The 61,321-nt window shown below is 43.0% G+C and overlaps 1 protein-coding gene and 1 long non-coding RNA gene across 2 annotated transcripts in view; both read right to left on the bottom strand.

The window, feature by feature from the left end:
- Nucleotides 1–19,211: 19,211 nt before the first annotated feature.
- Nucleotides 19,212–52,521, bottom strand: gch2 (GTP cyclohydrolase 2). Its single transcript, XM_080200628.1, has 6 exons — nt 52,203–52,521; nt 40,626–40,735; nt 39,091–39,146; nt 29,864–29,895; nt 24,421–24,505; nt 19,212–20,660 (listed from the first exon to the last, which is right to left on the bottom strand). Exons 1-6 carry the CDS (start codon nt 52,495–52,497, stop codon nt 20,534–20,536), a joined length of 705 nt encoding a protein of 234 aa, XP_080056754.1. The 5' UTR covers nt 52,498–52,521; the 3' UTR covers nt 19,212–20,533.
- A 3,689-nt stretch (nt 52,522–56,210) lies between these two features.
- The window catches only part of LOC145350613 (uncharacterized), a 24,450-nt gene continuing 19,339 nt past the window's right edge, over nt 56,211–61,321 (bottom strand). Inside the window, exon 3 of the long non-coding RNA XR_013888234.1 lies at nt 56,211–56,314. This is a non-coding gene — a long non-coding RNA (uncharacterized LOC145350613). The remainder of the gene's footprint in view (nt 56,315–61,321) is intronic.

Here is a 61,321-nt window from a genome sequence, read left to right as displayed (position 1 = left end):
ACATTGTAAAACCTTTGTCAATAGTGTCTTGAACTATCCACTTCTAAATAAGTTGCTACCATATGGCTTCTGACCAGGTTATGCTCACTACTATCTTTTCCCACCCCACATCCCCCATTCCTTTATCTTGCCTCATTCTATTAACTCTTTGTTTTTGTTTACCTGGTGATTTCCCTGATTTCTGTCTTGCCTCTGTTAATACACTGCCTTATTCATTTTCAAGCCTACGCAGCTCTGTTCTGGCAACTGCTCAGAAATCACCATTTTCTTTCAGATTGTCCTCATGCTGACAGCGTTAAGACCTCATGGATCTCCTCTTTCATGTCTCTGGAGGAGGAGGTGGGGCAGAGTAAGATGCTGTTTCAGAGAAACTTTGCAAACTCAATGGGCCGAATGGCTTCCTTCTTCAGTGTAGGATTCTCTGGTTCTGTGGGATTCTATGATGGGATGAGCAACATGAGGCCTGGGTTTGGGTAACATTTTTTGGTGGTATGCATATGTGAGACAGCTGTCTTCCAGGAATTTGTTGGGGGAGCAATTACTGTGGCATCTTCACTCAGACCTGTCATCTGCTTCTACAGTTATGATCCAGTTTTTCTTTGTGTTGCTGAAAACAACTGCTCTGTTAACCAGCTCCAACTGGCAGTTTTAAATGGCTTTTTTGTGACAAGTAACTTTGCATGCCAATCAAGGAAGCTTTATCCTCACTGCAAGCAGCAACCCCTCAAAAGCATATTCCGAAGTATGGCCATGTGTTTTTAGGAATCCAGTTGTTGCATTGGATAATCTTTATTTTAATTCACTCGTTCCTAGTACCTTCCATGTGAAGCTTCTTATTGATAGTCCAGTGGTTAGCACTGCTGCCTCACAGTGCCAGGGACCTGGGTTCATTCCCGCCTTGGGTCACTGTGTGGAGTTTGCACATTCTCCCTGTGCCTGCATGGGTTTCCTCCAGGGTGCTCCAGTTTCCTGCCACGTTCTGAAAGATGTGCTGGTTAGGTGCATTGACCCGGACAGGCGCCAGACTAGGGGAATTTCACAGTAACTTCATTACAGTGCTAATGTAAGCCTTACTTGTGACGAATAAATAAGCTTGTACTTTAACTCATTGTCCTTCTTGAGCTTATTTCAAGCTCTTTTAAAACCTAAACTTGGTTATCATTTAATTATTACATCATGACAGATTACATTTTCTCTTTGTAACTTTGGTGCTACCTTAGTGTTGCCATTCATCTTTATTTCTCATATTGAAGATAAGAGTAATGCAAATATTGAATGTTACGTGGGCACTGTTAATCATTAGGTCGATAATTACAGTAGTATTTCATCAGAAATTGTTGCAATTTTAGCAGGCGAGATGGAGAAACTTTGCATGAAATCCCTATGTTGATCATCTAATGAATCGTGCATTTATGTTTTGTGGTTGTCTGGCTAAGTAGCAAAACAGAAATATTTGCTGGTGTGTTATTTCAATTTCAATATTATGCAATTAATATTTAATACAATGTGTCTGTTCAGGGATTTATTTCTTTGTTCATTGCAGTTTGCTGTTAGGTAGCATTAAAAATCCATTTCTGCTCCCTCCTAAAATCACAGATGTGTTACAATAGGACAGTTTTTTATTCATTTGTGGGTGTCCCTGGCTGGCCAGCATTTATTGCCCATCCCTAATTGCCCAAGCCAGTTAAGAGTCAACCCACGTTGCTGTGGTTCTGGAGTCACATGTAGGCCAGACCAGGTAAGGACAGCAGATTTCCATCCCTGAAGAGCATTAGTGAACCAGATGGGTTTTTCTCACATCAACAATGGTTTCATGGTTATCAGTAGATTCTTAATTCCAGATATATATTTTTTAAAATTCAAATTCTACCAGCTATCGTGGTGGGATTCGAACCCGGGTCTCACGAACATTAGCTAAGTTTCTGGATTAATAGTCTAGTGCCAATGCCAGTAAGCCATTACCTCCCTTGTAGTACCATATCCAATTGTTAACTGTTAATGAGTGAAGCCTATACTGAGTGTTGTCGGGTAATGTGCCTGTGAAGTGCATCATAGCCCAGCTGGATCATGTCCAATACCTGCAAATCTGCTCTTCACTACAGGAAATAGCTGGATAGTGTTTGTTGGATACACCTTTCTTCCTTTCTTATATAGGATATGAGTCCATTGTTTAGATACTCTGGAGTATATGCTAACAGAGTTGGGTCCAGGTAGGCCTGTTATAATGAAAAAGAGACACAAGTTCAAAACCTACCATGACAGATGAGAATTTAAATCCAGTTAGTTAAATAAATAGTCCTGCAATTTAAAAATAGTTGCATTTGTAATGGGGACCATAAACTTGAAAACCTACGATAAAGCAATTAATTGACTCTTAACTGTCTTCAAAATTGCCTGGCAAAGTGCTCAGTTGTTAGGGGCAGTAAATGCTGATCAGTAAATGACGACCTTGCAAATTATTCTGTGAATGAATTAAAAAAAAACTTCCACCACTGGTCTAGGTGAGATCACCTTATGCCACTAACTGGGCAACGTAAAAACTCCGTACCATTTTTTGTCCTCTCGGAGCTTCCCAAAATTATTGCAGAAAATAAATGTTCAAAACTGCCACAAGATGGCAATCTATCCATTTGCTGCCTCATTCATCTGTATTCATTGAAGCACACAGTTCATGCTACAACCAGTTTGTGCTTTATTCATTCACATCTGCTCTACCTGAGGGCAGATCCTTGGCTCGCTGTCTGCTGATGCTTCATGCTGAGCCATTTTTGCTTGGCAGTTTGTCAGCATTGGTTTGCCACAGCCCAGTATTCTCCAGGACAGGGCAAGGTGATAGATCCTAAATCTACTTGGTCAGAATGGGAAATGAACCCTTGTGTTGTAGGCAATACTCCAAGCCACGCACGAGCTATTTGGCCAATGGAGCTAAGCAGCTCCCTTACGCTTTGTGACATTGTAGAATCTGTTATAGCAGGAAGGTCAGTTAGACCTCAGCAGAACTGAGGAAATTTCTTCAGAATAGTGAGACTTCTGTCCATCACATAAGCATTCTTTGATCTTCCTAAGGATGCTTGGCTGGGTGGAAACTGTGGGAGACCTAGGAGGATTGTGGTAATATCACTTCTTCAGCAGCCTCAGCGGTGCTGGAAATTCCAAACCTTTTTCTGGGGAGTTTGACTATAAGCCCATACAATCAATTGCCCAACATAGAGCCCGTTGCAATTAAACTGCCAGGGACCAAAAAGTATTCCATGTGTCCAAAATTACTATAATAAACATAACCCAATCTACATCAGATGATCTGTTTCTGTTATTTGGATCTAATTTCCACATATATGAGTTGATGGAATGAAAGTTGATAGCAGGAATTTTGATGGATGTAACCTGGGGCAGAGTCATTGTGGGGCTACAGCACAGTTGACCCTCAAATTAAAGATCTCTTCGCTGACGGCCGGAGGCCGATTGGGAGATCTGTGTAGTCATGCAGTGGTCTGACTTAGTCGCATTTATCAACTAACGCCCACAGACCTCAGTTACTAACCCTTGACTTTTCTACACTTATAGAGCAGGCAAAGTTTGAGCACAGCGTAACTGGGAGATTCATGTCCATGTAGCTGTAATAACAAGGCAGAGGGATGTGTAATGGATAAAATGTCTCTCCACCAACTATTACCCCCAGATCAGGAGGGAGATGGAATATTTACCACTTGTCTAGAGGGTGTACTCATTTAGGTCAGAACAGTTCATTTGTTTGACATACCTGCTATCAGGATCTATATTTACCCCCATCATCACTGCAGTAATTACAATGTACAGTATGCATTGTAACAATTCACCATAGTTGTTCTGACAGCACCTCCTTTCACTGGAAGCTTTCTGACTAGGAAGGCCAAGAGGAGCTAATTTGCAGAAATACTGCCACCTCTAAGTTGCCCTCTAGTTCACTTTTGCTTGGACATGTATCGCTCTTCTCGTTACCATTGACGGGTCAAATTCTGGAATTCTTTACCTAATACCATTGTGAGAGCACCATCATCACTAGCTCAAGTAGAAGCACTGCCATCTCTCCATGGTAACAGGAGATGGACAATAAATATAGCTTGGCCAACATCACCCACTTTCTGAAAACAAATTCATGTTACTTTCAAACTGATGATCCAGAAATGAAACAATCATACAAAATAGGTTCAAAGTCATTGGAACAGATTATTCACTGTTAAGCTAGTGCTAAATCTTGTCCTGTGTCACAAATTAAAAGACCTTGTTCCAAGTAAATAGATGTTCGTCTGACATCACATTTTCCACTATTGGTTACATTGGTAATGCTCTGTGAGATAACAGTTCATTGATACTGGATTTGTAATATTGGGTTTCATATGTACTTGTGCTATTTTAAAAGAAAACATTTAATTAAGGATTACATTTCAACTTTTCCTTTGTCCTGCAACCAAAAGATGTTCCAGTTTTCCAGATTATGTGGTTTGGGTGGCACAGTGGTTAGCACTGCTGCCTCACAGCAGCATGGACCCAGGTTTGATGCCTGCCTTGGGTGACTGTGTGCAGTTTGCACTTTCTCCCCGCCACGTGGGTTTTCTCTGGGTGCTCTGGTTTCTTCCCATAGTCCAGAAACATTCAGGTTGGGTGGATTGGCCATGCTAAATTGCCCCTGGGGTCCAGGGATATGTAGGTTAGGTGGATTAGTTCATGGTAAACGGGTGGTGTTATGGGAATAGGGTGAGCGGGGGGGGTGGTGGTGGTCTTGGGGAAGATGCTCTTTTGGAGAGTCAGTGCAGAGTTAATGTAGCGAATGACTTCCTTCTGCACTGTAGCGATTTGATGGAATTCTATGGGCGGGATTTCCGAGCTGTGCTCACCCCAAAACTGAAAAATCCAGCCCAAGGTCAACAAATCTTTGTATGGTTCGCCCATTCCTCCCCCACATCGTCCCACCTACCTGCCTGCTACGATTCCCGTGGCGAGCAGGATGGGAAAACTCCCCCCGTGGATGGGTCTCTTCCTCTTCACCTGCTCAATGAGAAGAAGCAGTTTAGACCAGCACTCTTATTTCCCAATTTTAACTGGTGTTCTGTTTTAAGGTATACAAGACCAGTTTGGACCAGCATTCTTGACTGCAATTCTCCAGTCCCCACCCGTAAATTTTCTGGCAGGTTAGGTTGGGGGATGCACATCACCGGCCTTGTTCTGGGATTCCGAGAGCGCATGCCTATCTCCCAGAACCAGGGAAAAGTAGGAGTCCAGACCACACCGGCAGAAAGGCAAGTAAGTCATTTGAATCTGTTTTTAATATGTTTTAAGTATCTTTTACATTTCATTATCGGGAATTTACCGGTCCTGATTGAATCTCCCACCCCGCCAGGAGTACATCTTTCTGGAGGAGTTTAGAGTAGCTCCCCATGTTCAGGAAACTAGCAGGAGACCCCGCTGGAATGAAGAGGGGCAATCGGGGGCCCCCCAGGAGGGTTAGGTGACAGGAGTGTGGTGCCCCCTGGGCATGGGCACCCCGGCAGTGCCCATAGGATGAAGTGTCCATGCCCAGGGGAGACCTTGGCACTGCCCAATGGGCATTGGGCAGGGCCAAAGGGGTGGGGCTTAGGGACCTACAGGTAATCGGTGGGGATCCTGCTGCCACTCTGCATGGCGTTTGGTCTGACATGGAGGGAGGGCAGCGACTGGGGAGGGCCTGGGGGTGTCTGACCCCGGCGAGGTCTGATCCAGTGGGGGGGATGAGGTTATCGGGAGGGGGGAGTCATCGTTGGTGGGGAGTGGGGCCTGGGCATCAGGGAGCTCCTGAGCAGAGAGGTGTCAGGGCTGGCCTGGGATTTGTTGTGGAGGCTGCGATTGGGCCATGGGGGGTGGGGGGCTGGAGGGGCAGCACTGTGGGTGTCCCGGGCTGGTCAGCAATTGAGCAGGCCAGCAAGCGGGGAGACTGACAGATCGGAGCCACTGTGCATGTGCAGAGTTCCAGAACTGTCAAACTCCAATGCAAATAGGCCCTGCCTATTTTTTAATGAGATTCACGGTTGTGACCCCTGCAGTGCAGAGAGTGCAGAGATTCGGGTGAGAAGCTGAACTGACAAAACAGTCGGGATCTAGAACAATTTTCCCATCAATTCAGCACTTTTGGGAGAAAAGCCTTAAGGGCTTTTGGCCCTTATTTACTATTCTCTCATCAGAGTGATACTTTCTCGTGCCTTCTTTGTGAATTCCCATAGCTTGAACAATGATTCATGGTGGGCAGATATAGTGCAGACACTCTTCAGAAATGTCACGGCTTACAAATAAAAGCGCCTTCTGTCGTGACGTGAAGACATTTATTTTCTGTGGGACGACAGGTTGATCCAGCTGTTGTTAATTGTATTACTGATGGGAGAATTACATATTGTCACGGAGGATAGTAATTGTCAACTTCTGTTTGAAATGCAATAATCTGCCATCAGTATTTCTTCATTGCTAAATGAACTCACTGGATTGAATTAGCAAGCATCGTTCATCTCATCATAAATGCATAGCAATAACTCAAAACACGGTGAGCCACTCTGCTGTTAAATTACACAGTTCAGAAGGATTTCAACTTCAGACAGTGAAAGAGGATGGATGTGACCATTAAGTAATACTTTTAAGCCAAAGTTGTCAAGAAGAAACACTTACGGCTGTCCATGCTGATGGGATTTTTCTGTGCTGCTGCAGTGAACAGACATCAGGCTGGATGCCAAATACGCTGACCTCACTACAGCGGGACCTTGGCATGATCAGCTGGTAAGATTGCATCCTGAGACAATACACGGCCCTGCAGTTCTTAAGTTTAAGTTTATTTATTAGTGCCACAAATGGGCCTACGTTAACACTGCAACTCAATTATTGTGAAAATCCCCTAGTCGCCGCACTCTGGCGCCTATTTGGTTTACACTGAGGGAGAATTTAGCAAGGTGAATGCACCTACCCTGCACGTCTTTGGGAAGAAACCGGAGCAGCCGGATGAAACCTACACAGACACAGGGGGAATGTGCAGACTCTGCACAGACAGTGACCCAAGCTGGGATTCGAACCTGGGTCCCTGGCGCTGTGAGACAGCAGTGCTAACCACTGTGCCACCGTGTCACTGAAGCTCAATAAATGCAATGAAACAACAGGTTGAAGATAATCCCGTGAAACATTAGGCTCAGAAGTTATTCACTTTTGCTGGATTTTTTGGGGAAACTCAGTGAAGTGGTGAATATTTTGAGCGGGACCGATTTCCATCATGTGTGTGTACTTTAATAGCAGTGATCCAAGCAGGGATTTTCTGCTCCTGATGGCTACAGACAAGTTCATGCTGAGATCAGAGAATCTCACTGTTTAAAAATAAGGGGTCGCCCATTTAAAATGGAGCTGAGGCAAAACATTTTCCCTGATCGGGTCACGAGTCTCATCCTGAAAAGGCAGTAGAAGCAGAGCTTTTGAATAATTTTAAGACAGCAGAGGGTAGATTCTTGGTAAGCAAGGGGCTGGTAGATTATCGAGAGTGGGTGGGAAGCAAATTTAAAGTTACTATCAGATCAACCATGACATTAAATAAAAATTGAGGGGCTGAATGGCCTATTCCTGCTCCCTTGTTTGCGTGTTCATTATCCTCACTAAACCAAAACTCCTCTGCACTGGCACTGTCACTTAACTTGTATTAAATCTACTCGAAAGCATCCAGAGAGGCACTCACTAGAATAGATCTCAAATCAGAGGTCCCAGAAATCGGCAACTTCTGATATTGAGCGGGGAAAGTAGTACTTGACCTGCTGATGGCAATGGCAGCTTTTTCCATTGTATCATGTGGCAATTTATTGAAAAAATGCAGAGGCAGGAGTTTCCCATTGAATTGCTGGTGGGCAGCTTCTGATTTGCCCACCTGGTGACCAAAGGCTTTCAGTAATCCCGACGCCATATTTAAAAGTCACCCCTGCACGGAGCTCGCCCTCTCTCAGGAATCAGAAGGTGCTGGAAAGTCATGGCTTCCAAAGGGAAGAAACATGCTGCCTCTAAATTCAGTGATGCCTCTCTCTCGAGCACCAGCTGGACGTAGTGGATGCCCACCACAAAGTCCTCTAACCCCACTCAAGGTGTAGAGCCTCATGCAAGGTGGTCAATCCAGCATGAGAAGTAGGGGCGGCGGTGGTGAGCCCTACAAAAGAGGGCAGCCACCCGGTGCAGGAGGAGGATGCAGAATCTCCTCATTCCGCCAGGGAAAGTCACTCTTCTCACCACTCTCAACTCATAAACTCGCAAATCCATTGCATATCCACAGGGATCTCACTCACTGCCAGGTCAAAGGACAGCACCACTCATTCTGCTTCCTGCCTACCTCCGATAACCTTGGGGCAGCATGTTGGCGGCGCAGTGGTTAGCACTGCTGCCTCACAGCGCCAAGGACCTGGGCTCAATTCCTGGCTTGGGTCACTGTCTGTGTAGAGTTTGCACATTCTCTCTGTAGCTGCGTAGGTTTCCTCTGGGTGCTCCGGTTTCCTCACACACTCCAAGTATGTGCGGGTTAGGTGGATTGGCCATGCTAAATTGCCCATAGCGTCAGGGAGGCTGGCAGAGTAAACATGTAGTGCTACAGAGATAGGGCCCGGATGGGACTGTGGTTGGTGCAGACTTGATGGGCCAAACAGCCTCCTTCTGCACTGTAGGGATTCTATCACCTAATGCCAATGGAGATATTAGCTCTCAAACTGACTTTGAAATGAAATGGAGTGAACTTTGTCCTCCAGAGCACATCACGTCACCCCAGTCGCAGTCTGTGGCCTCATTTCATCCTCAGTGTTGGCTTAATTATTCACTACAGAGCACTGTGGTTCGTATACCAGCAAATGTACCAGAAATTCCACTCCACATTGTTGTTCTCTTTGTCTGTGGAAAGAACTTGTCTGATATCAATCCTAAATTTGTTTCTTGACATTGGAGACTATAGATTTGAAACAGGATGAAATTCTCCCATCTCAACCCTTCCCACCAACCCCCACCCCCAGCCCTCCCCACCATTCCCCAGCCCTTCCAGTTCAATTACTGGGTGGGAAGGGGGTAAAATTTGGTGGGAAATCCAAAAAAATCTGTTTCACGCTGACGTGAATTTCCCTGAGACCTTTCACTGCTGCCTGCCTATTACGGAGAATCAGGAAACCCATTGGAGGACAAGGAATACGGCATAACTCCCATGGATGCCTAATTAATTATGTTGTGGTCTGAAGATATGGCCTGTTTACCCGCTAGTCTTTGCAGTGGAAAGCATTCCGCATTCCCATCTCCAGCCCTTGGGACGTAGTCCAAGATGGGAGAATTCCATTAGTCGTGTTCTAAATATAATAATTTTTTTGTGCCATTTAACATGTTACATGAGTGGGATTTTATGGCCTCACCTGGGTGAGATTGGAAGTTCTCTCTGGAGGTCATCGGAAATTTCTCGGCCATGCAGATTCCGTTGCTGGCAAGATGGTAAAGTTCCAACCCTTATCTCTGTGGCTTTTAATGCTGTGTGGCATGGTGGCAAAGTGGTTTGCACTGCTACCTCACAGCTCCAGGGACCTGTGTTCAGTTCCAGAATCAGATGTCTGTATGGAGTTGCACGTTGTCTGCGTGGGTTACTTCCGGGTGCTCTGGTTTGCTCCCATAGTCCAAAGTTGTGCAGGTTGGGTGGATTGACCATGCTAAATTCCTCATTAGTGTCCCAAAATCTGTAAGTTAGATGAGTTAGCTATGGTAAATGTGAGGGATTGGAGGGGTAGCAGGCCTGGGAAAGATACTCTGTCAGGGAGTTGGTGCAGACTTGATGGGCTGAATGGCCTCTTCTGTACTGTAGGGATTCAAAATTCGCAACTGAAAATTTCTAACTTTTCTTCAGACATCAAACCTCTGACAAACTGTGGCCACACAGAAACAATGTACTTTGGTATTAGCTTGATGAAAGCATGAAATATGGGCATGTGTTTTTTTTAAATTGGAGGAGTAGAGAAACTGAAACATTTGAAAAGGCAACCTGGTGAGGTTTACAGTTACTATAATGTAAAGAGGACAGTTTGATGAAAGATATTAAAACATTGTTTTTCAGCTCATTGCAAAAATTAGTTGATGCATTCTACTTGTGAACACAGTGGAGGTTTTTAAGCTTGTACCTCATAACTTCAGCTGAAGAGCTCCAGAAAAGAGACCACAGGAAAATGATGTGAACATAGTTTATCAGAGGTTTCTACGACTCCTTCATTGAATGGGACTAACTGGTAATCTCTGAGGAAATTTACCATTCTGTAAATCTTTAACAAAATTGTTTGCTCCCTTTCAAAATTCAGGCCTTTTGCAAAGTCAAACTGGCATGTTCCAGTAGTTATAAAATGCTTTGACGACAATGGAATGTAAAGACATATTTGTGAAAAATTCAGAATATAGGTGAAGTTCAGGTTGAACAAAGAACAAAAGAACAAAGAACAACCCAGCACGGGAAACAGGCCCTTCGGCCCAACGAGCCCGCGCCGCCGCATCAGTTGCTGCATCAGTTTCATTTGGATCGATCATGTTACATAATTCCTTCTGGACTTTACTATTCCAACAGCACAAAAGATGAGACTAAACAAACTCCAATCAGGATGTGGAAATTGACATTTTGTTCGTATTACTCTCTCAAATATTTCACTCCACTTATACATTCTATTGCTGAGGATGGCATGGTAACTGAGAATTTTGCACTGTATTGTGCACGGTTCAAGGTTTTGGACCTTCAGTTTCATGCCCTCTGTCCCCTGATCTTACAGGAAAAGCATGTCCCTGCTGGATGGAAGAACCAAATCTCTAAATGAGTCATTCCAAGTTTCTTCCTAATGCCTCCCAGTTAGATAGCATCACTGGATGAAACTGGCAGCTTTAGCCTACTCATGTTTAAAGTATGAAATAAGAGTGGCATTTAACATCATTGGTTCGCAAACTTCTAGAAATAACGATTCGGCATAGAAAAATGTGGGTTGATTAAGAAGAGCCAGCATGGACTTCTTAAAAGGGAAATCAACTTGCCTTAACTGATTTGCTGAAGGTTTATGAGAAAGTAACAGAATGGTTCGTTGAGGATAATGCTGTAAATGGACTTTCACAACAGACTTGTGAGAAAATATATAGCTCATGTAATAAAAGGGATACAAAATTCTCTGAATAATATTAAGCAGAAAGTGATGGTTAATGGATATTTTTCAGGTTGGACAAAGGTTTGTTGTGGTGTTCCCCAGAGGTCAGTATTGGGACCCTTGCTTTTCCTGATACATATTAATGATCTGGGTCTTGGTGTGCAGGGACAATTTCAGTGTTTGTGGATGACACAAACATTGGAAGTATTGTAAACTGTGAAGAGGACAGTGTATAATGTCAAAAGGACACCAACAAGTTGGTGGACTGAGCAGATAGATACGCAATGGATGAAGTTGCAGAGGAAGGACATGGAGAGACAATGTAAAATAAGGGATGTAATTCTTAAAGGGGTGCAGGAGCAAAGGGATCTGGGTGTAAATGGACATAGATCATTGAAGGTGGCAGGACAGGTGGAGAGAGCAGTTAATAAAGCATAAAGTATCCTGGGCTTTATTAACTGGGGCATAGGGTAAAAGAGTATGAAGATTATGCTGAACTTATACAAGAACATTAATTAGACGTCAGTTGGAATGTTGTGTACAGTTCTGGGCACAACACTTTTAGAAGAGTGTGAATGCATTGGAGAGGGTTAAGAAAAGGTTTACAAGATGATAAACTTCAGTTATGAGGATAGATTGGAGAGGTTGGCACTGTTCTCTTTGGAGAGAAGAAGGCAAAGCAGAGATTTGATTGAGATGTTCAAAATAATGAGACGACTGGACAGAGTAGACAGGTATTAACTGTTGTCATTTGTAAAGGGATCAAGAACGAGAGGGCACAGATTTAGTGATTTACAAAAGAAGCAAATACAATGTGAGAAAAATGTTTTTCACACAAGTGGTTTGGGTCTGGAATGAACTGTCAGGAACTGTGGTCGAGGCAGGCTCAATTGAGACAGTCAAAGGCATTAGTTGATTACTTGAATAGAAACAATAGGCAGGATTTTGGGGAAAGAGAAGGGAATTGGACTAAGTCAGAATACTCATTTGGAGAGCTGGTGCAGTCATAATGGACCAAATGTTTAAAATGTATTTATTAGTGTCACAAGTAGGCTCACATTAACACTGCAATGAAGTTACTGTGAAAATCCCCTAATCTCCACACTCCAGCGCCTGTTCAGGTACACTGAGGGAGAATTCAACATGGCCAATGCACCTAATCAGCATGCCTTTCGGAGTGTGGGAAGAAACTGGAGCGCCCGAGGGAAACCTCTGCAGACATAGGGAGAACATGCAGACTCTGCACAGACAGTGACCCAGCTGGAAATTGAACCCAGGTTCCTGGCGCTGTGAGGCAGCAGTGTTAACCACTGTGCCACTGAAGCTCAATAAGCAGGTTGAAGATAATCCTGTGAAATATTAAGATCAGAAATTATTCACTTTTGCTGGTGTTTTTGGGGAAACTCTGTAAAGTGTTTTGAGTGGGACCGATTTCCACCACGTGTGTGCGTACTTTAATAGCAGTGATCCAAGCAGGGATTTTCTGCTCCTGATGGCTACAGGCAAGTTCATGCTGAGATCGGAGAATCTCACTGTTTAAAAACAAGGGCTCGCCCATTTAAAATGGAGCTGAGGCAAAACATTTTCCCTGATCGGGTCATGAGTCTCTCCCTGAAAAGGTGGTAGAAGCAGAGCCTTTGAATAGTTTTAAGATAGCAGTGGATAGGTTCTTGGTAAGCAAGGGAGTGGTGGATCATCGAGAGTAGGTGAGAAACAAATTTAAGGTTACTATCAGATCAATCATGATCTTACTAATGGCAGAGTAGGCTTGAGGGGCTGAATGGCCTACTCCTGCTCCCTTGTTTGCGTGTTCATCTATCAGTCAGGACTTTGAGTCCAGGCATTGCACTCCTGATCTGGGACCTCTTCCTCTAGTTATGAGCTGCATGGCAACAATAGTGAGAATGTAAGCAGGATGCCTGCCAAGGCAATGAGAAGGAAGCCTGGTATGTATGGGTTGTGATTGGTGGTATTAGCATCGAAATGCGGACATGGCTGACAGAGGAGATGAAGGTACATGTGAGAGAATGAGTGGTGATGTCCTTCTTCCTGGCAGTGAGTGAGATCCCTGGGGATCTGTAATGGGTTTGTGAGCATGAGTTGAGAGTGATGAGAACAGTGACTTACCCTGGTGGAAAGAGGAGATCATTTATCCTCTCCCTGCACTGAGTGGCTGCCCTCTCTTGGAGGGCTCACCACTGCTGCCACTACCTCACATGCTGGATTGGTCGCCTTGGATGAAGCTCTTCAGCTAGAGTGGGCGTTCACTATGTCCAGCAGGTTCTCGAGTGAGGGAGGTAGGACTGAATTTAGGGGCAGCATGTTTCCTCTCTTTGGAAGCCATGGCTTTTGGGTCACAGACAGTGACCCAAGCCAGGAATTGAACCCAGGTCGCTGGCGCTGTGAGGCAGCAGTGCTAACCACTGTGCCACCAAGCCGCCTTCTGCGCTGTAACAATTCTGTGATTTTTAAAACTCGATAGCGGACAGAACAGTAATGTGAGCGAGACTCGATTACCCAGCTCCATCTCACCATTACCTCTCTCAGCCCAACTGTCAGCTTTGATTTTTCACCTTGCTTGCCTTACATCTGGGACTGCATACACTTGGGATACCTTTGCTCACCTTTTCCACCTCTTCCCTCCTTTAAGCTGTTCCTTTATTTCTCTGACCTTTTGTGGCTTGATGTCAAATTTTGTATGATGTTCCAGTGAAGCACTTGGAATACTCTATTATGATTAAGGCATTATATAAATGTAAACTGTTCTTATGTAGTTTGCTTGTCAAAAACATTCTTTGAAAACCTTAATAGCAAAGAGCCTACCTGATGAGACCTAACAGTAGGTGGAAAATAGACGTGCCGTCTTAAAAAGGTATTTTGTGCCTGATTTATATATTTTTAAAAATTCCAAGAACATGTTCAAAAATTAGATCATCTGTGGCCCATGCTTAGACCGGTAGTAACCTCCACATGAACTGGTAGTTTGCACAGAGAGATGTGAAAGGTAGGACTTGTATCAATTAAGTTAGGAGGAATTTGACAAAATACAAAAATAACCCACCATTAATAGAAAAATAATATAATTTGGATAAGTGAATTTTGCAAATGCTTTAATTTACACAATAATATTCTCAAGACAAATGTTTGATTTTAAGTGCTGTGGTAGTTGCACAATGTATTGGCAAAGAAGAATTTTCATTGCTGGTTTTCTCTCTTATTCGGCACTCCTCATGATTTTTCCTATTCAGTTGTTTCTCTGGCACATTCCTCAGTTAATTATTCTTCATGTTTGAGCCTGGACAAAGTTCTCCCCACTATCCACACTGAACAGGAGGTAATCAGAAGTTGGAACCCCCACTAATAATTTCCTCCCCACAGCTAGAAGACAATAGCCCTGAAATCCTTGATAGTGTAACTGCAGAACAATGGACCCCTGCCTTAAGCTGATGACTGTGTTCAAAATTCTGAGGAGAGGGTTATTTACATGGCTGGGGAGCATATATTGCACCTAAAAAGGGACTTGGATGTGGCCATCCTGATATGTTCACTGGAATGAGGAACAACCCATAGCTCTCTTTCTGAAGACCTATCTGAACCAATAAAAAACATGGCCAAAGTTTCTCTGGTCCCAGCACAGCCTTTGCCTTGCAGACAAAGATTATTGATTCCCTCTAGACTGCCCAAATTTCCACTGGAATTTGAAAGGACAGAATAAACATAGTGGAATGCTGATATGGACAGATTCTGTCCTAAATTCCTCCTGGCTGGAAGTCTTACTTTTCGCTTTCTCTGAAGTATCAGTAATTCCAATTGCACTTGCTCCCCTTGGCACACTGACCGAGTCAACATGAAGAATTATTCAGAGTCTAATGAGCATATAGATTATGTTGCAGGAATTTTGTGGCTTCAATCTCAGTTGAAGATTACACAGCACTGGAAAATATGTGGTGCAAGATTATTGTGGGCTACATGGTGGCACAGTGGGAAGCACTGCTGCCTCACAGTACCAGGGACCTGGGTTTGATTCCCAGCTTGGGTCACTGTGTGGAGTTTGCACATTCTCCCCGTGTCTGTGTGGGTTTGCTCCAAGTGCGCCAGTTTCCTCCCACAGTCCAAAAGACATGCTGGGTACGTGCATTGGCCATGCTAAATTCTCCCTCTGTGTACGCGAGCAGGCGTCGGAGTGTGGCGACTAGGGGATTTTCACGGTCAATTCATTGCAGTGTTAATGTGAGCCTACCTGTGACACTAATAACTAAACACTTTTGCCTGGAAGCAATAATCTTGCATCACATATTTAATATGTGGTGCATATGTGGAGGCAATAATGTTGCAGCACATATTTAATATATTAATATTAATATATTTGTAAGAAATTCCTTGGCTCACTTTTTCAAAGTTGTTTGAATGAATTAATGCTTCTCTCAAATTAGAAAAGGAACTTGATCAAACATGCTCAGTATCCCTAAGTTTTATGGTAAAATTTCAGGGCTTCACCCATTATGAAATTAAGAAGTACAATTTATAAGTGTGTTCTAATGACCCATATAAGTGAGGAGGACATAAATAATGCTATCCTAATTGTATTAATTATGAAAAAAAACATGTTAATTGAAGCAACATATATTTTGGCACATTTTTACAATTGGCACACATACTTTCACAAACTTAAACAGCAAGTAAAAAAATGAACAGTTCTGTGTTCAGTATTTTCACTGACGTTCATTCATCACAACATCCCCAATATCTAAATCTTTTATATTGCACAAAGGCTTAGCACATTTCCTGAAATATACACATAAGGTGTGTTTTTAAATAACTAAGCTTTTTTTCATTTTACAGTAAGGGGACTAAATATCCAATGTGGTACAGCAACGTATACTGACATGTAGAATCAAATAGCTGCAGCAGAAAGACTGCAGATCCTTTAAAAAATAGTTCAACAGTAGAAAATGTTAATCACTTAACACAACAAACAAGTTAATGATAAGAAATACAGAACATTTATCTCATAGTACCTGACAGAACACTGAAATGTGTATTTTTAATTTCAAAAGACATTTTACACAATATTAGTGGTTAAGGCCGTATAGTAGAATGTTATTCTGAAATGTGAACTCTTGAAAAGCACCAGTTGGCAATATATTTTACAAATGTTTCATTTTTACAGAAGATGTGTTCGTTCAGTGGTGGCACTCTTGCCTGGTCCACATCCTACTCCAGAGACTTAAGCACATATTCTAGGCTGATACTGGGGAAGTGCTGTCCTGTCAGAAGTGCTCGCTGGAACTCTACCACCCCACCTGCCATAGAATCGGAGCGGGTGAGGGGCGGACAATGGAAATGTCTGCTGACCTCGGACTTGAATTTCCGGTCTCACTCGAGCAAGGCGGTAAAATTCCACCCTGTTGGCTTTTGAATCCCTCCTCGGTGTGTGTAAAATAATCTTTTTACGCTGGCCAATATTTATCCCTCAACCAATGTCTAAAACGGATGATCTGATCATATATTCCACTGCCATTTGTGGGAGTTTATGAGTACAAATTGCCACTGTATTTCCTACATTACAACGGTGCCTTCTTTTCAAACATACTTCATTTGTCTCAAAGTGCTTTGTATCATCCTGAGGTCATGAAAGGTGCTATTATGATAGCAAGCTCTTGCTTTGCAAGCAACCTTGACCATAGCTCGCAGGACTCAGAGTGGGTTATGTTAATAATGGCATTCCTATTTACTCATAAGGGCATGGATTACATCATAATCTGCTAAAAATGGATATAAGAATTTTTAAACTGAACAGATGATTTATACAATAAAATAAAACTTTTTTTTGATTTTCTATTTAGTATTATAATATATAACACTGGACAAAGCGATCCATGAACAGGTATTCAGCATGCTTATAGCAGGACAATTTATCTGCTTCTTTTGTTGGAAGCAATTACCTATTTTAAATAAAAACATTAACACCTTCATTAACATCTGGAATAGAAGAATTGATAAAAACACGTTCAGGGTAAAATTCATCTTGGACAGTGAGAAACAACAGGTGATAACACAAAATAGATGATAGCACCCAACAGATGAAAAACATATCTGTCCATTTCACATTCCATAAGATCAATGAAATAACAGAATTGGGCAATGAGTGTATGTGTGGGTGATAAAATAGGCTGTTGATTTGTTAGCATCTATTTTGCACCATCACTCAAAGCAAATTTCTGCCCGGTTTGTATGGAAACATCACCTGTCAGGTGTATCCGTATCTTACGGATACTTTAAAATATATTCCGTTGTAAATTACAAAGTTGGATGTACAATTACATATATCCTATAGATGTATATATATATATATATATATATATATATAAATAATATGAGCACAAGAAACAAGAGAATTTCTAGTTCCAATGTTATCTCTTTTCCTCTCCTGAAGGCACCGATTCTTACCTAAGCTACGTTCCCCAAGCAATAGCTATGCTCCAAGATTTCACTGTTCTTGGTGAAGTAATCTAGACTGAGTGTGTTGGTGGACTATTCAACTGTGGAAGGCTAGTTTTGCCCTTACTGTCCTCAGCTGGGATCAATGATAGTGACCACTTAGTCTTTCCCTTCACTTGCTCAGGATTATGGAGGACAATGTAGTGTTCCAATTCAACTGTTTCATTAATGACCTTACCTTCACCATAAGGTCTGATGTAGGGATGTTTGTTAATGATTACTCAATCTTCAGCAGCATTTGCAACTCCTCAGATACTAAAGCAGTCCATGCGTGCATGCAACAAGACATAGACAACATTCAAGGTTGGTCTGATAAGTGACAAGTAGCATTCGTGTTGCACAAGTGCCAGGCCATGACCATCTCCAACAAGAAAGGATCTAGCCATCTCCCATTAATGCATTCCTCGCTATTAACATAGACTGTGCTTTCAGGAGCTGGTCAAAGGCTGGGAATTCTGCACTGGATAATTCACCTGCAGACTCCCCAGATCCTCAAGTCCACTATCTACAAGGCACAAAAAGGGAATGTGACTCTTCACTTGTCTGGATGAGTGCAGCTCAAGCAACATTCTTGGCTTAACGCCATCCAGTAAAAAGCAGCCCAGTTGATTGGCATCCCACCCACCACGTTATACATTCAGTCCCTCCACACTGTGGCCGCAGGATGCATCATTTACAAGATACACTGCAGCGACTCACAATGGCTCCACCAGTAGCACCTTCCAGACCTGCAACCAAGCAGAACAAGGGCAACAGGTGCATGGGAACACCGCCAATTGCAAGTTCCCCTCCAAGTTGTACACTATCCTGACTTGGAACTAAACTGCCATTCCTCCACTGCTGGAGAGTCAAAATTCTGGAATTCCCACCCCAGCAGCACTGAGGATGTAACTACACCACATGGACTGTGCTTAGGGAGCTCACTACCATCTTCGCAATGGCAATTAGGGATGGGCAACAGACGTTGGCCCAGCCAGCGACACCCACATCCCAGGAACAAATAAAAATGGTTACACCCTTACGGATCTCAGCTATCTCAGCACAGTCCAGATATCAAACCTAGACCATGAGATACAATAGCTTTGTAACCCATCACACATTGATATACCGGCTAAGCAATAAATTTATTATTTTGCAAAAGCAATTTACAACTGCAAAATGGAGCAGAAAAAGGAGAACCAATGAACATGTTCAAATATAATTTAAAAAAAATCAAAGTAAAAGAACCATATCGTAGTTTTTGTTTTTTTAAAAAAAAGAAAGTTTGACCATTTTTATGTTCGTTCTAGTTGAGGGTTGTTAATGGGGTTTGGAAAACCTTCCATTAGATGTTCCCAGAGTTAGTTCTTCTGAGTCTGCAGTTACACAACTGAATGCAAAGTGAAGCTGCCTCTATCTGGTTGCAACAATGGCTAAAACGTAAGCACACTTTGCAACAACTATTTCTCAATTTACCACATCAATTATCTTGTGGCTAGAGATTATCTTGTGCCAGCACTGCAAAATTAAGGATCCAGCTCATGTTGGGAGCCTTGAAGGCAACAGACAAGTGAGAGAGAGAGAGAGAGGAGACGCTCAATTTATCAATCTGGGCTGACTGGTACCCAGGTTCCAGATGAGGCTATTGCGTAACCTCAGTGCAGAAGAGGCCCTTTGGCCCATCAAGTCTGCACCGATGCATCTAATTCCATTTGCCAACACTTAGCCCATAGCCTTGAATGTTATGACGTGCCAAGTACTCATCCAGCTACTTTTTAAAAGATGTGAGGCTTCCCACTTCCCTCACCCTGCCCAGGCAGTGCTTTCCACATCGGCACCACCCTCTAAGTAAAAAGGTTTTTTGTCAAATCTCCCTAAATCTCCCAGCCCTCACTTTTAATTTGTGTCCCCATGTAAGTGACTCTTCAACTAAGGGGAACAACTATTCCCTATCCACCTTGTCCTTGCCCCTCATAATCTTGAACACCTCAAATCAGGTCACCCCTTCCTTAGTCTTCTCTGCTCCAAATGAAAATAACCCAAGCCCATCCAACCTCTCTTCATAACCTAAATGTTCCATCCCAAGCAACATCCTGCTGAATCTCCTCTGCACCCCCTCCAGTGTGTTCACGTCCTTCCTATAATGTGGCGACCAGAACTGCACACGGTACTCCAGCTGTGGCCTCACCAAAGTTCTAAACAACTCCATCATGACCCCTCTGCTTTTGTAATCTATACCCCGATTGATAAAGGCAAGTGTGCCAAATGCCTTTTTCACCATCCTATTTATCGGCCTTTCCGCCTTCAGAGATCTATGGACAAACACACCAAGACCCCTTCGTTCTTCAGAACTTCCCAGTGTCAGACCTTTCATAGTATACCTCGTTTTGAACTTTAACAAAAATCATTAGATTGTTGCATTGAGAACTATTGAGTTGGTTGAATATTTCCTATTTTACCATTGCCCAAACTTACTATCTGATTGGCTTCCCTACCTGAGAAATTAAATAAATCAGCTGCCAGTATAGAACTGCCACTATTAGTTTAAGCATTTTGTATTATTAAGCATTAGCCTCCATGAGACCAGAAATCTTTCCAGATTGTAATAGTAAAATGAAACAATAAAATTAGATACCAAATACGTAGGTAATAAAATAAATGCATTTATCCTACTAAAATAGAGCATAATAACATCAAAACATTGCTTCCCATATTATCCTGTTAAGATCTTAGTTCCCCAGCTTGAACTAAACATGTTGCTTGGAATGTTCAGCATTGTTCTTTTTAAACCTCCAGGCAAACAGAAGTTATTGCTTCAGTGTCATCCAGTTCTCAATGCAGGTCAGCAGGTTTCTTTAAAGTTGCAGCAAGAGAAAGAATGGGAATGAATGATTCCTCTAATGATTTGTCAGTGTGAGGAATTCTTCCCGCGTCTTTTGGTCTTCACGAAAAACTCCGAGCATTGTGCTAGTCAGCGTCTTGCTATTAATTTTCTGCACACCACGCATCACCATGCACATGTGCCTGTGAACAAGATTTTAAATTAGCCACTAATCAATCTTAAATGTACATTAAAGCTACAGTTATCGCTTCATGTTAGCACGAGAAAGATTGTGGGGCCATTGCCCCTTGCTCTTACCTTGCCACTAATAATCTTGTTCACATGAGGCCTTCTGCCTTTATTACAAAATGTTTTTATAGTTCATCTCGAGATTAAGGCCACATTACATTATAATCTAATTAAGAGTATGAACTCTACAATCAGACTGATTAACTATTATTCACATCATTTCTGCCATTTGAAGAGGTTTTCCTGCTTCAATTTTCACTTGTATCATGGCTTTTTCCATATGTATACCGTAATTGCTTAGCTGTTAAGCCATCAGACGCCAATGTCCCAGAAGTGTTTGCTATTCTGTGCTTTCTTATCTGATTTTGTTGTGATTCAACACTTGTCGCAGTAATTGTAAACTAGAGAAGGGAGAGGTCAGCTAAGTTTTCTGCACCTGTTGATCCCAGTGGAAAGTCAGTGGGGACAGAATTGAAATTGGTTGCGATGACTTCCATAGTCAAGCAGCTTACTATTCGCAGCCCAGATTGACAGATGAATTACAATATAGCTGCAATATTAGAAAATACTTCTTAGGCATGAAGGGGTGGCACAGTGGTAGCACTGCTGCCACACAGTGCTAGGGACCCGGGTTCAATTCCAGCCTCAGGTGACTGTCTCTGTGGGGTTTGTTCATTCCCCTGTGTCTGCACGGGTTTCCTCTGGGTGCTCAAGTTTCCTCACACACCATAGATGTGCAAGTTAGATTGATTGACCATGCTAAACTGCCCCTTAGTGACCCAAGATGCGCAGAGGATTGGTAGGGTAAATATGTGGGGTGACAGGGATAAGCTGTGGGTGGGATTGGTGGTTGGTGCAGGCTCAATGGGCTGAATGCCCTCCTTCTGCACTGTCCCCTCATTCTATGAAGCAATAAATATCGTTGAGTTAAATCCTGGAATTTTACTGTCCCTCCTGCCGCGGGAATCGGAGTGGGCAAAGGATCTTGCCCACTGGCTGGAGAACTGGGGGGAAACTCACATCACTTCTCTCCATGAGCTTGATGCAGTTACCAGGCAGTCAGACAATTAACCTGGACACAATCAGGCCTCCCTTCACAATAAGATCAGCAATGATCTTATTGAATGGCGGAACAGCCTCGAGGGACAGATGGCCTACACCTGCTCCTAGTTCTTATGACTATGGAAAGGTCCGTTGACCTCGGGTGGGATTTTACAGTTTTGGGACAAGTGAGGCTGTAAAATCCCATAGAAAATTTCAGGATATAAAATGTATGCATAAAAACGAAATGATACTTTGTATCAAAGTGTCCATTCCACTTTTCTCTATGTTTTTGGTGCTCTTGGTGGCACCTCATAATCCTGCAAAATCCACCATTCATAAATATAAAGGGCAACAGGTACATACAAACATCGTTGCCACTAAGATCATTTCCAAGTCATGTACCATCCTAAATTGGAAATATATTATTGTTCTTGATCGTCACTTGATCAAAATCCTACAAGTCCATTTAGGGTGTACCCTTATCATACAGATTGCAGGAGCTCAAAAAGGCCCCACTACCTCTCTCAAGGGCAACTAGCGATGGGAAATAAATGCCTGCCTTGCCAGTGACATTACCTTTTACCCGGGGTGGCATGGTGGCACAGTGGTTAGCACTGCTGCCTCAAAGTGCAAGGATCCAGGGTTCGATTCCTGGCTTGGGGCACTGTCTGTACGGGGAAAATCTGCACATTGTCCCTGTGTCTGCGTGGGTGTCCTCCGGGTGCTCCGGTTTCCTCCTCTGAAAGATGTGCTGGTTAGGTGCATAGGTCATGCTAAATTCTCTCTGTGCACCCAAAGAGGCACCGGAGTGTGACGACATGGGGATTTTCACAGTAACTTCATTGCAGTGTTAATGTAAGCCTACTTGTGACACTAATAAATAATAAATAAACTTTGAAGCTTTAGAAAGTAAGTACAAAAAGCGATGAAGAATTGTAAATGTAATGCTTTATAACTCATTCACTCATTGTCAGATCAACAGATCCCTAGTTAAGGATAGTACACTTGACTACATGCCTCCCAACTTCATAACAATGCCTTCAAATGTGGCAAAAGCAAAAAATTGCAGATGCTGAAAAACTGAAATGTAAAAAAAAAGACGGAAATGTCCAAAAGGGCCGGCAGAATCTGTGGACGGAGAGTAGGATTTAATGAGATCTTGCCCACTGGCTGAAGAACCAGTGGGAAACTCACAAAACTTCTCTCCAGGAGGCTTGATGCAGTTACCAGGCAGTCAGACACTTAGCTGGACACAATCAATCCTCCCATTTTCTTAAATAAAGGCAAAATATTGTGCGGATGCCGGAATCTGAAACAAAAGCAGAAAGTGCTGGAAAAACTCAGCAGGTCTGGCAGTATCTGTGGAGAGAGGATAGGGCCAACCTTTTCAGTCAGAATCCTGCTGAGTTTTCCCCAGCATTATCTGGTTTTGCTCCTGTTCTCTTAACTCTGTTTCTTTCTCCACACATGCTGTGTTGTTTTCCCCGCATTTTGCTTTCACCCAATATTATCCACCTTTCCCATCTCAGGCTGTTTACTGAGAAAGTGTGGTTCAGCACAGGGTGTGTTTTGATGCAATTAGTGCATGGCCATCAATACCATGGTGACCAATGCTAAGCATGGTAGCCCTCATTATATGGAGGCAGTTGTTGTGTGCCTGCATCTACTCAGTGGTTTTCCCAGTCTTGACTCTCCAAGAGTGGGATTTTCTGGTCCTATTGAAGTTGACCCCCACCACAGGTTCTCCAACAGTGGGGCAGGCGAGCAATGAAAATTTTCATTGACTTTGGTGGGACAGCAAGATCTCACTGGCAAGATATTGGCGAGCCACCTGTGTCATGGTGGGGTGGCAGGGCTTTCTCCACGAGAGAGAGGTGGGAAAGATGAGAGTTCAATATTTTACATGTCAGATGAGTGCAGTTTTGGACTGTGAACTGTGATTAAATCTACATTGCATTCAAGTGGATAAACAAATTTGTGATAAAGAGGGTCATGAACAATGGGAAGTTACTGGATATAATCATTCTGTGAAATGAAATTCTCTTTATGATAGTTAAGGACATGCAGGCATTATTCGTCTGGCCTATTCTTAAATATATCCATGTAAAAAATTATTTGAGTTAATTTTTTTTATACTTTGTCTTGATTGTCCAAGAGTGGGATTTTCTGATCCCATTGATGTTGACCTCCACCACAGGTTCTCCAGCAGTGAGGCGGGTGAACAATGCAAATTTTCATTGACCTTTCAAGATCCCACTGGCAAGACATTGGTGAGTCACTTGTGCCACAGTTGGGTGGCTTTCTCCATGGCAGAGGCGTGGGAAAGATGAGATTCCAACATTTTACATTTCAGATGAGTGCAGTTTTGGACTGTGGACCATGATTAAATCTACAACTGCATTCAAGCGGGTAAACAAATTTGTGATAGGGTCGTGAACAAAGGAAAGTGACTGAATATAATCATTTTGTGAAATGTAATTCTCTTTATGATGGTTAAGGACATGCAGGCATTATTCATCTGGCCTATTCTTAAATATACCCATGTAAAAAATTATTTGGGTTAATTTTTTTTATATTGTGTAAAACCAAAGTTACTCCCCATTCCATTAAATAACACGATAGCCAGTACATAACAAAAAGAAGTGTAGGCTTAAATAAGAGAATGCTTACGTTGCTTCTATGACAACTGCTACTCCAGCTGGTTTCAGAGCCTCTGTAATTGCCACAGCAATTTGCTTGGTCATTCGTTCTTGGACTATAGTGGGCAAACAAGAGAGAGATTTTCAGTGTCATAGAACATAGAACAGTACAGGCTCTTTGGCCCTCAATGTTGTGCCGAGCTATGTCCAAACCCAAGATCAAGCTATCCCCTCCATGTGCCTATCCAATAACCACTTGAAATTTCCTAAAGTGTCTGACTCCACTATCACAGCAGGCGGTCTATTTCACACCCCAACCACTGTCTGAGTAAAGAATCTACCCCGAACATTATTCCTATATTTCCCACCATGAACCTTATAGTTATGCCCCCCAGTAACAGCTACATCCACCTGAGGAAATAATCTCTGCATGTCCACTCTATCAATCCTTCTCATCATCTTGTAAACCTCTATTAAGTCGCCTCTCATCCTCCTCCATTCCAAAGAGAAAAGCCCCAGCCTTTCCACATAATACCTACCCTCTAAACCAGGCAGCATCCTGGTAAATCTCCTCTGCACTTTCTCCAATGCTTCCACATCCTTCTTATGATGAGGTGACCAGAACTGAAGACAATATTCCAAATGTGGTCTCACTAACATCCGGTATAGTTGCAGCATAACCCCACGGCTCTTATACTCAAACCCCCTGTCAATAAACACTAACACACTATAAGCCTTCTTTACGGCTCTATCCACCTGAGTGGCAACCTTCAGAGATCTGTGGATATGAACCCCAAGATCTCTCTGCTCCTCCACATTCCTTAGAACCCTGCCGTTGACCCTGTAATCTGCATTCAAGTTTGTCCTACCAAAATGAATCACCTCGCACTTATCAGGGTTAAGCCCCACCTGCCACTTTTCTGCCCAGTTCTGCATCCTATCAATGTCTCTTTGCAGCCTGCAAGAGCCCTCCACCTCATCCACGACTCCACCAATCTTGGTGTCGTCAGCAAATTTACTAACTCACCCTTCAGCCTCTTCTTCCAAGTCATTGATAAAAATCACAAAAAACAGAGGACCCAGCACTGACCCTTGTGGTACACTGCTGATAACTGGCCTCCAGTCTGAAAATCCAGTCCACCTCCAACAAATATCTACAGCACTGATGAAAGATCATCAACTGAAATGTTAACTGTGGGGGCGATTGTGTCAGAATTTGGCAATTCTGCATCAACATGACCTCTTAACATGATGCACTCTTGCATGGCCCCCCTCTTATAGCCCACTTCATCATAGCCTCCACTTAGGCCCCACCCCTTGACGCTGCTCCCGGCACATTGCTGGGGCATCCAACAGGCACTATCAAGATGTCCGGTGGGCATTAACAGGTGGACACTGCCCGGCCATGCCCCCAACCACTCAGGAGCTTCAATGGCCTCTGAGCCCCCGGCATAACTATTGCGCCAGATCTCTGCTAGTGAAGACCAATAGTGATTCTTTCTGTTATCGTGCAGAGCCTGAAGGCTGGTGAACTCCCTGCACTGTGATTTTAATGTGCTATGCATATTTAAATACTCCTTTAAGTATGTTAATCGGCCTTGCACCATTTCTGGGCACAATCCGGTTCATGCCGTTGGAAAGGCCCCAGGAAATTTGCAAACTGTTTGTTGCCAGGTGCGAAATGGATGTTTAGCTCGCTGCTATTCTCGAGGATTGATGCAATCTACACCAGGCACGGCGAGGTCAGAAAATCATTCTCCAGATGAGTGATATAAATTAAAAGAAGTGTGTGAATAAAAGGAGGCATTCAGGTTAAACATAAAAGACAGCTTAGAGGGCCAAATTCTCCCATTATCAGGCTAAGTGCCCATGCCTGTGGGAAAACAGGAATCTTTCCTGCTGTTGCTGGCAGAGTCTGTCAGAGGGATTCACCCATTGGAAAGATGCTAATGAGCTCATCCGGGGAGTCTCCAGCCAGACTTGGTGTTCAGAGTTGGGAACGTCCTTTTTAAAGAATATCTTGATCTCTGTAACCAAAAGAGAAAATGCTGGAAAATTTCAGTAGCTCTAGTAGCATCTGTAAGGAGAGAAAAGAGCTGACGTTTCGATTAAGATCTCGATCTCTGTGCTTGGAGACAGGCACCCCTCCCCCCAAAAAATGAAAGGACGAGATCCCCTGACATCTCAGTGGTAAGGGGTGACATTTACTTTTTTTCTGATTGGGGTTTAAAAACGATATCCTGACCTCAGTGGAGTCAGGTTTGCTGGCTCTATGAAGTCCTACCTCGCCAAAGTAATGGTATAAACTGTGTCCAGACATTTTTTTGATTAAGAGGCTCAAATTCTGGAGCGAAAACTAGTCTATGGAGCTGAAAAGCTTCATGCCGGCTTTCTGTCTGAGCCTGACATTAGAGAAATTTTGGTGAGATTCCTCCCCATAATGGGAGGTACTCATGTTACAGTGTTGCTGGTTTTACCTCATTCTATGTAAAATGTAAATTCTCCTTGCAAATGAGGTGTGTAAGGATAATACTGTCAAACATTATTGAAGAGTTCTTGAACAAGGAAAATTTTAAAAAGAAGCAATGTTAGCCATTCAGTAGGTATGGAATTGGAAACTGCTTTTTACAAGAAGTTTGGGCATGGCTTCACAAATATCCATTGTGTGGCTTTAGAGTTTATCGAACTTTGTATTGAACGAAGTAAAGCTTCAATGGTATAATATGAATTTACAAAAATACATAATTAAGACCATAACTATTCTTTAAAAAAATTCCAACTCTTCTGAAATTAAGATCTTCTAAGAAATGAACTAGGAAGTTCTCTATGATCCCATTGCTAAGGTAAGGTAAATAATTACCATTGCTTCCAAGTGGACAAACACCTAGCTTAGTTTATGCCCATGTACATTTATTCCAGGTCGTTCAGAGCTCGTGGAATCTCAGTAGAGAATGCTTCCATTTGTAAAAGAAACTATAAACGTAAGTAACATTGGAATGTTCCCATTTCAGATCTTTTGTTGTCTTGACAATGGGGTTGCCATACATATGATCCTTCTATCCCATGCTACACAGACTTGTTTAAGGAGATGTTTCATTTGTTTCAAAAAAGGAGATGCAAGTTGAAGTAGATCACCTATAAAAAAGGACTAAATAGCTTACAGGCAGAAAATAGAATAAATACATCTATGAAAGCATGTTGTTGGTTGGGTTGATATTTTGTTTATTCATTTTCATGGTATGAGTGTTGCTGACAAGGCCAGTAATTATTGGCCTTCCCTAACTACCCTTGAAAAGGTGATAGTGAACTGCTGGTGTTACTGAAATGCTGTGGTCTGTGTGGGGTAAGCACATCCATAGAGCAGTTTGAGAGGGAAGTCCAAGATTTTTACTCAGCAACAGTATCATAATTCCAAGCTAACACGATGTGTGACTTGGAAGGGGACTTGCACATGGTAATACTTTTATGCACCTGCTAGCCTTGTCCTTCTAGATGGTAGAAGTTACGTGTCGTTGAAAAAGCCTTTGTGAATTGCTGCAGTGCATCTTGTTAATGATGCACACACTTAGCATCTGGAGGGTTTTTGTTTAAATAATAATGGGGAAGACATGTCCAGTGCTGCATAAGAAACTGGAGTAAGTGGGAGCACCTTTAGCTCAGTCAGAATGAAAACTTGATTTACTAAATCTTTTTGTCAAATGTGTGAGAATTAGCCACTGTTGAAGTCCTATCAACTGCACAGACATGCCCAGGACATTGATGGCGATCTAATCAATTGACATTCTTGTTCAGCTGATGCTACCATACCACTTTAAGTAAGATAATATCAATTCCTGCTAACTAGTCTGCCTTCAGCTAAATCAAGTGAGACTCTTCTGTTTACTGTTTCGTGTTACAGAAACCAAGACAGCCACAAACTGCTATTAGGAGATGAACATTAGTATTGAAATTGCGAGAAGATGTTCTCAAGTAAGGACAAGATTTGATTATGAAATGCAGGATATACCTCTCCAATGTATGTAGGAGAGACGATCCGCAAAAATATACAGGAATTAAAATTCACCAGATGCAAAATGTAGGGTTGGATTCTCCAACCTCGCCTGCAGCTGGGATTCTCCGTTCCTGCTGCTGTGAATGGAAATTTGGCTGAGTGGCCAATTCTCATTGGCACCAGTAGCGGGGCTTGTGAAACTGGAGAATTCAGGTCATAATAAATCAAACCTAAATTCAAATCTAAGCACAATGCATGTGATGATAGTGCTGGAATGTGCCTGTTCGGACCTCAGCTTTTAAACCTATCAGGAAAGTATCATGAAATTATCAGTGAAATCCAAGAAACTGAACATTTTTTCTGCTGGTAATGTTCTAGCTATGTATTTTAATCTGTGGCAATATGTAAGCTAAGTAAGGCCAGGGGCAAAGTGACTTAATGTAATTAGTGTGTTTGATATATTGATGAGCTTAACTACACTGTAAACAGATGTTTATCTAAGGCAAGTTGGTAACAATGGGGAGGGTGGTCAGAACATGAATGACTTGAATAAGTTATTAAAGGTTTAAAAGAAGGTGTGAAGGAGAGATGTCAAGGAAATGTTCATAACATGCGTTTACTTTGCTTTTAAACTCTAAAAGCTAAGATCAAGAGATGAAGGTAATTAAGTCCAGGAGAGTGCAATTCTCGAGAAGTTAGATTAGAATAGAGAAAGAATGAAGAGAAGAAACATATTTAAGGATACACTGAAACCTATGGAGGGAGCTGGCTTTTAGATCACAGTCAACAGCAATAGCTATTTAACTCCCAAGCAAACTGCGTCTATGAAGAAAGCCTGTTTAGAAAAGCAAATTCTGGTTTACCGCAAAGGCAAACCTCAAGAGATATAACTGTGTTGTGTGATAACAGTTGCTGGATTTTAATTTGTCTATCTTTGACATGAACCCAAACTGCTAAGGATGTTGCTGTACCTACCATTTCATCCAAGCTGGAAAGTCTAGTGGAGGTGGAGTGGCTGAGGGCAGTGTTGGGCTAACTCCCCATTCCCTCCAATCCACTACCTCACCACAAGCCCCAAAATCAGAAACAGGATTATTGCTGCCTCGGGGACCACATGAAAAGTTTTTTTATGAATAGATTATTTTATGATTCTTCCAATACATATTAGTGTCTAGATCCCTAGATAGTTTTAACATATATTGCTTGGTCTGCCAGTATGCCTGGTCTTACCAGATGTACTGATGTGAACCATGGCATAAATGGAATGGAAACCAAGTGAAACTAAGCACCCAATCTATAACTTGTATCCAAAGTGATCATATATCTGTTGTAAGGCAGGTTGAATTACACAAACTTAAAGTTAGGTCAGCATATTGATAAATTAAGTTATGGATTTGAGAAAAAGAGAATTAAGGGGCAGTAATACATCGAGGATAACTAAATGAGGAAATAAAAATACAGATTATAGTTGAACTAGTAGTACCTTGAAGTCTTCTACTGTAGATTTCAACAATCCTGTAGAAAAAGGAATAAATTAGGGTCACTTTTGTTACAGTTCTGCTTTAACTTTCAGGAGTATATTCATTATTCCACAAAGAAAAAAGGTGACTCTTTGTGAACTTAAAATGTTTGAATCTTACAAGGCCCTCACGTAGCATCAGTACATTAAATGTACCTGTGCTCTCACAGGAAGTTTTTAAAGAGTTCACTTACAATCATTTTATTAAATTCTCACCAAGTTGAAAGATATATTGATAAGAAATTATTAAAGTACATATTATTTATAGGTCTAAAAGGGAAATGTTATTTCTCATTTATAGAAACAGCAACTATTAGTAAGTCAAGTCCAAAAAATGCTTAAAGGCTACGCAAATCCCAGCCCTCTGTGCTGCTCTTGTTGCTCCTGTGGGAACAGCCATAAAAGTGAGGCTAAAATATTGGAAATGTTCAGTGAATCTGGCAGCACCTATGGAGGGTGAAACAGAATCTTCCATTAGGAGTGGGATAAGTTGCTGATATAGGTATTAAGCAAGTCAAAGGGCCTGAGGGTGGAAAAAAGACAAAGAGGAAGGTCTGTGATAAATTGGAAGTAAAGAAAGATTAAATGATTTTCCAAGGCCTAAAGGACAAGTAAAGAAACAAAAAATGTTCCTACAGGAGTTATGGCTGACAGATTCATGAACTGCTGTTCAAAATCAAGAGACAAAAATCTCAAACCAAAACCAGTGTAGAGAAAAGAAAAGAAAATTGGAGGCAGAGGTTATGACCTGAAGTTGTTTGGAAGGCTATAGAGTGACTAATTGACAGATGAGGTCCTGTTTCTTAAGCTTAGTTTCAGCTGCAGGGGACCAAAGGAAATGAGGTCAGAGTGGTAGCAAGGCAGAGAAATACACTGGAAGACTGGATCTTGAGCTCATGTTTATGGATTGAATGGAAGTGTTCTTCAAAGTGGTCACCCAATCCACTATTGGTCTCCTGAATGTAGAAGAGATTGCAAAGGATGTAGATGGTTTTATTGTCATAGCAGACCTCTGTGCCCTTATAGAGGAGGTCCTAATGTCAGAAGGATTGGGTGGACACCTACTGACTAATGCTTAATGTCACCGGACAATGAATTATTCTGCATACGGATTACTCCAGGGGTTGGCTGCCAACATTCGCAGCATCTTGCAATCCGCCTGCCCACAGCTGCACCACTCAGATTTCAAATGTCCTGTATGTGAGGGTACCGGACTGTACTTGGTCCAAAATGGATACTGCCAGCAGAGCCAGAAGGCTATTACGTTCACCACACAGGAGTCACCCACGTTCAGAATGTGATAGACACATGGATGCAGTCTGTCAGGACACTGTCAGATCAGCCAGGTGTACTTGTAATTAGGAAGAAATCACACTCTTACTATGAACAGCCGGCATGTGACAACTGCAAAAGGATCCTGCAAGTGTTTGTAAGATTCTCAGTAGTTGCCATGATGCATTCATACTGAGGGATCCTCAGGTGCCCCAACTCTTCAGCCCATCATAGTGTCTGTGGATGGCTTAGGAGTGACAAAGTGTACTATAGATCACAGTGTAGAAGTCAACCCAGTGTATAAGACAACCCTACTGCTTTGATGCCAAAATGCATGTTTAGACCTACACAAGTACCTTGATTAAACCAGTTTTGAAAGTACTATCTTTAATAACTGCCAAAATGTAGTATAACTGTATGAATTTCAATCATATCATGGGAGAACATCACTGAACTTTATTGTTTCATGAAAGAAAGATCATTTGTAACTTTAGCACTTTAGTGATTAACACTGTTACCTCACAGCGCCAGGGACCCAGGTCCAACTTCAGTTGAATGTCAGTGTGGAGTTCGTACGTTCTCTCTTTGAATTTATTTCCTTTGCTGAGTACAGTTAGACAGGTGCAAAGTGATTTATTTTCTGACAACGCAAATGTCTATTACGAGGCAACAGAATAGATTGGATTTTTCAACTAAAGTATTGAAAATTTTCTCTTTCTCCCCAAAAGGATTAAAGTTTGGCTTTTTTACCTTCCCAGTGTCTCCTAATGGAGTTGACTCCAAGTATTTACTTTCCTTTCTGTTGCTTGGTCTGGCACATTTTATATTCGATGTAGAAGTCAACCTCCATTTTTGGAATGTGTCTTCAAAGCTACACTAGCTGCTGAAGAATACATGATACAGGAGCAGAATTAGGCCATTCAGCCCATTGAATCTGCTTCACCATTTGATCATGGCTGATATGTTTCTCAACCCCATTCTCCCGCCTTTTCCCCGTAAACAATAAGACATTGCTAACGGCCCTGTGACAGAATCCACCACAGAGGCTCATGAGAGATGCAACTGTTACCATCTGACAATCAAGACAACCATTGACTCGGTCACTGCTTTGCGTTACATGCTGTTCTGGTACCTTAAACATTCTGGGGACATCTTTCAAGTTTAAGGCACTGTGGTGATATGTTGCACTCAGCACAACCTGGTATTACAGAGGGGAATGGAGCTGGTGCTAGACGATGGTGCTGATCACTCATTATCCTCAGAGGAGCAGAAAGAGAAAGATGACGGTGGGTGGGCAGAGAATGCCATCCAGACATAAGAACATAAGAAATAGGAGCAGAAGTAGGCCATCTAGCCCCTCGAGCCTGCCCCGCCACTCAACAGGATCATGGCTGGTCTGTCATGGCTCAGTTCCACATTCCTGCCCTCTCCCCATAACCCTTAATCCCCTTGCCTATCAAAAACCTATCAACCCGCGTCTTAAAAATATTTAGCGAGGCAGCCTCCACCACTTCAACGGGCAGAGAATTCCAGAGATTCACCACCCTTTGAGTGAAGAAGTTCCTCCTCAACTCCGTTCTAAACCGCCCCCCCTTTATCTTGAGGCTGTGCCCTCTAGTCCTACTGTCCTTTCTGAGCGGGAAGAGCCTCTCCACCTCTATCCTATCCATCCCATTCATCATCTTATATGTCTCAATGAGATCACCCCTCATTCTTCTAAACTCTAACGAGTACAAGCCTAGTTTATTCAGCCTCTCCTCATAGTTCAACCCCCTCAACTCTGGAATCAGCCTAGTAAACCTCCTCTGCACTCCCTCCAAGGCCAAAATATCCTTGCGTAAGTGCGGCGACCAAAACTGCACACAGTACTCCAGCTGCGGCCTCACCAGTGCCCTATACAGCTGCAGCAAGACCTCCCTACTTTTATATTCAATCCCCCTCGCTATGAAGGCCAGCATCCCATTCGCCTTCCTGACCACCTGCAGGCTGGGTTTTTGCGACTCATGCACAAGGACCCCGAGGTCCCTCTGCACCGTCGCATGCTGCAGTTTTTCGCCACGTAAGTAATAGTCCTTCCTACCAAAGTGGACAACCTCACATTTGCCAACATTAAATTCCATTTGCCAGTTCCTGGCCCATTTGCCCAGCCTATCTAGATCCTTCTGCAGACTCTCCACACCCTCCGCACAATTTGCCGTTCCACCAATCTTGGTGTCATCAGCAAATTTCAACACCATACACTCGGTTTCCTCCTCCAGATCATCTATATAAATGGTAAATAGCTGAGGCCCCAGCACCGACCCCTGGGGCACTCCACTAGTCACCAACTGCCAATCCGAATAGCACCCATTAACCCCCACTCTCTGCCTCCTATTTGACAACCAATCCTCTATCCACGCTAACACCCTACCCCCAACTCCATGCCCCCTGACCTTCTGTAATAACCTCTTGTGAGGCACCTTGTCAAACGCCTTCTGAAAATCAAGAAAGACCACATCCACCGGCTCTCCTCTATCCACCGCCCTAGACACATCCTCATAGAACTCCAATAAATTTGTCAGACACGACTTCCCCTTAACTAAACCGTGCTGCGTCTGCTCTACCAAACAATTCTCCTCAAGATGCCTTGCTATTTTCTCCTTGATCACAGATTCTAACATTTTTCCTACAACAGACGTCCCTGTTACCTGTGCCCCTTGACTTGCATGCCAGGGAAACCTGCAAAGCTCTCACCAGGCAAGATCTGATACCTGGGGTAGCAGGTGCAGACTCAAGCAAAATCCCTTCCCAAGATTCAGACCTCCTTGCCTCATGTAAACCCAAGTTCCTTCTCCCACTCTGACCTATCACATTCACTGATTATTGGGAGCTGTATGGATTTCAGCTCAATTTGCAATAGGGCATCAAGAACTATGTGACACTTTGCAGATCTAACAACAGCTGTACAATGAAGTAGCAGTCATTCCTGCTGCAGCGTGTACATAGAGCATGGAAATATCTGTCAGTAAAAAGCATACGGCAAGCATCTTCACAATTGTCATATTTTCCAATGTAATACTAATCCCCTTCGTACAAACACAATGCAATGGCCCACGCACTTTAAGCAACATCAGCCTCTATTTCTACCTAATGCCAATTTCTTAATAATGCCAATCCTTTATGGTGCACTTTGATAAGAAAACTCTTTGGAAACAGCTAAAAAATTGCCAAATTTAACTATTTACAAATGATTAGAGCATTTAGTTGGTATCTTTTAGCCAGTGTTTTCCACTTAGCGACAGGGAGGCAGAATTTAACTTAGACATTGGGAGTCTCGACTACTGGCTGGAGAGCCCTGTGTCAACTCCATTGGGAAGGCCCACAGTATTAAGTAAGTGCCTAGCAGGAATTTAAGTGGTCAACCATTGGGCCCTCCTGGGGATTAAGGACCCCAGGGATGGTAATCTCACCCACAAAGAGCTGACGGCCAGTCAGAGGCTGGCAGCTCTCCACTGCAGGAAGTGCCACCAGAAGCGGCAATTGCTGCAGCCATTGTACCCATCTGAAGCCCAGGATCGATGAGGGACCTGAGACCATGGGTGAATGAAGAACAGGCATCATGGGGTGGGATCAAGGGAGGGTGGGAGATGGTGAGGTTGGGGGCAAGAGCAAGGAGCTGGCTGACAGGATGAGATGCTGAAACTCTGAAGAACACATCAGGAGTGAAATCCAAGCACCTAGCAGCATGTTGGTTATGTGTGATGAATGAATAGTCCTTCAAGGAGGCTGCTTTGTGTGTGTTCATCATTCAAAATTGTAGTGTGGCAATTCCAGTCTGCACTGGCAGCAACAAGTGCTCTGCTAAAATCTGGGTGAATGTGAGTGCTCATGGGAAGAACTATATTGTGAATGCTCAGCAATGTTTAACAGGTTGAGAGCAAATTCTTTGCGACTTCATAAAGCGCTCACTGATTATTTATCCATGATGGGTTTTATTCAGCTGAATAAAATCTTTCTCCTCAAATGTTTTCCCATCCTTTGACTTGAGCATAGCCTCTGTACCCACCACTTCATACCAGAGAAAGTGGAATTCCAAAGAAAAGGGTGTCTCAATTCTCAAGAAGGCTAACTCTCCCTTACTGCACCTCCTGTAAAAGTAACCCGCAAATCAACTTCCAAACAGGTGCTGCTCTGTATTCTTAAAGCAATCATCTCCAGACTGAGGCTGCGTCTGAAGGAATTCCTCAGTTCTTCCTTCAGATGCAGCCTCAGCCTTCAAGCTTTATGGCCATTTGATATTTCCCACCTAGTGCTGACAATAAACTCTTACCTGCCGGCACAATCTGGACCAACCGGTCGATAGGCAAACTTTACAAAGCTGGCCTTCCAAAAGGTTGCCCTCAATGTCAGAACTTGACAATAAGCTTTTTTCAGTTCACAATCAAAACTCTGACCTATATGAATTCTGCACCAATTGACCTTAATTATCTGCTTTTAGTTTCTGAAGTTTGTTGACCCGAACAAAATTGTTCACTCGGCAAAAATATGTTTGGCTTGTGATTTGTGTTGCATTGGATAACAGGCACTGAGCTTACTGTGCAACAGTTCAGTAAATAGTCTGACAGTTAAATCTGACTTTGTTTTATAGCATGGTGATGCAGTATATTCGGAGCTTCCTCTGCTCAGTTGGTGAACCCAGCTAGTTCACTGGGGGCAGATAGGAAGCAGAAGGCAAATTCTCCCCATATGGATAAAAGAGACATTAGAGAAGTCATGAGTGTTTTCACATGCTTCCTAGAAATAGGAATGACATCACTTCCCTACACTAAATTCTATTTGCCAGCTGTTTGCCCAGTCACCCAATCTATCTATATTCCATTGCAGAATCTCAATATCCTCCTCACACCCTGCCCTTCCACTTACCTTTGTATCACTGGCAAAATTGGAAACTTTACACTCTGTTCCTTCCTCCAGGTCATTAATGTAAATAGTGAGCAATTGTGGGCCAGGAACTAATGCCTGCGGCGCTCCACTAGTTACATCTTTCCACTCTGAAAAGGATCCATTTATTCCAACTTCTGTTTTCCACATGACAGCAAGTTTTCAATCCATCTTCCTCCAATTCCATGGGCTTATAATTTATGTGGCACCTTGTGAAATGCTTTTTGCAAATCTAAATACACAACATCTACAGATCTCCCTCTATCTATTCTGCCTGTTACATCCTCAAAGAATTTGAGCTGTGTGAACTACACAGATGAACCCTAAAGGGGGAAAAATACAACTTGGAGCAGAAGCCAACCCTTGGTCCAGCTTAATGGGGCAAAGAAATGCAGGGATTATCTGAGCCAAGGAAAGCAATCCTGAACTGTCCAGCCCAGCCACCTTGCCAGCACTGTGGTCTGAAGTGCCCTCTCAGGAGGTAACGGTGTCCTGCAAGAGCAGTCCAATGCTTTCACTGTGCTAGAAAGGGACACTAAGATAAACTGTGCAAGCACTGCAAGCTAGCCCCAAGGTAATCCACGATGTCATGACCGAAAACCCAGAAGACACATAGACATGCTTCTTGGGTGAAATCCAAGAGAGCAGATCTTCATATTGGAATGCTGACAGCCTGGTAAGTGGCAATTTAGCAAATTTTAAATTAGATTCAGCTGCCAGGATTACAGTCCTGTCAGGTGAGGAATCATGGCGCAAATCTGGTTTCCAACAATGAGTACTCCACGTTATGGAGCGTGAGAGACTGGCCTCAAGGCACTGATTCTCAAACCACGGAGGTATAGCAACAAACAGATCCTTGTGCTGATATACATCATCTGTAACCAGCCTTTCCCTCTCCTGAGCTGGGATGTCTGAGTGAGACCGGATCTTGCCCAGACAGATCTAAAGATTACTACTGTCATTACCCAGCCATAACATTATGGGGTGGCACTGTAGCACAGTGGTTAGCACTGCTGCTTCACTGCTCCAGGGACCTGGGTTCGATTCCTGGCTTGGGTCACTGTCTGTGTGGAGTTCGCACATTCTCCTTGTGTCTATGTGGGTTTCCTGCAGATGCTCCGGTTTCCTCCCACAGTCCAAAGATGTGTGAATTAGGTTGATTGGCCATGCTAAAACTGGCCCTTAGTGTCCTGAGATGTGTAGGTTAGAGGGATTAGTGGGCAGATAGGGAGGTAGGGCCTGGGTGGGATTGTGGTTGGTGCAGACTTGATGTGCCAAATGACCTCTTTCTGCACCGTAGAGTTACTATGATTTCTAATCAAAAACTAAAGAGTGTTAAGATTTGAATTTCATCTTCAATCTCAATCCTCACTTTTTGGAGCACTTTGTCCATTATTATTCCAGGCCCAGACATGTTCCCAATACTCCAATCAACCTACTGCCCAGAAGATTAACATTGCATCTCTGGTAGGAGTGGTACCAGAGATGGATCAGCACTCTGAGAAGACACTACCTCTAATTACATCAATGGTACATCAACCATTATGCACTCACTGCAACTTCCAGCCAGCATGTCATAACCACAAGGGATGCTGGAACTTGGTTGCAGTCTATCACCATTGACAACAAAACATAGAGGTGAGGATACCACTCAGCATTCTCCTCATCCCAGGATTACCTTTCCCCTGACTCAGAGCTTCCAAATGGTCCATGTGGAAAAGGAAAAAGAGAAAGCACTGCCAAGGAGAAGAATACCATCTTCATCCAACCCATAAAAAATGATCAAGAGGATCAGAAAACATGCATCAACATAACAGCCAGACAGGTTCAACATAAAGCAATGGGAAGAGTGAAAATGTACCCAAATGCCAGCCCAACCTCCAAGCCAACAAACAGAACCTCCCACTCTCCTGAATGAATGCTAAATGAGATGTGAAAGAGTTATTAGGCTGACAAGGGCTTGAAGTGGGGTGATGGGGTTAGGAGAATATTGTTAATTCTTGTACTGTCCCAGTAATAATGTTGGAATAGTATGGTGTTGTAAGAATAAGGCAATTGCATGAGACTTGTAACAATGCAAGACTTGAAGTAAACCAAACCCATGTGATAAAGACCTGGGAGAAGTGGGTGGTGAAGTAGAAGGGTCTTTCACATTCAGGGTTAACATGAGACTGAGTATAGTACTGCCTTCATAGTCACAAGAGCCAGACTTAAAGTCAGTCTGCTGTTGGCCAGAGACATAGTAAGACCTAGGATGGAGATAGCTCCATACCTCTACCCTTCACTGTATTGTTGTTACTGGAAATTCCTACCAAAAATTACTGGATGCTTTGCTGCATTGCCAATTTTTTTGTCCTGCCCTGCCCATAATGGGTCTGGTCAAAGGCTTGCTGCTGACGCGCTGAAGAAACTTATAAAATTCTAACAGTGTTAGACAGGATAGATTCAGAAAGAACATTCCTGATGGTGGGGAAGTCCAGAACTAGGAGTCATAGCTTGATGATAGGGGGACATTTGAGGACTGAGGTGAGGAGAAATTTTTTCACCCAGACAATTATGAATCTGTGGAATTGACTACCACAGAAAGTAGGTAAGGCCAAAACAGTGTTATTTCAAGAAGAAATTAGACTATAGCTCTTGGGGCTAAAGAGATCAAGAGATGGTGGGGGGGGGGGAGGGTGGCGAGGAGAGACGGGATCAGGATATTGATTCTGATAATCGGCCATGATCAAAATGAATGGCGGAGCAGGCTCATAGGGCCGAATGGCTGACTGCTGCTTCAATTTTCTATGTTCATCAGACTCCAAAGCCGTTAACAAGCATGTCCTGCAACCAACACCATCCCAGCACATTTTATGTTCAATAGCACCTTTCGTAATATTGACACTTCTGCATTGATGGCCATGACATGCTCGTTAACTGAACTAACTTTATATCTGTTACAAAATACCTCAACTTCTCATCAAATGTTAAAGAAAAATGTTTGCCACTTTACCCACCTTGCTAGTTTGCTCAGTCCAATTACCTTTTTATTTGGTAGGTAACCTATGTGTACCTGTAAGTGAGAAATAAACACGGTAAGAATAAAAGTAACTTTATCCTCAGCTGACCTAAAATATATTGCTGATGTGCAATAGCATTCAGTCTGTAAAAGCTTTAATATTGGATCTGTGGGAAGGATAGCAAAACATAACAACGCTGAAAGAGCTGGTGAATAGTTGCTTTTGAATGGTCAAGCACTTGTAGCCTGGGCTTCTGCTTTAATAGTCCATTACACCACTAATTCCTCTCCCCAAGGTGTTCAAATATCCAATGATCCAGTCATAGTCAAACTGCCTGCTGTGGGGGTAAGTGGGGATAAGCAGAGTCTGGGAATACATTGGCAATGGAGAGATGAGAGTCTCCTAGCTAATTGGTGACAGAATTAGATTTCACGTTGCCAGATTGCACACAACACCCACTCATGTTGACCTGGATGTCAGCAGGCGATAATCAGTGAAGATCTACATCTGTTATTTGTACTCCATAATTATGAACTCAATGAAAAAGTTAATCAGCAGATAAAGCTATAAGTTACAAAAATAATAAATCTCCACATGCACTGACACCCAACTACCTGGCAGGTTAAAACCCCACCTGAGCTCATGCAATTAGTTATGCTTGTAGTGTTCATCGACTTTGTTCTGTGGTACCACACAATAGTTTCTAATTTCCCTTCTTTATTTACACAGCAGGCTGATATTGGAATAGTGTTGCTAGTTTTGGTCACTCTACATTAAGCAGGAAGCAAACCCATGGAGGAGGTACAATGGAGTGGGGATTCTCTGAGATATATCAGTGACAGGAAAACTTGATTATGAGGGAGCAATATTCATACTGGAACTCTTTTCATTCAAGCAGGAGGAGATTCATAGAACCTTTCAAAATTATGAAGAGTTTTGTAAAGCTAAAGAAGACAAAAACTATTTCTATTTGTTGGCTAAATAACCTGCATGTATAAACTTAGGGAACGTTGGAAAATTTATTTAATTATGCAGAAGTTTGTTAGGGTATAGACTGAATGCTTCACCAGAAACAGCAGCGGAATCCTTCCAAACATGCCAATGGCTGGTAGTAAGAGTGGGAGATATTTCTGGTTAGCCACGTTTGATATGGAGTGGCATCCCTCAGGCTATAAGCCCCTGGTGATGGACTAGTGACCTGCTCTGGGAATTACTTGCTATGGAAACAGGTGAAGGTCTGCCTTAGTGCACACTAGGTGAAGGAAGGGAAGTGGAATTAGTTTCCCCTCAATCTGGTTTCCAATGTGGAGTGCCATAAGCGTAGACAAGGGTCATGGGTGGAAGAGGGAACTCACAATGTTAAAATGGCAGCATGGGCTTGTTGGGCCGAAGGGCCTGTTTCCTGTGCTGTGTTGTTCTGTGTTCTTTAAGTGGAAACTGGGGCTGTGGGTCAAATGCTTTGCTTCTGTGCTATTAAATAGTATCTTTCTCTGATCTGTGTTACACATACATACTTAATATCACATACTCACCTTGCCAAAAAATGGAACTAAATGATGCTCACAAAGTGAAAACATTTCGATATCTTTCACAATAACTATTTCATCATGGTCCTCATCATAAACAGCATCATTCAGAACATCTGAAAAGTCAGAAAGGAAGAATATTTGTACAAGACAGGTGCTGAAGCTAAATTAAAGCAAACGATTTATTCTTTACATTTATGAAATATTTTATGCTACCAATAAATTAAATCAACATTTGGACTGGCAAAATGTTACTTTGAGCAAAAAAATGCAAATCTAAAGATGTATAAATTAGAAGTAGTCAAGTCTAATAATTTTATTAAACATTTCTCAGTGCTAAATTCTTCTAAGAGGTCATACTCAGGACAAGATTAGAACCTGTGACATTAATGAACTAATAATCTGCAAGGACAGACAGTGTATGTTCGAGGCACCGAGCCAAATAGTCAAGAAATGAACTAAAGTTAAAGTTAAAATTTATTTATTAGTCACAAGTAGGCTTACATTAACACTGCAATGAAGTTTCTATGAAAATCCCCTAGTCATCACACTCTGGCGCCTGTTCTGTACATCAAGGGAAAATTTAGCGTGGCCAATGCACCTAACTAGCAAGTCTTCAGGACTGTGGGAGGAAACCAGAGCACTCAGAGGAAACCCACGCAGACATGAGGAGAACGTGCAGACTCCACACAGGCAGTGTTCCAAGCCGGGAATCGAACCCGGGTCCCTGGCGCTGTGAGGCAGCAGTGCTAACCACTGATGAACTGACTACTGACAATATTTTTCAGAGTTTCAGGAAATATGGGACACAATCCACAAGAAAATGATACTGCGTTACAAAGTCCAGACGTACCTCGTCAGCGAGCAGGTGCCTTGACAGGCTCTGGGGCTTAGACCAGGAGTTGGTTTTGCATGTGTAGTACAGCAGCTGAAGCTGCTCAGGCTGAGGACATGGGCCTCGTGTGGTTGTGCAAGAAGAGAAATGGCGCAAAAGCCCCAATCATGCAATTGGGACCGCAGCACCATTATCCAGAGAGGGGACAGGAGGGGGTCCCAAAGAATGTTTCAGACAGGGGAGGTAGCAAAGAGAAAGTGGACTGGGAGAGGTCCCAGTTCAGAAAGAGGAGCAAAGAGAGAGTCTCCATGCAAAAAAAACCCTCATTCTCTGGACCCTCATTCTTTCCCATATGATGGCAAAACCACAGCTGCCTGAAAAAATCTGCTCATCTGGTTTACAATGTCATCATAGGCCAGCATGGTGGCACAGTGGCACAGGGGTTAGCATTGCTGCTTCACAGCTCCCAGGACCCAGGTTTGATTCCTGGCTGAGGTCCCTATCTGTGTGGAGTCTGCATGTTCTCCCTGTGTCTGCGTGGGTTTCCTCTGGGAGCTCTGGTTTCCTCCCACAGTCTGAAAAACATGCTGGTTCGGTGCATTGGCCACGCTAAATTCCCCCTCAGTGTAAACATATTTGCCTCATATGGTTTGACTGATAATTGTGTGTTGTGATGTAAAAATCCTATAATGGTTGTTTTATGCAGTTGATTTAATTGCCTATTTGTATTGTAACAGCTGATACAAAAGGACTAAGTATCACTTTAAGTAGATTTGCTTATTAATCATCAAGTTAGGAATTTGCTCAAGCTTAAAGGTATTGTCGTCAAACATAAGCTGCTGAAATCATCTGTCGAGCCTACATTCAGTTTATCTGCCATAAGATGAAGCAGCGATATGTTGCACTCCCATTCAATTGTGTATTTTTTATATTAATCATACATACATTGTCAATATGCAGCCATTGTTACTTTCTGCTGGGGGTCAAATGAGTAAAACAAGTATGTATGTAGTATTATGGATGGTATAGTGACAGTGGTTAGCACTGCTGCTTCACAGTGCCGAGGACCTGAGTTTAATTCCGGCCTCGGGTCACTGTCTGTGTGTGGAGTTTGCACTTTCTCCTGTGTCTACATGAATTGCTTCCGGGTGCTCTGGTTTCCTCCCACAGTCCAAAGATGTGTGGGTTAGGTTGATTAGCCATGCTAAATTGCTCCTTAGTGTCAGGGGGATTAGCGGGGTAAATGTGGGGGGGTTACGGGAATAGGGTCTGGGTGGGATTGTGCTCAGTACAGACTCAATGGGCCGAACGGTCTCCTTCTGTACTGTAGGGATTCTATGATCATAACTGAGCAAAAAAACCATTTAGCCAACAGTTATACCGTAAATGAGAATTATTTCAAGCCATTCAACAGAGTGACAAATTCTTGATATCAGCACCTAATGCTATTGAATAAACATTAGAAAGGTTCGTTTTTGACATTCTCTGAGGTAGGAATCATTGAAAACTGTTATTTGAACTGCATAATGTCTATATGTTGGACAGGTTGTCAATGCAGATTGTAAATTAATACAAGCTCAAGACAGACTATCAATCTATTGAGATGAGGACTGAATGGTCCCTGTGAATGTAGTCTCTCCCGTAAATGCTGCAGAAATCACGTCTCTTTATTAGCCCTCCTCCTCCACACTTGGTATTAACGTCACATCGCTGTTGGGGGTTGAAACTTAGGTTAAGCAGTGCTTTAAACAGATGGACTTTCCCTTAGTCAATATTCTCATGCCTTAGACACAAAAGCACTTCCCTAGTTTGTTAATCAGTGGTCTGACACTCTTCCTGGTATGATGTGATGAGACTAATCATTCATGAGAGACAAGCTGCCATTAGTTTCAACCGTCACCAGGGAGATAAAGCATTTATGGAGGCCTAAAACAAAATGATGGCTAGGTTTCAGTTTTTATGTTTCTGACTATAGGGGCGTCATCTACAAGAGGCAAATGCTGGAAAATCAAACCTATTTAAAAAGAAACATTGACTCGTTTGAAATAAATGAACGAATGCCTCCATGAAAATAGTATTGAGGGAAATTTGATACACGTGCATAAATGACTGCTACAGAAATACCATTGACTGCCAGTTTTATGCTATTACCTAATGACAATTGTAATCACGCTCCCATCTATATCTGCTTGCTTTACAAAGACAAGAAATTTCTCCATGTATTACTCTTATTCCACATGTCTGTGTGCAAATTAACTATTCTCGTGGACAAAATCTAACACATGAAGAAATTTCCAGGTTGTTATCTCTCTTTCACTATGAACAGAGGAAGCAAAGGTGGGGATGGGGTTGGGGGAGGGCGGGGTGGGTGGGTGGCTACTGTGCCACCCTTGAGGAATTTGTAGAACCTCCTCCTTCAGTGAATTGATTAAGTGTCAGCCACCATTCAGCCCTGGTGCAGCAGGACTGCAGATGCATTGGTTGTGGAATTCTGATCATCATAACTGAGACCAGCTTTAAATGCCTGATTTATCGACTGGATTTGGATTCTACTAACTGCCTTGTTCCCAGAGCATTAGGTTGAGCCTCTGGGTTACTAGTCGCCAACATCTGTCTGAAAGATGTGCAGGTTAAGTGCATTGGCCATGCTAAATTCTCCCTCAGTGTACCCAAACAGACGGCAGAGTGTGGCAACTAGGGATTTTCACAATGAGTTAATTGCAGTGTTAATGCAAGTCTGCTTGTGACACTAATAAATAAACTTTAAACTTTAAAAATCTCCCCCTAGAGGGAACTCTGAATAATACCATAAAATGGTTTGTGAAGAAAGGTCATGTTTGACTAATTTGGTGGAATTCTTCAAGAACATTACATGTGCAGTGGACAATGGGGAACCTGTGGATGTGGTGTATCTGATTTCCAGAAGGCATTTGACAAGGTGCTGCACCAAAAACTGCCACATAAAGGTACACCGTGTTATGGGTAATGTATTAGCATAGATAGAGGATTTGTTAACTAACAGAAAGCAAAAACATGGGGATAAATGGGTGTTCTTCTGGTTGGCAATCAGTGACTAGTGGTGTGCGTCAGGAATCAGTGTTGGGACCACAGTTTTTTACGATTTACATAGATGATTTGGAGTTGGGGGCCAAGTGTAGCGTATCAAAATTTGCAGAAGACACTAAGATGTGTGGCAGCGCATAGCGTGCAGAGGATGCTGAAAGTCTGTAAAGGGATATAGATAGTCTAAGAGAGTGGGTGAGGGTCTGGCAGATGGAGTACGATGTTGGTAAATGTGAGGTCATCCATTTTGGTCGGAATAACAGCAAAATGGACTATTATTTCAATGGTAACAAATTACAGCATGCTACTATGCAAAGGGTGTCCTTGTGCAGGAATCTCAAGGAGTTGGTTTGCAAGTGCAGCAGGTAATTAAGAACGTAAATAGATTTTGACCTTCATTACTAGAGGGATGGAGTTTAAAAACAGCAAGATTATGTTGCACCTGTTTTAGGTGCAGTTGAGGCCACAACTGAAGTACTGTGTATAGTTTTGGCTTCTTACTTGAGAAAGGATATACTAGCACCGGAGGGGGTACAGAGGAAATTCACTAGGTTGATTTCGGTGTTGAGAGGGTTGGCTTTTGGGGAGAGACTGAGTAAACTGGGGCTATACTCATTGGAATTCAGAAGAATGAGGGAAGATCTTATAGGAACATATAAGATTATGAGGGGAATAGATAAGATAGAAGCAGGGAAGTGTTTCCATTGGCAGATGAAACTAGAACTAGGGGGCATAGTCTCAAAGTAAGGGGGAGGAGATTTAGGACTGAGTTGAGGAGGAACTTCACACAAAGGGTTATAAATCTGTGGAATTCCCTGCCCAGTGAAGCAATTGAGGTTATGTCATTGAATGTTTTTAAGGCAAGGATAAATAAAACTTTTAGTGGTAAAGGAATTAAGGGCAAGTGGGCGGGTAAGTGGAGCTGAGTCCACAAAAAGATCAGCCATGATCTTATTGAATGGCGGAGCAGGCTCAAGGGACTAGATGACCTACTCCTGTTCCTAGTTCTTATGTTCTCATGGGCAGAGTGTGCTTCAAGTTTGTCCATCAAAACTTTAGCAGTCTTAATACAGGTGGTGGACACAGTTCATCTGAATGTATTCCAAACTGAGACTGCAAAGGCAGTGAAAGTAGATAGCTGTCACAGTCAGAACTAGCAGCTTAGCATCAAGTGCCTGGATGCTGTACTACAGGAAGTTCAATTACCTCACCCGAGTGATCTAGATCAGTGAATGCTTCTTCAATGCTACATTCACATAAATGAATGTCAAGTCTCACATACTGCATCATTCATCATTGCTCTTATACACCTACTGAAAACCTAAACCATAACACCTTCTTCATATTCCCACAGTGGTGACCAGGGGATTTTCACAGCAACCTCATTGTAGTGTTAATGTAAGCCTACTTGTGATTAATAAATAAACTTTAAAAATAGTCATAGCTTTACTGCATCATTATATATTTCACATTGCTCCTAATCTCATACCCCACATCTCACAGCCTGCACACATTGCTGGCTATAGAACCATCTCAAACACATACCCAAATAGATCTCACCAATCTCACTGACAGATTTCCCTCTCTTTTGTAGCACAAGGCAGTGGGCAATTGGAGGCAGCAGCGGCTAACCGGCAGGAGATAGGCATCGTTGTGTACCCTAACCCTGATTGAGGAGACACCGTTTGTCATCATTGGAGTACGGTGGCCAGCGGTGATGCTGAAAGTACTGAACATACTTAATCCTCTTTCTCACAACCCACTTACCCCTTAACTGTCATGTCTTCTTATTTATAAACCGTTGATGGTCTAAGGATACATCTTTTGCTTCCCCTCACCCTCTCCCTGTAACCCCCTCCACTGTCTCTCTTCCCATGTGCCTTGCTGCTTTCAGACATCCAAGAATTACAACTTGGCCAGCTAGTGGTGGAGGAGCAATTAATAAAGTGAACAGAAAGCTTTGCTATTTTGCACAATTGATAGAGTTTAAGCCTCCTTGAGAGATCCTATATATGCTTAGCCCTGTTTGCTTCAGTCTATGCAAAGACTTAATTTACGCAAAGACTTCATTTTAAGATATTTCTGCCGATGCAACTACATCTGCTAAGCTTAAAAAAATTGACTGCTAACTTGACTACATTTTAAAACTCAGAAGGCTAAAGGTTAGCTGAAAATTGACTGCATTCCTGAAGGGTACACAATTCAGGCAAACAACAGCAGCTGCAAGAATTGTTCTTCCAGACAGAGACTGACTGGAAAAACATTTCCAAAAACAAGACAAGAATTGAAATATAGTTTGGAACTGTGTTCAGTTCGTTTTCAAGATCCTGTTCAAGCTCAATTCAGTGTGTTTAATACAGGGCCTGGCTTGCTTAGAACCCAGTTACCAAGTTTTCTTCTTCTTTTAACTGCTTCTGTCATGTTAAATTTCTTAAGTTCTGTTCAGTAAAAGAAATTCATTTTAAAACCCCATACCAGTGCTGTCCCCTCATCTGTTCACAGGAATGAATGGACCCAACACTACTGAAGATGCATTGAGTTTTAGGCAGGCTGCATCTTGCATATTTTCAATTTTGGTCATTATGAAACAGGTGAAACATGCAACCTATGATTTTCTTAAAATAAAATAGACCAGGGATGTCTGAAAATAGGCCAAACAGAATTCTGCATCAATGCTAAAACAATGACAGATATGCTACATAAGTTAGAGCATATAGAATGAGCAATCATAATATTAAAACTGAACTAGGCACTTGAAAAATTAACGTCCTCAAACTGAATACTAGAACTGAACTGGACACCTGGAAAACTAACGTCCTCATCTACAGTTACAGACAGTAGGGGGAAGTTGTGTGTGGAACCGGAAGAGATTGGAGAGGCATTGAACCATTATTTCTCTTCGGTGTTCACGCAGGACGCTATGAATGTAGCTGAGGAGGTCACTGGGGTGAAGGGGTGTAAAATAGAAAGTATTGTAGTTGATACAGAGGATGTGTTGGATATTCTAGATGGGTTGAAAATAGATAAGTCCCCTGGTCCAGACGGTATTTACCCTAGGATTCTATGGGAGGCAAGAGAGGTGATTGCAGAGCCACTGGCTCTGATCTTCAGGTCGTCGTTGGTCTCTGGTATAGTACCGGAAGATTGGAGGACAGCGAATGTTGTCCCATTGTTTAAGAAGGGGAGCAGAGACTTCCCTGGGAATTATAGACCAGTGAGTCTTACTTCTGTAGTGGGCAAGGTTTTAGAAAGAATTATTAGGGATAGGATTTATAGTTATTTGGAGAGTAATGAATTGATTAGAGATAGTCAGCATGGTTTTGTAGCGGGAAGGTCGTGCCTTACTAACCTTATTGAGTTCTTTGAGAAGGTGACCAAAGAGGTGGATAGGGGTAAGGCAGTAGATGTGGTATATATGGATTTTAGTAAGGCGTTTGATAAGGTTCACCATGGTATGCTTCTGCAGAAAATGCAGATGTATGGGATTGGTGGTAATTTAGGTACTTGGATCAGGAATTGGTTAGCAGATAGGAGACAGAGGGTGGTGGTTGATGGTAATTATTCATCATGGAGTTCGGTTACGAGTGGTGTGCCTCAGGGATCTGTTTTGGGGCCACTGCTGTTTGTTATCTTTATTAATGATCTGGATGAGGGTATAGTTGGGTGGATTAGTAAGTTTGCTGATGACACCAAAGTCGGAGGTGTGGTAGATTGTGAGGAAGGGTGTCGAAGTTTGCAGGGTGACTTGGACAGGTTGCAGAGCTGGGCCGCGAGGTGGCGGATGGAGTTTAATGCGGAGAAGTGTGAGGTAATCCATTTCGGTAGGAATAACAGATGTGTTGAGTATAGGGCTAACGGGAGGACTTTGAATAGAGTGGAGGAGCAGAGGGATCTAGGTGTATGTGTACATAGATCCCTGAAAGTTGGGAATCAAGTAGATAAGGTTGTTAAGAAGGCGTACGGTGTCTTGGCGTTTATTGGTAGGGGGATTGAATTTAGGAGTCGCAGCGTCATGTTGCAACTGTACACAACTCTGGTGCGGCCGCACTTGGAGTACTGTGTGCAGTTCTGGTCCCCACATTACAGGAAGGATGTGGAGGCTTTGGAGAGGGTGCAGAGGAGGTTTACCAGGATGTTGCCTGGTATGCAGGGGAGGTCCTATGAGGAGAGACTGAGGGATTTGGGGTTGTTTTCACTGGAAAGAAGGCGGCTAAGAGGGGATCTTATAGAAACATATAAGATGATTAGAGGTTTAGATAGGGTGGATGGTGATAGCCTGTTTCCTCGGATGGAGAAATCTAGCACGAGGGGGCATGGCTTTAAATTAAGGGGGGGTAGTTATAGGACGGATGTCAGGGGCAGGTTCTTTACCCAGAGGGTGGTGAGGGACTGGAATGCCCTGCCTGCTGCAGTTGTAAATGCGCCTAGTTTGGGGGCGTTTAAGAGATTGGTGGATAGGTTTATGGACGAAAAGGGATTGGTTTAGATTAGTGGGTCAATGTTTTTTTTTAAAATAAGACTGGTCGGCGCAACATTGTGGGCCGAAGGGCCTGTTCCGCGCTGTAATGTTCTATGTTCTATGTTCTATCTCCTGCAACTCAATACTGTCTCCTGTTAATTAAGATCAATCATCCCTGAGATAGTAACAGAGATAACAGGTAAGGAAAGATTAAAAAGGAATGCATTTTAAGGAGATATATCAAATACTCACTGTAGCCACAATATCCTATAACAATGCTTAAACAAATTACAGATATGTTACATAAGTTTAAGCATATAGAATGAGCAATCTAATATTAGGACTGAACTAGACACTTGGAAAATTAATGTCCTCACCTACCTGTCCCCTGCAACCCAACACCACTTCCTGTTAATTAAGATCAATCATTCTCATGAATCTTTTCTGCACCCTCTCTAATGCCTTCACGTGCTTCCAAAAATATGGCACCCAGAACTGGACACAATACTCCAATTGAAGCCAAACTAGTATTTTCTACAGGTTTAACATAATGTTCTTGTTTTTATTCTCTATGTGTAATGTTCTTTGCCCAACTCTCCTGCTCTTTCTCTTTACTCCTGAAATTTTTTCCACACCAAGGTCAGAATTTTCCATCTCTGGTCCCGCTGCAGTGATGAAGATTTGGCTGAGTGCCAAATTCTCTGTCCTTACTTGCAGCGGCAGAAGAGCATGAACGGCCAGAAATTTCTGGCTCAAGTATTGATCCAATACATTTTTGGAAGTAATCATACAGTTTACTTCTGCCACCCTTCAGATAATACAGACCATAACAACATACTACATAAATTTAAATTTTCCTGGCTCTTCTGCCAATTATTATGTGATCGCGAGCAACTGATCCTTCTACTTCAAAGTTTCTCTGGGTGGAATCTTACCATATTTTTTGAAGTATCAGGCTCAGACAGAAAATTGGTGTGTAACTCTCCAGTTATGCAGATCTGTTTTCATTCCAGATCTTGAGCCTCTCAGAAAAAAAAGTGAGTGGGCACTTTACACTGTCACTCTGGTTGGGTGGAGCCTGATAAAGCCAGATATACATAGACATTGTGGAGCCTCCTCATAAGTTACCATACAAAGATACACATTGGGAATGAGCAATCACACATCAAAAAACTATTTGACAAACTTTGAAGTAGAGTTCAAAGGTTCATGCAACCGAGCTGCTGACATGTTTAACTATATTGCTATCACGGAGAGCATTAGTGATTAGTAACTTGCAGACATTGAGGACAACATGGCCATGGTCATTTTGCGCACAACTGCAAATCTTGTTATGTAACAAATTGAAACAGAATTGGCAATAGCTAGCGTTCTGCAGAAAGTAAAAACTGAGTGGCCCCTGTAATAGAGAAAGAGTAATTCCATACTACAGAGTACGCAATGAACTCACATTGTTTGATGACAACTGTATTACACATGGAACTCGAGCAGTTATCCCAAGAGTACTACAGCGACATGTATCGCATGTTGCCCATGAAGGAAATCTAGGATAAAAAAGCGATCCCATGAAGGGGTCTGGAGGCCAGCAATAGATCACAGCACAGAAGTGTTCATTACAAATCGAGTAGCTTGTACACTCAGTGAAAAATCTGTTAAACACTAAGAAATGAATTGAGGTGCACGTGTTTGTTGTTTTAGATGGTTTAGTTTAAAGTAAGATTTTTTTAGATTTACAAAGGGGAAAGAGTTGGAGGCTAAAATTTTAATGCCTGCCCATGGCATACCTCCCTACAGCAGAAGTGGTGAGCTATTTAAATCTATATTCAAATCTGACACAATGTAATATTTTGCTGAGCAGGAGGGTTCACAAAATCCTGGCTCTACTGTATTCAATAGTCCAATTGTTTGGTCATTGATTATGTGTGTCTCTTAACGCTTCCTTGTTCAGTGTGCTACTAGTCAAGTCTGGGTGTGGATACAGAGAAACTGAAACCAAAATTGAGCAAGCAAATGAAAGTGCAGACATTTTAAAAGCACTAAATAAAGCATTCATATGCACAGCAACTTGTGTGATATCTCTGCGTATCTCCAAGGTATAAAACGCAACAGCTAGCACCTCCAACAATGCCATTTCCATTCATATCAATCATCATTTGGATTTGGGTATACAGTCCTTTCTCTCCGATTGTCCAAGTTTGGGACTGGCACCATGAAACACTCCCTGCCAGGAAGGAGAAAACAGTGGCTGAAGGCTAGATGTGATGGTGACAGACTGAAATGCTGTGGGATTAGAAGAGGAATGGGTGACTGACAGGAGGAAAAGGAGACACTGTCAGCATCGTGGCAACCCCATGTAAAATGAGAGAAGCTGAAATAAGAAGAAAGTGCCTCCAAAGTAGTGAGGCATTCCCTCAGCCTCAATTTCTGCCCTCTAGTTCCTGGAGTGGGATTGCAATCCGCAACATTTTGACTCATAGAATCCCTACAGTAAAGAAGGAGGCCATTCGGCCCATCAAGTCTATGCTGACCACAATCCCACCCAGGCCTTATTCCTGTGCAGCTGACACCTGGAGCTGGCACAAGAGAGGGTACAGGGCATCTCAATCTTCTTCCATTGCCCTTGGCTACCTCAGCTAAACACACACACACACACCAGGTAGCCGTGAATGTGATGGAACCAACAGTTGGGGCATCTGAATTGGCAGCAATGTCTAAGGCAATGACGAACCACCATTGTCCTTCTACCTGACCCCAGGGTGTTTACCAACATAACTATCACTGCCCACAAATAATAGATGGTGCAATACGATGGACCCACCAAATTGCCCTTTTCAATCTGCATCAAACTGGCTCCTTCAAAGCTCAACACACAGTGGGGTTAATCCAGATTTATTTGTGCACCTCAGGAAAGGGGCTTGTGGCACAGTGGTAGTGTCCCTACCTCTGGACCAGAGGGTCAAGTCCAACACCATTCATTCAGTCAGCCACGGAAACGTCCATAACACTGTTCAATAGACGGACAGTCAGCTTGGGAATCCTCCCCTCCTATTCCCCAAAAGGGGAAAGTGTGGAAATAGGCTAAAAATAAATAAATTGGGTGCCAACTCAGAACTGTTAAAACGCATTTCTCCCACGTGCTGAATGATTTGGAGTAAAAGGTTAACATTTGCTGAATAAATTGTGATTAGCAAAATGCGGCAAAGAAAAGCCAGATCTTGTAAGTTACCGAAAATGTTGTCCTGATAACCTTTGGTGAAGAACTGCATGGCTCTGGCGGCTCTCCCGGGAGTTTTGAGTAGCCCCTGTCTCTCGGGGTTCTCCCCCAGCCCTCTCAGGATGCTGCTGTAAGCTTCCTCCAGGACTGCCCGTGCATCCTCCCCGCCTCGCTTCTTCTCCTCCTTCCACTGCACCGTCGGCTCCAAAGTCAAGTCGCCGTAGCCCTCCAGACAGCTGGCCACGAACTTCTTAGCGCAGCACAGCCCGTTCATGTCTGCACTGACTATCTGCTTGGTGATTTCCATGCTGTGCTGGAAATGCTGATCAGAGACAAGCACCTCACTGTGTGTGTGTGTGCTCACCGTCTCTCTATTTATACCTCCAGAGATTAACAGACCAGTCTCGCTTCATTTCTCCCTGCGTTGCTCCCACGTCAGCACTTGTGCCTGTCCCATTGAGCCATATTAAATTGTGCTGGGGAGATTCATGGGGTGGGGGGGGGAGATAATTGTCTACAGGAAATAAGGATGTTTTCCAGAGTGTCCCCTCACCCAGCCAGAACCAGTACCACTCTGCCCTTTCTATCAACGACTAATTTTTAAGTGACCGACCATTATCTTGTAAATTGAGTTTGTGTCTATATATGCCCTGTTTGTGAACACAATTCCTCACACCTGAAGAAGGAGCAACACTCTGAAAGCTGGTGCTACCAAATAAACCTATTGGACTTTAATCTGGTGTTGTGAGACATCTTCCTAATCTTAAATTGACATCAATCAATGGCAGTGACAGCAAAAGGGTCTTATCGCCTCTACCTATAAAAGTGACCAGCCTGATAAATAAAACGGGTGCCCTACTTTACACGTAAGAGCACTCCCCACCAACAACCCCCCCCCAATATGTTCACCATATGGCAATGTTGGAATTAGATTTCACCATGAGACGTTGTTTAATGTTTTAAAGTTAGTTTATTAGTGTCACAAATAGGCTTACATTAACACTGTAGTGAAGTTACTGTGAAAATCCCCGAGTCACCACACTCCGGTGCCTGTTCCGGTACACTGAGGGAGATTTTAGCATGGTCAATGCATTTAACCAGCACATCTTTCAGATTGTGGGAGGAAACCAGAGCACCTGGAGAAAACCCACGCAGACACAGGGAGAACATGCAGACCCTGCACAGACAGTGACACAAGTCGGGAATTGAATCAGGGTCCCTGCTATTTGGCAAAGATTTATCATGAAAGGTACTGTAGGTGAATGCTGGACAAAATGGGAAATGTGTTTGATGCTTGCAGAATCGTATTGGATCGAAACATTGGCCCTGATTTTAACAGCATGCCCACCCCAATTCTGGAGCAGGCAAGGCTCGCAGAACAGGTCCTCTCACTGTCACTGCCAGTGATTGATGTCTCCTTTGGCTTCAGGTGTGATTTTAGAGACTCGGGTGGCTGTGCCGGTAAAACTCTGGCTAACCTGTTTCACCGTCCCAGCTCCAGGGATCTGGATTCAATTCCGGCTTTGGGTGACTCTCTGAGCTGAGATACTGAGATAAGGATGAATTCCTTCTCTCAGAGGGTTATGAGTCTTTGAAACTCCTTGCCACAGAGAGCTGTGGGACAAAGTTTTTTTAATTCATTCATGGCACATGGGTGTCACTGGCTGGCCAGCATTTATTGCCCATCCCTAGTTGTCCTTGAAGGGCAGTTGAGAGTCAGCCACATTGCTGTGGGTCTGGAACCGCATATAGGCCAGACCAGGTAAGGATGACACATTTCCTTCCCTAAAGGAGCATTATTGAACCAGATGGGTTTTTATGACAATAAACGATGGTTTCATGGTCAGCAGTAGATTCTTAATTCCGGATTTTTTTTATTGATTTCAAATTCCACTGTCTGCCGTGGTGGAATTTGAACCCAGGTCTCCAGGCTATGAGCTGAGTTTTTAGATTAATAGGCCAGTGATAATATCACTAGGCCCCCTGTCTTTTTGTATACTTAAGGCTGAGTTTATGGATGTTTGATCAGTAACGGAATCAAGGGTTACGATAAAAGGATAGGAAAGTGGACATGAGGAATGTCGTCGGATTAGACATGGTCCTACCATTTGGAAAAGACCCATTTATCTCTCCTCTTTGTTTCCTGTCTGCCAACCAGTTTTCTACCCATTTCAATCTGCTTCTCCAACCCCATATGCATTAATTTTACATACCGATCTCTTCTGTGGGATTTTGTCGAAAGCCTTCTCAAAGTCATCCACTCATTCCCCCTCAGGATCAAACCATTAAGTTGGATGATCAGCCATAATCATAATGAATGAAGGGCCAAATGGCCTCTGCCTGCTCTGATTTTCTATGTTTCTATGTTCCCTCCATGGGCTATTTATATCCCATGAAATTATTTTTTAATATGTTTTTTTAAAAGTTGACCACCTGCTTCTGCTTCCTTTGGAGGAATGTCCTTCAGAGCCTTTTAGCCAGTGTCAAACCTTCCTCAGTAAATGTCTTCAGTGTTGCATCTGTCACTCTGGGGCCCTCTCCGTAGTGTTGAGTTCAATTTTCTGATGTTTTAAAATGCTGCAGCTTTCTTCAATCAATTTCTCTTTATTACAGACAGTCTGTCTTGAAGAAGGGAAGGCCAGCTGGAGCATGCCGGTGCATGTGGTCCCAAACAACGTTACATGTCTCTCTTTGTTTCACACGAAGGCTTCAGTGAGCAAATAATAGAGTCAAGCAGTGTCGGATGTGTTGGACCCAACGTTTAATTAATTCAAGTTTAAAGTTTATTTCTTAATGTCACAAGTAGGGTTACATTAACACTGCAATGAAGTTACTGTAAAAATCCCCTAATCGCCACACTCTGGCATTGTTTGGGTACACTGAGGGAGAATTTAGCATGGCCAATTCACCAAACCAGCATATCTTTCAGATTGTGAGAGGAAACCGGAGCAACTGGAGAAAGCCCACGCAGACATGGGGAGAACATGCAGAGTCTGCACAGACAGTGACCCAAGCCTGGAATCAAACCCGGGTCACTGGCTGCTGAGGACACAAGCCTGGTACACAAGAAGTTCTACATTTTCAGTAATGTTACTGTTGGTCCACATTCAACTTCTGCAAAGATGTGCAGGGCTGGTCATTCTAAATTGCTGTTGAGCATTGCAAGGTATAAAGGTTAGCTCGATTAGCCATGGTAAATGTGCTGGGCTACAGGGATAGGGTGGGGGTTGCAGGGAGGGTGGTGAACCTGAGTAGGATGCTGTGTTGGAGAGTCAGTAAAGACTTGATGGGCCAAATGGCATCCTCTACAATGTAAGGATTCAATGGATCTATCATTTTCAACTTTGACATGACAGCTGTCATCTTGACAATGTTGATGCTGATTTTGGCACCAAGGGGCAGGTTACTGGTGGTTGTTGATCCAATATTTGTGAAACTGTCGACCATCTGCCAATTGCATTTTTTGATAGAAGGTGAAGATGCTACATCCTGGCCCAAAACTTTGGTCTTTCTGACACCTGATTCCAAATAAACCTGTTGGACTTTAACCTGGTGTTGTGAAACTTCTTAATGTACCCATCTCAGCCCAATGCTGCCATCACCACACCATTATATCCATGGGTTTTACCACTGGAAAGATGGTCAATGGCGTTGTTGAATTCTGTGACGGTGTGCTCGCAATCCAGACTTTACATGACAGAAAAGCCTGAGAGCTTCTTCGGTGACAATGTTGCTTCAAGTCCAAGATCCACCTTTCCATCTGCTTGCTGGGTTCAGTGATGAAACACCACTGTCTTTGTCTTCAAGGCTGCTGGGCCTGTTGTTCTCTTGATTCTTTCATACATCTCTCTACCATCTCCAAGTTCAGCAGCAGATTGCATGCAGTTGTAGAGTTTCAACCAATATTGTTTGGTGTGGTGCTGAGCAGTCTGCTGAGACTCGATTCTGGCAGCTCTGAGAGCATCTAGATTCGTTTGCTGGAGACTTTCTTGTTCTTCATGAAGATTCTTCTCTTGGCTCCATTTCAGTTGAAGAAGCTTCAACCCAGTCAGGATTACTCTGATCTCTTTTCTCATATCCTGAGAGCGCAGAGTTATAGATGGTGCTTTGCATATCTGGGTGTCCTAGTGCATAAATCATAGAAGGTTAGTCTCTAGGTACAGCAAATAATTAGGAAAGCTAATAGAATGTTATCATTTATTGCAAAAGGAATTGAATACAAAAGCAGGAAGGTTATATATTTCAGTTGTACAAGGCACAGGTGAGACCACTTTTGGAGAACTGTGCATAATATTGGTCACCTTATTTAAAGAAGGATGCATATGCATTGCAAGCAGTTCAGAATAGATTTACCAGATTAATACCTGGAATGGATGGGTTGGCTTATGAGGAAAGATTAAATAGGATGGGCTTATATCCACTAGAGTTTAGAAGGTGTGGAGTTGCTGGTGTTGGATTGTAAATAGGAACAATAAGTAGGCTCACAACACCAAGTTAAAAAACAACAGGTTTATTTGGTGGCACGAGCTTTTGGAGCTCCACTATTTCCTCAGGTGAGTGCCATAGGGTCTAGGCACTCACCTGAGGAAGGAGCAGTGCTCCAAAAGCTTGTCCTACCAAATAAACCTGATGGACTTTAACCTGGTGTTGTGAGACTACTTAGGGTTAGAAGAATAAGAGGCGAGTGACTTGACTGAAATATATAAGACCCTTAGGGGTCTTGACAAGCTGCACGTGGAGAAGATGTTTCCTCTTGTGGGAAAATCTAGAACTAGGGGTCACTGTTTAAAAATTAAGGGGTTGTCCATTTAAAACAGAGGTGAGACTTTTTTTCCTCTCAGACGATTGTGAGTCTCAGGAACTCTCTTCTTGGAAAGATGGCGGAAGCAGAAGCTTTGAGTATGTTTAATGCAGAGGTGGATAGATTATTGGTAAGCAAGAAGGGTGATAGGTTACTGAGGGTAAGAGCAATGCAAATTTGAAGTTACTATCAGATCAGCCTCTACCCCTGCTGCAGAAGACAGGGTTGCACCAAAACATGGGGCACAATTTTATGGCCTTGCTCATCCTGAAACCCCACCTGAGGTTAATGAACCTTCCCACAGTCTGTGCCCCTCTCCTGCTCTGATTTCCATAGCGAGTGGGAAGGTAAAATTCTGGCCATAGTGGTAGAGTTAGGAAAATTAAGAAATTATGAATGCAGAATGCTTGCAAGGGTTTTTAATCATTGCACATACTTTACAGCTTTATAAATGTATTCTGCCACTATCCGTCAAAGTCTCAGGTGCTGAATAGCTTTTCAAAGTTCCATATTCATTCAAGAGGCACAGATGACCTCCCTCCCCCCATCAGCTTCTTAAGTGTGAGCCTCATGTTCCTCAGTTCCATGTTTTATCACTGAATCTCAGCTTAGTCAGTTTTTTAAAACTCATTTGTGGGATATGGGAATCACTGGTTGGCCAGCATTTATTGCCCATCCTGAGTTGGCCTTGATAAGGTGGTGGTGAGCTGTATCTTGAATTGCTGTAGTCCATGTTCTGTGGGTTGACCCACAATGCAGTTGGAGAGGGTACTCCAGGATTTTAACCCAACTGTGAAGGAATGGTGATATATTTCCAAGTCAGGACAGTGAGTGGCTTGTAGGGTAACTTGCAGGTTGTGGTGTTCCCATGTATCTGTTGCCCTTGCCCTTCTAGATGGAAGTCCTACTGGGTTTGGAAGGTGCTGTCTAAGGATCTTTGGCAAATTGCTGTAGTGCATCTTGTAGATAGTACACACTGCTGTTACTGAGCATCGGTGGTGGAGGGAGTGGATGTTTGTAGATGTGTGCCAATCAAGCGGATTGCTTTGCCCTGGATGGGGTTAAATTTGTTGAGTATTATTGGAATTGCATCCATCCAGGCAAGTGAGGAGTATTCCATCACAGTCCTGACTTGTGCCTTGCAGGTGGTCGATAGGCTTTGGGAGTCAGGAGGTGAGTTACTCATCACAGTTTTCCTAATGTCTGACCTGCTCTTGTAGCCGCTGTGTTTATGTGGTGAGTCCAGTTGAGTTTCTGATCAATGGTAACCCCAAGGATGTTGACAGTGCAAGATTGAGTGATGGTTACACCATTGAATGTCAAGGGGCGGTGGTTGGCATGTCTCTTATGAGTGATGGTTATTACCTGGCATTTGTGTGGTGCAAATGTTACTTACCACTTGTCACCCAAGCCTAAATATGTCCAGATCCTGCTACAGTTGAACATGGACTGCTTCAGTACCTGAGAGGTCACGGAAGGTGCTGAACATTGTGCAATCATTGGCAAACATCCCCACTTTTGACCCTATGACAAAGGGAAGGTCATTGATGAAGCAGCTGAAGATTGTTGGACCTAGGGTACTATGATTATCGGTAAAATGCATTCTGGTTTATTAATATCATTTAGGGAAGGAAATCTGTTGTCTTTACCTGATCTGGCCTGCATGTGACTCCAGACCTACAGCATTGTGGTTGACTCTTAAATGCCCTCTGAAATGGCCGAGCAAGTCAGTCAGTCATATCGCAATAGTTAAAAAGTCTAGAAGGAACAAAACCACACAGGCTACCCAGCATCAACTTAGACACCAGAAGCAACAACAATAAACAAAGCCTTGTTAACATGGCAAATTCTTCTAACATTTTTGTTTAATGGATGTAGGTGTTGTTGGCTAGGCCAGCATTTATTTCCCACTTCTAATTGCTTTCTTGAACCACTGCAGGCCATCTTCTGTGCTGTTAGGGAGGTAGGTCCAGGATTTTGATCTGGAAGGGAATGGTGATATATTTTCAAGTCAGGATGGTGAGTGGTTTGGGGGATACATCCAGTGATGGTGTCCCCATGAGTCAGCTGCCCTGTCCAACCTAGATGCTCCATAGTCCTGGACTTTGAAGGTGTTGTCTAAGGAGGTTTTGGTGAGCTCTTTCAGTGCACCTTGTAGATATTAAACACTGCTTCTACTCTGCAGCAATGGTGGAGAGAGTGAATCTTTGTGGATGAGCTGACAATCAAACAAGCTGTTTTGTCCTGGATGGTGTCAGCTTCTTGAGTGTTGTTGGAGCTGCGCTCATTGAGGTAAGGGAAGAGTATTCCATCACACTCCTGACTTGTGCCTTGTACATGGTGGAAAGGCTCGGGATCCATAGCCTGTGGCCTGCTCTTGTAGCCACAGTATTTATATGGCTAGTCAAGTTTGGTTTCTGGTCAATGGTAATGTTGATAGTAGGGAATTCTGTTTTGGTAATGCCACTGAATGTCAAAGAGCAATGGTTAGATACTCTCTTATTGGAGATAGTCATTATATGGCACTTGTGTGACATGAATGTTACTTACTGCTTGCTCGCCCAAGCTTGGATATTGCCCAGGTAATCAGTGTACACTGTAGAAGAACAGCTGATGAAGAACTAAGATCATAGCTATTCCCAACTGGAAACACAGTTCTCCTGAAAGGAAGCTTCTGCTTTATATCATAGAATATCAGAGAATCCTTACAATGCAGAAGGAGACCATTCAGCTCATCAGGTTTGCATCGCCTCTCCAACAGACCATCTTACCCAGGCCCACTCCCTACCCTATCCCAGTAACCCCATACATTTACCTTGCATGACCTTTTCCATGCACCTTGGTTTTCAGGAATTCTGTATGTGCTGCATGAAACCTCCGAACGCCGCCCCCTATCCCCACCCCCGCACCCCCGCCCAAGCTCCAATGTCTTTAAACAACTGACCAGGCCCTGCGCACCATGCTGTGTATGGCCAGAGAGATCTTTCTACTCCCATAACTGGGGTCAAGCCAAGTGCACCAATCAACAGGGGGCGATGACTCAGTGGTATTATTGCTAGATTATTAATCCAGAAACTCAGCTACTATTCTGGGGACCTGGGTTCGAATCCTGCCACGGCAGATTGGGAAATTTGAATTCAATTTAAAAAAAAACTAGAATTAAGAATCTACTGATGACCATGAAGCCATTGCCAATTGTCAGGAAAAAAAACCATCTGGTTCATCAATTGTCCCCTTTAGAGAAGGAAATCTGCCACCCTTACCTGGTCTGGCCTACATGTGACTCCAGAGCCACAAGTATGTGGATGTCTGTCAACTGCCCTCCAAGGGCAGCTGGAGATGGGGAATAAATGCTGGCCAGCCATCGATACCCATGTTCCATGAATGAATAAAACAAAATCAGCATGTCTGCACAGCCCTGGCTAGGACAGTGTTTTGAATCTGTCCCAGCAATGTGAACTCAGTCACAGGGCTGACACTACTTCTCTCTGTAACTTTAACATCCTGCTAACCGCCACAACCAGTCATTCCTCTGACTCCCCCCACACTTCTCTCTTGTGCTCCTGTCACCACAGCCCGGTCATGCCTCTGCCTCTTTCCCTTGGTGCTGAACCTGAGAAGCAGCGAGTTATGGCAGCACCAATGTTAAAGGTAGGTGAGAGTTGTGTCCACAAACCTCAAAGTTGCTGGTGAATTGGAGTTTGCCAGTTGCATGGCACTCATAGATCAGGCTGTTCTAATCATCTGCTGGCAGGGGGAAGAACCTGACTCTGGTGAGTTGGGTTTTTAGTTAGTATTTTTGATGTGGAAATACATACAGATGTGATTCTCTCCACATCGATCAGCGGGAATACAACCTGCCACTAACTCGTCATTTAGGTCAGGAGAACCGATTTCCAATCGATTTTCACGCCAGCAGGAAACTGACTTTTGCCAAATTTTACAGCCCAGCTCGCCACGAAGCCTGCGGCTGTCAGGAGCGGAAGATTCCACCCATTGTCCAAAATCTTGTGTCTGTATTCGGGGCTAGGAATCTCCGGTGCTGCTGAGAGTGAATGGAGTTTTGGCTGAAATGCCAAATTCTCCGTTCTCACTCGCAGGGGGTTCTGCCACGAACGAGAATGGAGAATTCCCCTCATTATGGATTATAAAAATAATTCTGATTCTTTGAAGGTAAGGATCTAATTTTGAAGCTGTTGTGTCGTCTTTGAACAGATTTCAGCGGGCAGTCTCCTGAAAGAGAGTCAAATGGAAGGATTTTGCCCAGGCTCAAGTTCCAGAGGTTCTTGGAGCAAAAGTCAAGACCATTGTGAACTTAAAAAAGGATCTG

The sequence above is a fragment of the Carcharhinus amblyrhynchos genome, chromosome 12 (assembly GCF_965287045.1).
Source record: "Carcharhinus amblyrhynchos chromosome 12, sCarAmb.v2.hapA, whole genome shotgun sequence".
Lineage (NCBI taxonomy): Eukaryota > Metazoa > Chordata > Chondrichthyes > Carcharhiniformes > Carcharhinidae > Carcharhinus > Carcharhinus amblyrhynchos.
Note: the sequence above shows the minus strand (reverse complement) of the source record. Positions and strands in the feature narration are given on the sequence as shown.

Bases quoted from the DNA above. Each gene is read 5' to 3' on its own strand.
- gch2 (XM_080200628.1), bottom strand. From the start codon at position 52,497: ATGGAAATCACCAAGCAGATAGTCAGTGCAGACATGAACGGGCTGTGC. The intron at 29,896-39,090 runs GTGGGTAAAGTG...CTTTTTCTACAG, and splicing joins GGACTGAGCAAACTAGCAAG to GATTGTTGAAATCTACAGTA. The intron at 24,506-29,863 runs GTACTACTAGTT...TGCCCACTATAG, and splicing joins CTACAGTAGAAGACTTCAAG to TCCAAGAACGAATGACCAAG.